The sequence below is a fragment of the Dipteris shenzhenensis genome, chromosome 10, assembly GCF_047967505.1.
Source record: "Dipteris shenzhenensis isolate YYH24624 ecotype China chromosome 10, Dip_SZ_1.0, whole genome shotgun sequence".
In the NCBI taxonomy this organism is placed as follows: Eukaryota; Viridiplantae; Streptophyta; class Polypodiopsida; order Gleicheniales; family Dipteridaceae; genus Dipteris; species Dipteris shenzhenensis.
The window spans coordinates 55,156-127,244 of NC_141605.1; the positions used below are offsets into that span (position 1 = coordinate 55,156).

General features: G+C 43.4%; 1 protein-coding gene across 1 annotated transcript; it reads left to right on the forward strand.

Annotated features, from left to right (window-relative positions):
- Positions 1 to 10,850: 10,850 nt before the first annotated feature.
- Positions 10,851 to 51,251, forward strand: LOC147897226 (Prolyl oligopeptidase family protein). Its single transcript, XM_087380827.1, has 15 exons — positions 10,851 to 11,190; positions 12,426 to 12,791; positions 12,951 to 13,167; positions 13,274 to 13,384; positions 13,499 to 13,544; positions 13,669 to 13,778; positions 13,883 to 14,386; positions 14,483 to 14,611; positions 46,343 to 46,636; positions 46,731 to 47,189; positions 47,595 to 47,660; positions 47,771 to 47,831; positions 47,951 to 48,100; positions 50,496 to 50,633; positions 50,722 to 51,251. The coding sequence occupies exons 1-15, from the start codon at positions 10,851 to 10,853 to the stop codon at positions 50,995 to 50,997; spliced, it is 3,267 nt and encodes a 1,088-aa protein (XP_087236953.1). The 3' UTR covers positions 50,998 to 51,251.
- Positions 51,252 to 72,089: the final 20,838 nt, after the last annotated feature.

A 72,089-nucleotide genomic window follows, 5' to 3' on the forward strand; every position in this document is an offset into this window, starting at 1 on the left:
GGTTTTGCACCATCTATGATGGGTATGGTATGTTGGATCACCTCTTCAGGAAAGCCCTTGATATCACTATATTTCTACGGAAAACAGTCTTTATATTCCAAGAGGAGTGAAATTAAGGCTACCTCTTGGTTGGGCGTCCAGGTCATCTATTATGAATACCGGTTGAGGATCTACACCCTCTAGGGCTAGATTCACCTCTTTGACCTTGGTAGGTCCATCATATCCACAACCCTCTTCCGCTGTCCTTTTGGCATGTTCAAACATTATCTCTCTATGTTCAATGGTGTAGGCCTTGAAGTGGGAGGGTACTTGATGCACATCATTCTTTTCCTCCTCATCCTCGCACTTTAGCAATTGGTTCCCAATTTCTTGGAACTCATGCTTTTCTCCTTGGTGGTTTTAGACTTTTTGAGCCTTTCCACCAACTCACTCTCCTTTTCAGCGGTTATGGTGCTAACATGAGCAACTAGTTTGCTCAAACGGTCCCCCAATTGGAGTTAAACTCCTGATGGGCATCGATGGCACCAATGTACTATAGCCACTGTAGACTTGACCCTAACAACCCCCTTTTTTATTTTGAGATCCTTGGAGACACCAATCATGCTAAGGGAGGCTATAGGTTGATGCTCCTTAGGCTCGGGCACTGCTATCTGAAACCCCTTATGTTTTTTAGCGTCTAGTGTGGCCAACACATGTATCCAGTTGTGTGAGAACTCTGGTTTGAGAAGAGGGGCATACCAAATGGCATCCTGGTCCTCTTTCTCCTCCTTGCATTAGAAGCTTGGAATACATTGAGTGACGATGTCCTTTTGGTCATCTTAGACTCGGCTACAAAAAGATTACGTGCTAAGAGGTGTGGTTTCCCAGTCTGAAGGTCGACATGAATGACATTATTTGCTTGCCTAAGATAGATATTGTCCCTACTTCAATCATGAACCAATCTTGATTTCCGAAAGAAAGGTCTACCAAGGATTATCTCATAAGAATCGGGATGTCTCAGGAAGTCCATCATTGCAAACGATACTGGGTAGTGTAGACCATATGTCTTGATTGGTAAGTTCTGTATCATACCTATGGGATGGGCTGTATTGCCGTCCGCTAACTTAACAAGCAAATTAAAGGGTGACAACTCCGGTTTGCCCCACTTTTCCCAGCACTGCTTGGTGCACACACTCACTCCTGCCCCACCTTCTAATATGGCTATCACCAATTTTCCCTTGAAGGAAATGGGTATTACTGTGTTCTTGTTGTCCCCCTCATAATATTCCCCTAGCTTATTCACTAGGAATTTGGGATGATCTTGGGGTTTCTCAGGGACTTCCACCTCTTCTTCAGAAGCTGAAGAGTCCTGGGCCCAATTTGGCCATTCTTAGTAATGCCAAAATAGGCATCTTAATCTCTTTTGACAAGAATGAAGCTAGAGCTACCATATCCTGGTGGGGACCAGCTGTTGGTTCTATGTTATTGTGATCTGGTTCTGAAAATCCAGAGAATGATAATGGATCACCCTCTTGCCGTCATTGGAGGGTGAGATCTTTGTGAAACATTTTGTTTAGGAGAGAGTATTCTACCAATGAATGCGATCTTGCTTCCTCCGATACTCTCTCTGGAATGTTGAAGGGTCTCCCGTTCCTCCTTGGAATTCTATAGTTGGGATGCACGGAATCCGGACCCTTGTTGGCTCTTAGCCACTTCTCAAACTTGGCCTGGCACTCACGTACCAGATCTTGAGCCTCTTGTAGCTTCTGTTTCTCTAGTTGTGAGGATCAGGGTATTGATCCTGGCCCTTTACTGGTGTGGCTTTTGCTTGCATGGGTTTCATCTTCACCCCATCCCTTTCTACATTTGTGCGGGTAATTCTATACCCATTAGAGGAGGTTCTTCCAGAAGATGAGGTTGTGGCTAGGGTGGTTGTATCCTCATCGAAGCCATCTTGAAGGATGACTCTATCTCCGCCCTTTCCAACCCTAGTGGCCCCTTTCTTACCCTTATGTACCATATCGGTCTGCTCGGCTCAGTGGGATGCTTCACCTTTTTCCCTCTTTGAATGCCTTTTTACTTCATTAGCAAAGGCCTTGGCCTGTAACCGGGTGGTCACATTTAGGGATACTGGGTTGACATTACCTCTCTCAACACTGAGTAGGTTTATACTTATTTTCGATTCCTTGACAGGAGTGGGGGTTCTTTGCATGAGACAATCCTTAAAAAGATTCTCTATCCCACCCCTGAACATAAGGCTACCAGTTTGGGGTTTACATTTTAGGGTGCTGCTTGACTATTCTGCTTGACTATTCTTGAGGGGGCGATCCCTCTGATAATGAGGTCCTTGGCATGTGAAGCAAGAAATTGGGTCGGGTTGAACCACCATAGTTGTATTTACCCTATAGGGACACTCACTTACTTTAGACAAGTGTAGCACCGAAGAGGCCATCTCCTCGTGGTCCTATTCTTATGCCCTCTGCGATCCATAGCATAGACTGGTTGACCGTTCCATATCATATAGTGACTTGCAATGGCGGTCTGTGCTGGTGGTTCCTCACTAGTGTAATACTAATCGCATGGGCCATTTGGCTATTATCCTCAAAATCACTAGAGGGTTCTTCCACCATCATATGGTTGATCGGAGTGGTACACGGTGGTGGGGGTTGAGGACCCAGTATTGATGGAGGCAATGGTGGGTTCTGAGTACGATTTTGCCTAGGGTTATACAACTCTATAGCCTGAGAGGTGTTAACACGCGGTGCAAGCAATGCCAACTATGGCCTTGGTTGCCATGCTTGCTGTGGTACTGTCCTAGGGTATCGGCATTGATTTATGCCATGATTTCCCCATCCGACGCAATGCTAACAATAGACCAGGGGTTTAGCTCTCAATGTTGGACACTCATTGGTGGGGTGATTGCCAGTGCAGACTCCACAAGAAACGTTGTCTCTCCTTGGAAACAGATGAGCATTTGGTGGATTTTCTTTTGTTTGACCAACCCTTAACTCTTGGAATAGTTGGGTGACTACTTCCTCTATATCCTTCTTCTTCAACTCTACTACCTTCTCAACATTCGCATTAGGAGCAGGTGCCCTTGTGGAATGCGTGACAACCGATGGAGTTGTAGATTTTACATCTACATATTTATTTAATAGGTTATCATCGAATTCTATGGCTACCATGCTGCATACCTTGAATGATATGAACCTCCTTATGTACAGTTGGTCATGCAGCTTAAGGTCCCTCAAACCAAGGATGAATTTACGTAATAGCTTCCCATCTATCATTCTCTTAAATGGCTCACATCTTGCATTTAGATGCTTAATCGAGCCCATGTATTTTCTGACTAACTCATTCTCATTTTGCTTTACTTCGTGAAGCTGATTAATGGGGCTCCATTTGGGCCCACTAGGCATGAAGCCAACAAAAAATTCTTGTCTAAAGAAGAGCCTAGTTGGATGTTGTACTTCTTATCTTAACAAAGATTATGCTATCTTTGTGTTCAACCCCACCCATTGTTCACCATTGTTCTTTTAAAAAATTCCTAAGGTTTGAATTTGCTTCTTCATTGTGATACAAAAAAACTTGACAAGTATGACTTGCAAAAAAGCCCTCACAACACAAATTTGCTTCCATGCATGCTAGAAAATTTCCCTTCACTCTCATATGAGATGCTGGTTGAAATACTTTTCGACTCCATCTTCATGTCTTTGGATAGATTTACATCACCTTTGGCTAACCTCCTTCCCTAAGTTAGTTCCATGCGGCCAAGGGTGTCAATTGTGGAAAACATGTTGCACACTCTAAATATGTCATCAAACTCTCATTCTTGGCTACATGATTGTTTGGCACGCTTCATGCTTGTTATACAATGTCCTTTCATTGTCATTTGCTTGCAATCTGTGGGTGTGCATATGCTATTAGTTGTTGGTGCTGCGCCCACCACTGCCCACATTATTATGGTAGACGAATTGGTGAACCATGTTGCCATGTTTTCCATGTTCTTGAAACAAAGAAAATGTTGCTACATCATATGGGGACAAGAGCATGAGCAAGCTTTGTTTGCCTTGTTATTAACAACATGCCAAACAAGTGCAAAAGAGATTGCTACACAATACTTGGCTTTGCACACCGATCAGAAGCACTCTTTGCAAAGTCTTTCAAAGAAATTTTCCCATGCTAGGAAAGACCCTGTGTTGGCCCTATAGCCCGCACTTGCTGCCGCAGTGAACAAGCCTCATTCTAAGGTAGATCGACAAGTGATTCCCATAGGAAATAGTGATAGCCAAGGGCACATACAATGCATACCAAACAAATGCAAATGACAATGACATGCAAGTCAAATGATAGCAAAGGATTGGTAATGTACTGAAGACAATCCATCGTTCGAATGTATGTGCTATGGTTGTTTGGAAAACTGAATCATAATGTGTAAGGTAGCAACACATGAAAATAATTTTCTTGTTGGCGCACAAGTTCAATGAAGCAACCTGACCTGTGAGTGATACTACCAATGACAAACTCGTTTGTGCTTTTGTGTTGCAAACAAATACGAAAGGGTATTTTGCCAAAACTTTCTAAGCAAAACACGGTTTCACCAAAGAAGACTCAATTTGCAGGCACCCTTAATCTAACTGAGGCTCGTTTGATTGCATTTCATATGTTGTGTGCACAAATTTGAGAGCTTTCATACAATGCTCGTTCCTCTCACAGTAGATAAATATTCTACTCGGCCAACAAGCGTACATCAAGTTGTACCTCTCAGGCTTGAGGACAACACCAACCAACTGAGGGAGAGTCTACAACAACCTCATACACGTGAAGGCAGTTATGACAAGCGAAAGGTTAGTGACTCATTCCTTCCGAATGGAAGACTTGCCTACTTGGGTTATGGAGTAGACAAGTCAGCACCAATATCAAAGTAAAGTTTCAAATTTTCAAAGGAACAGATGATGAAGACCCCTACATCCACTTGCAAAGTTTCTTGATGGAGAAAACCTTCATTTTCAAGATGAAATGTATCCATAGTCCAAGTTCGACCCAACCTTTTTAACCCCAAACTCCACTATATCAAGAATCCAATGTATCACTTAATCCACTTTGGGCTAAGCACATTGAAATCATAAAAGCAAGCATTGACCAAGAAAATCTTACTGATAGAGATCCAACTCCAAATGAAGAAGACCTTGCTACTGACACACCAATGCACGACATTTACTCTGGCCAACAAGTAGTTGATTATGAGTACAAGGCTTTGTCAATAGCCATGTTTGAAGGCTTCACACCTTTGAGCATATTTGACAAGCATTGCAAGGAACTTGCATTCCCCACACTTTTTAAGGGGCACCAAGAACATACAACTTGCCTGAAAGAACACCATACCAAGAAATAGTGCATTGGGAGTTAACAAACAAGGATCGATGCTTCGCTAACTCCATAGGTTTTTAAGACGATGATAGTTTTGGTTTCCCAAGTGTTTCATCAACATGGGTGCGCATGCGCAAAGGACAACTAGATGGCAAAACCATTCTTGCAAAGGATGTTGCCAAAGACACAAACATAGAACGTCTCTTGCAATCACACATTGAATATCGTGACTTTGTGTGCATGCAAACTTCAGTCGACTATGAGGACAAGCTAAAGGAAACCCTTTTCACTATGGTGCAGTAACTAGGCCCCCATCTTTCTTCATCACTTTTTCAGCCTCTAAAAAAATATGAGAACCACTTGTTGCATGTTTTCATGAATTAAAGGATGGTACAAATCCACATGTCAAGAAAGAAATTTGGGACCTCTTGCATTTTGACCCCATATCTACAACAAGGTACTATGTCCACTGATTTCAAGCAATAAAGCATGTTCTTAGACAAGATCTTGCAATCCTTAGTGAAGTAATTGACTAATACTTTGTTATCGAGTTCTAGAATAGAGGGAGCCAGCATGATCACGGACTGTTATGGATCGACTTGCCGCCAACATATGGCAATGCACTGAACTAAGAAATAGAAGCCTTCATCAATACACATACATCACAATAGATATTTCTACATTCACATTAGAGATAAGCAAATGCAAACCCACAAGCATAGAGCTACAAGCAAGAAAAGAGGAAATACATGCCGCTTCCATTTCCTACAATTGCTATGAGAGAAACGAAAATCATCCTTCCTTTCAAAGACTTTGACCCACCTATTATTTGCAAAGAAAACTACAAATGCATGACCCACCTAATGCAAGAGGACTGTATAGATTTGCCTAACTTTGATAGCGTTTTGCAAATATTGCAACTGGCAGAGGAGAGTACATAAATGCGCTTTGGTATAAGGTTTCCCAAACAATAGTGTTTTTGAAAAGACACCTGAAGGAAATTTACACAAACAACTTTAATGTCTAACTATCTACTCTATGGGCTGCAAACACCGACATGCAAATCTTTTTGCATGGTGCAAGTGCCTAAACTGCACTTTGCACATGACAAAACTAGATAAAGCAACAATCAAAGTTGTGAAGCGAGCTTTTGAGGAATTCCTTAGAACAAATGCTCCCATTGATGAGCGTGTTCGCAAAGTGTGGAATGCTATCTTGAACACGCAACATATAAATGCTCAACAAGCAGTGTACATAGCGCTTTCTTTGCCCTTGACAAGCAACAACCGAGAGCTTTGCTACATCAAAACAAGTTTAACAGAAGAATTTACACTACTTTTAAAACACCATGCACAACTAGAGAAGATGGAGTAGCGATGTGTTCTTCCCTAACATTATTGCCAACTACACTAAGAGGAGCACGCCATTATCACATCTTTGTTTCGTCGAGTTTGCGAGTGCCTATGTGACACGCGGACAAACTACCAAAAAACGTAAACATGCCAAAGTGTTCTGTTTCAACAACTACAACAAAGCAAAGGATGCCAAAAACCACGACCGCAAAGCCTACTTGCTTTACTTACCATTTGGCCTGGCAAGAGCACACCCTTTCAACTGAATTTGCCTTGCTGCATGACATTTATTACAACAATGTCACCCTCATTGAAATCAATAGACATAAATTCAACAAGCACAACCTCCCCAACATATACACCCACAAGCATGTCTACACCAACAACATCACAAACCATGCCATTCACCCCTGCAGAAGGCTTCAATCTCTAAAAAGAACTCGACTATCCAAATAGACCATGGCAATTCTATCAGCCATCTCATTTCACATACCAAGTAATGCCAAACGATGAGTACTACCAAGATTTGGGCAAATTAAACAAAGAGCAACAACTACACATAGAAGACGTGCTACTAAGGAAAAGTTTGGGCAAAACTTCCCCATTGTGCTTATTTATGTCCGGGAATGCAGGAACACGAAAAACGTTCACACTTCTCCTTCTTGTTCAAGCCCTTTTATGCTGCTATTCGCACTAACAAGCCTCAAATGTAGAGTTGCTCAAGGCATGCTCCTTACATACACTGGCAAAGCAATGTACAACATATGGGCATTACCATGCATTCAACTCTTCACTTACCATTGCCACCGGTAGCATACAAATGCCTTTTGTCCAACAAACTCTCGTTGCTCTACAAAGCCCTCAAGCTAATTGTTTTCGATGAAATATCCTTAGTGGGGCTCAACACCTTCGTAGCGATTGACATGTGAATGCATGAAATCAAACATAGCTAGCATCAAGCCTTTGGTGGGCTTCACACATTGTTTTGTGACGATCTTTGCCAAGCAAGCCCCACGAAGGACAATTGGATTTCTCTTCCAATGCCACAGCACTAGCAATGGCCCCAATAGTATGGGCACAAAATGTTACGTACTACAAACTCACAAGGCCTATGCAATAAGAGAACATTGTTTTCTTGGGGCAACTCAATCGTATACATACTTGCAACCACACTTCACAAGACATTGAAAAATCTTAATCGTGCACATGGTGGATTGCATGACAACAAAGAGGACATTACATACTTGTTCTACACGAACACGACAAGGGCAAACACAACCAAGAAGTATTCAAGGTTCTCAATACAAAGGCACATCATCTAAAGGCATAGGATGCTAGACATCGAACATGTAGCAAGACAATAAAAATACTAATAAACCCAAAGTCGATTGGAGGCTTGCATACCGAGTCGTTGTTGAAAGAAGGTAGCATGGTCAAGATTTGTTCAAGAAATTTAGACATTCTTGAAGGCCTCGTTAATGGTGCGGATGGCATCTTCAAGGGAGGAGACATGAGCAAGAGGCCTCCAATCGTGTGGGTTGAATTCAATAACCCTAACGTAGGAAGGAGAACACGTCCTCACCAGCACGCATGCCTCTACATGAACACAACCCAATCGACTTGGACCCCTATTTTCCAAATTGCTCGTGAATTTTAAGTAGGAAGAAACCATTTGACCACTATATGCTGGCACTAATTTTTTATACAAGTTGCTACTGCGGGGCAAGAACAATACACCATGCACAGGGAGCATCGCTATCATTAACATCTACAAGTCGCCCCAAGCAAAAACTATCATGCTACTTGAAATGCAGGCCACAAGGGCCTGTGCAGACCGCATAGGCTACTAGACCCCCCCCCCCCCCCCCGTACCTTATGCTTGAGCTCAAGCCACTCCAAGCCTACCAACATCAAGGGGCTGCTACCAAAACAGGGTACACAGGCCTCCTTACAGCCATCAAAATAGGGCCCATGTCTCGACTCCAACCCTATACCTCTGCTCCAACCAGCTCCTGACCTACAAGAAATCAAGAATCAAATAAAGAAAGAACGTTATGGGAAGCCCTTAGGTGGTGGGTAGCCCAAAGAGTAGGAAAAAGCAGAAAAAAGCAAAAAAATCAATTAAAAAATGAGAGAAAGGGGAGATGCTATGGAAAGCTCACTCGATTAGAAAACTAGAGGGGACAAGGACAAAAAATACGACATAATCTGGACCAAAGGGTAGAAAGTAGAAGATGGGAATGTCAAAGTATGCCTATCCACGATCAAAGAGGTATGTAAGCTACGGGATGCTGAAATTGAATGCCTACAAAAGAAACTGGAAGAATACGAGAAGGATGAGCTTTCAAACATACGTGCTCAGATGAATGATGCCATGAAGGGGTGGCAAGGAGAAATGCATCCAAAATGGGCAAAAGAAATTGGGAAAATGCAGATGGATATGATGCGGGAAATGGACGTGAAAAACAGTTTTCTTACATCCAAGATAGAGAGCTTGGAAGCTCCTGTGATTAGTCTTCAAGATGAGAATGCAAAATTGAAAGCAAACACACATGGAGATGAAGGGGAGCTTCAACCATCCCTACACGAGGAGTTGAATATCATTAAGGAACAAATGAGGCAGATCAAAGGGGCAAAGGGGACATCAGAAGAAGGATGCAAGATTATAAATGAATTGAAATCTAATAATGAAAAGCTTAGAAAAGAATTGGCATTCGTGTAAGACACTACAAAGGGTAAACACGCTGCCTTCTTTTTTTTAAAAATTGTCCTGCTCTCTAGAAAACTACTTTCTCTGAGCTAGAAAATCAAGAAAGGAGAGGCTGCAGTTCTAGCATGGAGCTGTCCCCAAGAAAGAGTTCATTTCAGATGCTCTAGAGGAGGATAAAAGGAGAAACAGTAAAGCCCTACATGTCTTAGTCCGAGGCCTCACAGTAGGAGATAACCCCTATGGCAGATGCAAATGCATTGTTCACCAAAATGGGTGTGAACCTGACATGTGAGACAACTTGGAGAGTTGGTAAGCCCAATGCACCCACAAGGCCACTTGTGATGAACAGCCATGGATAGGAAGACCCTCATGAGCACAAGGGTGACATTCAAAGGAACCTAGATCTACCTGGACAATGACCTCACCCTCCTATAGCAGGAACACCGGAGGGAAGGTATGGTACACGTCATGGTAGTAAGAGAAGCGGGGAAATGGGCTGCATACAGAGATGGTAGAGTGATCATCCGAGAGAGAGGAGATCAAGATTGGGGGGAGAAGGAAGGAAAGGAAGAGAAAGAGGAGGGTGAATTGTGATGGTGCCGGACCAAAGGGACACAAAGTGGACTGAGAATTGTAGTGTGGAATTGCAATGGCACACTTTGGTCTGATCCAGGTGGTTTCTCAGAAACGTACACTGATAGAGATATGGTCTTCTACACTGAAACACATGAGAGCCCTGAGAGAGGATTGCCCACCATGACAGGATATACATGGGAGTCATCTCATAGGAAGGAGATGAGGAGAGACACTGGTGTGCGGGGTTCGGGGGGAGCGGCTATCCTCTTTAGATCACACATGAGACCTCTCATATCAGTGGCACGGAGAGAGGAGCATGCACGACACATGTGGATACGAGTCCAACTACCTGGCGCACAACCGATTCTTATAGCAGTGTGCTATTTCCCTCCAGATAAGCACGTGAGGTCACCACAGAAGGGCACAGTCCATATGAGTCGATTCAAGATGATATCACCGAATTCTCTAGGCGGGGGGACATCCTTCTTCTTGGTGACTTCAATGCACACACATGTAATAGGCAGGTGGGCCTACTGGGCTTTGCATCAGATTCCCTCATCGTACTAGAACTAGATGTAGCGAAGCTCAAGATAGTGAGACATTCTGCAAATGCACCATCGGTAAGAGAGTATGGAAAACATCTACTTGAGCTAGGGGTTGTTCATGATTTGATAATTTATAATAGTATAAAGAGATGGCCATCATCCGGTGGTCTCACTTGTTTCCCGCATGGCAGAGGGACAAGCACAGTGGACTACCTCTTGGGTCCCTTGGCCTTTACCTCACAGATATACGACTTCATTGTGCCCCCTCCCCCACTCGGGGTTGATCACTCGTACCTAGCCTTTTGTATCTCTACCACTATGCTAGCCACCCCCGCTCCCACTCGTGTACAGGTTCACTTTGATCACGCCCTGGACCCCATCTATGTGAGCAACTTGGCAAAGGGACTTCCAGGCCTACTACTTGGAGATGCTATAGACGTTGCCCATGCCTCAGACACCTTTTCCACAGGGGTCATGGATGCAGCCATCAGGTCTTTCCCCACGACTCGATCTGCACTTGCCTCACTAGGGAAGATGCCACAGAATCCCTGGTATGATGATGAGTGCAGAGAGATGAGAGCTCACCTCACATGCGAGCTAGCCCTTGGCCACTTGACATCACCCGAGGCACAACGGATTTCACGGCGACTGACACATCGTAAGTGGCGGGCCTTCCTCATCCATAGAATGGATGAGGTGATCAGTTCATTTTGAGGGGGGGATCCCACCATTGGATGGGGGCTTCTATCGAAGGGGAAGCCACCTATACCCATCACAGACCCAGGTGTTTGGCACACTTATGCATGCCCTCTTTATGATGTCCCGACGCAACAACCACCTGATATGTCCACTATGCCCCGGCCTACCACTTGCCACTTAGTCACTGCACAGAATGTGCGGGCTGCACTCAGCTAGCTTCATAACCGAAGAGCACACATGAGGGACTACGAACTGAGCACTTTGATCATGGACAAGAGGTCTTGGCTCCCGTACTAGCACAGATGTTCAACCACGCCTTATGTCATAGCTTCCCACCCTCATGGAGTACCACCACCACAGTACCGATACACAAAGCAGGTGACCCCATGGATACTGGGAACTATCGCACTCTCATCATTGGCCACATGTTGGCCAAGATCTATGGATCGATACTGGAGAGGGAGGTCAGTGGTCATGCAGAGGCACATGGGCAACGTGCTCTAGGGCAGGCAGGCTTCTGGAGACAACACTCCACTCTAGACCACATCTTCACCTTGAGGGCTATCATTGAGGATGTGAAGTCAAGACACCATAAAGTCTACGCTTGTTTTGTAGACTTTTGAAAGGCCTTCATGGCACGACAGGCGACCAGAGCACATATAATCGAGGTACTACCTATTTCAGCTCTCCTTAGGGGAGGTCGACCGAGGCGAGGCATCACTCTTGACATAGCCCATCAGATACAGAGATCGAGGAGACCACGTCCACCACCACGAGAGACACCTCGACAGATGCAGATACGTAAGCTCTTTGCATCTCATCAAAGAACCATCATGGAGCCTGGATACGTAGGGCCGGTCCACACACTTGGGACTCTAGCTCTAAGCACTTGATATCTTCATGTCGCTCTCATTTTGCATTTTGCTACTTTGCTACTTTCCTATATTGTACTAGTATAGCATCTTAGTACTCAGCAAGGGCCTTATTGAGCCCTTTGCCCCAGCCCACAGTGGTCTCCATGAGCTACTTGATCTCGTACTTTGTCCCATTGGCCCGCGAGGCCTCCCGTGGACGTTAATATATATATCTTTCTTTGTGTCTGTCTCTAGGAGTTTGCAAATCATTCGAACTTCCCTATACATAGGTGTTTGAAATTAATCATTCATTATCTTGACAATTGTTTTCCTTTGATAGAACCAATTGAAGGCACTGCTCACAAGTACTTGGTACTCACTTGTTTAGTAACGTGGTGCACCCTTGTTTCTTTGATAGAGAAGGTCGTCGTCGTCGTCGTCGTCGTAGTGGTGGTAGTGCACGAGAGGAGGAGGAGGATGATGCTTCTTCTCCCTCGCTTGCCTCGCCATTGCACCTCCTCCGTTTCCCCTGCACCCACAGCACGATCGCTTCTTCATCGCCAGTATCGGAACTTGCGCATCGGTTCTCGTCCCTTGCTAAAGCTTTCCCCTAGTAATATGGTGCCGCAAGCCCATGGCGTACATCGACTGGCACCCGTTGGCTGTCCTAATTTTTCTGCAAGCACGAGTACGAGCAAAGGGGGAGGTAAGTTATCGTTCAACCGAGTGTTGCGCATTTTCCCCAACTACAACAACGACTTCGATCATCCCCTCTAATATTAGGATTTCTCTCTACAACTAACCGACGTTGCCATCATTCGTGACAAAGCATACGTTAATGAAGTGAAGGTTCTTGGACTGGCAGAAAGCTGTTCTGGGATGGAGGGGTACCAGCTTCCCCCAAAAGAGATCCAAGAAATTGTAGATGCGCCTCCAACTCCTGCTCTTTCTTTCTCGCCCAAAAGGGATAAAATTTTGTTTTTGAAGAGAAGAGCTTTGCCTTCCTTATCGGACCTGGCAAGACCTGAAGTAAAGCTTGCGGGGCTTCGCATAGATTCTGAGAGCAACACACGAAGTCGCATGTAAGGCTGTGGGATTACGGTCTTATGATATATTGGTGTTGCTTTCAGTCTTCAAGCAGTGCCAATCATAAGACATGCTGGTTGTTGTTTTAAAGCTCTTGTTCAGGTCTTATTACACTGGAATAAGCATTTATGAGCTCCTTGAAGATGGGAGTCTAGGGGAAGAGCGAGTAATCGTGGGACTTCCAGATTTGGCAAAAATAAATTTTGTATCTTGGTAATTATGCGTTTCCTCCAGCTTTCCATGGGCTCAAGCTTTGACAGCTGTATCAGTCTCTTGTCACCCTTATAGGTTTTTAATGCCTTGTCTTCTTTTGCATATTAAATGAAGGTCAAAAGATGGCCTTCACTTGGCTTTCAGCATCAAAAGCGATCAGGTTAACGAGATAAGCTTTGTTCAAACTACTTTTCTGTTTTAATGGTATCAGATAGATGAGCGAGCTGACAAATCAAGTCGCATGTATTCATGTGCTTAATCTGTTGTGCTGATCACCTGTACAGGAAAATGATGGATGTAGTAAGCTGGGCTTATGGCTGGCTGATATATCCAGTGGGCATGCTAGAAGGCTTTTTGGCCCGCCTGAACTCAGCTTGAACACTGTTTTCGACTCGTAAGTCCAACCCATCTCCATGAAGTCATGCCCCGAAAAGTAAAAAGCTTTTGTTTGCACTTGGCAAGTAGTATTTTGTTAATCATGCTACGGAGATCTTGCAGTTATGCGTGGTTGGATGAGTCCACATTGGTTGCGTGTTCTGTCCCATTATCTCGAGGGGAACCTCCAAAGAAGCCGAGAACTCCACTCAGCCCTAAGATACAATCAAATGAGCAGGAACAAGTTATTCAAGCACGCACTTATCAGGATCTTTTGAAAGATAAGCATGATGAGGATATGTTTGATTACTATGCAACCTCACAAATGCTTCTTGTCAATCTAGATGGGGACGTAAAAGTTATACAATCGCCAGCACTTTATACGTCTGTCGAGCCGTCCCCTGATGGGAAGTATCTTCTTGTGGCATCTATTCAGAGGCCATATTCATTTACTGTTCCTTGTGGGCGTTTTCCAAAAAAGATTGAATTATGGACAAGGACTGGAGAGTTTGTCAGAGAGATTTGCACTCTGCCACTCGCAGAAGATATTCCAATTGCTTTCAACAGCGTGAGGAAAGGAAGGAGATCAATCGGCTGGCGGGCTGACAAGCCTTCATCGCTTTACTGGTTAGTTTACACCACAGCATCTGTTCATTTTAAAAATAAAATAAGGTGCGTGAAACATGTCGTTGAGAAGCTTTGGTCAACTGTACATGTTATTAGGGTGGAGACACAAGATGGGGGGGATGCGAAAGTGGAAGTCTCACCTCGTGATATTATCTATACTCAGCCTGCGGAGCCGCAAGAGGGTGAACAGCCAAGGGTCCTCCACCAGCTTGATCTGCGATTTGGGTAAAAGGTTCATCCTACGAACTCATTTAAGAACGTTAAAACGCTTGAATGAATTGTCTCGGTCTGAATTCTTTTGCTCAAGCGTCCCCTTAGCCTTATAAAAGTTTATAGACCGAAGTGATTGTTTTCAGTAGAAGATGACGTCAAAGAAAACTTTTGCTGAACGGGCACAGATTGTGAGTCTCTGTTGTCTCTTATTGTAAGATTCCACAAGGAAGTGTAGGTCCAAAGTCTGGCTCACTTAGTCCAGAGATAAGTTTTTGCTGACTTATAAACTTATGTGGAGCTTTCAGTGACTATTGCCTCTCTAATTTGTGAGCTTTTCCCAGCCTTCACCCAAGGCTAGAAGATTAAAATGCTGTTTTTTTTTGGGGGGGTGGATTCAGCTTCTCTGAAATTCTGAAGTACTTGGGGCAGGTTTCGAAAACGGAGCAATGGGCAGGGGAAATAGGAGGCACTCGAGATAGTTTCCCAGGTGGGCAAGGGCTGACCCATCTCCTTTGAGTGGTAACTGTGGGCTGTTTGGGAGAGTCAACCGTCAGATGAGAACTCTGATGGTTAACTGTGGGCTGTTTGGGAGTTAACCATCAGATGAGAGCAGTTATTACAGGATAGCAGCAGGCTCTCAGAGGAGGCGGCATGGACGTATGGTTCAAGGGGGCAGACGCTTGTTTTTGCAGCTTCAAGGGATGTTCACATTATATTTGGAAGCATATGAGAAAGAAAGAAAGAAAGCAAGTTTATTCAAGTCTTCTAAAGACCGATGGGTCTGTGAGACTATAAGAAAGCTGATACAACAAGCTTAAAGGGTGGAGCTACTGAAACGAGCATCATCACCCATGTTAGATCCTAAAAAAATGTCACATTGTCATAGAAGGTACCAGTACTACACAGTCCTAACATCAACATTATTTACATCATCACCATCATTGCATCAAATCAGATTCAATCCCAAGTCTGGTCCGGTGTATATAGTAGGAAGAGAGCTGGATGGGACAGGATCTCAGAATCCAATTCCCAGCATTGTGGTAGCTCGTCTATGAGCGACGAAGATGTCTCGGATTTGCGTCTGTCTAGTTGTCTCACGCTGTGGTGGCAGAGGGCGTGGTCTCCTCGATCTCTGAACCCGTTGAGCTATGTTCAGAGCGACCCCTCGTCTCGGGTCGTCTCCTCTAAGGAAAGCTGTGATAGGTCGGACCTCAATCAAGTGTGCTTTGGTCGCTCTGCGTGTCACAGGTAGCCTCTGCAATCCTCTCTCAGCAATCCATACCGCCCACATGTCAACTGGCTCCTCCTCCTCCACCCCACTATGTCCTGGAGTTGACTCAAATGCATAGAAATCTGTGACATGCTGCTGTGTCTGGTCAGCCTCTGTATCCTGTGGTCTAGTCCCCTCCTGCTGCTCCGTGATCTATCGTAGCAAGGTCTCCTTGTGGTGGCGCATCTCAAGTAGATAGAGCCCAATGCAGACCTAGTCATGGAAGTGGATCGGTTGCGATAGTTGGCCGAATGCACTCCCATCCTGATAAAGACAGTGGTATCGCTCCGGGATCTCGTAGTAGGCTGGGCAGCCGCAGAGAAAGTGCTCCTTTGTCTCAATCTCTCCTAGTGTGCATAACATACAGGTCTGCTGCTCTCTGAGTATATGTGCTGCTCTCCTTGTCTCACTGATGGGACGAAAACCCACATCTACCCAATGGCGATCCTCAATGTGTGTGACTCCCCTTTCCTCGAGATACTGGGGTGATGAATCTCTCCTCGAGACTCTTAGGAAATGGTTGTGGTAGAACTGGGTCTTGGTGGGGAGCTCCTGATCTCCCCCCTAAGCCCGAGATGTGTGGAGCTGGAGGAGGTCTAACTCTATGATTTGGTAATCTCATCTCGTGGAATCGACTCAGTTGTACAGAAACGGAGGGAGCTTGTCCATGTGAATCCCGTGTCTGGTAACCATGTGGATATACATGCATACTATGTGTCTGCCCCGCTCTCAGCTAGTCATCTGGATGACTCCAGAGCGAGCCTTGGTAGTTTGCATTGGGGTAAGTCCTATACTCTGTGAATGAATGTCATTGTCTAGAAGATGGCTCAGCTTGTAGTGGTTTCATGGCTGTACTATCTCATGCAGGACTAAGGGCTTGCTCCGAATCATCCTAGATCCCATAGTCACCTGTAGCCGCTCAAATCTCCTCCACTCTGCTATCGGTAGGTCACATCCCCAAAAGGGTGCTGCATACATGGCAATCGGCTGCACTAGCATATCGAAGAGCCAACACTACGTTGGTGGATCCTGAAAGTGTGCCTGAAAGTAGTGTCTCTCCAATCGGTCATCCCCATGTGAGTTGTGCATGAGAGAGAGAGAGAGAGAGAGAGAGAGAGAGAGAGAGAGAGAGGGGGGGGGGGGGCTTCGCCAAAGAGATTGCCCCCTTTTTAGTATAGCCTTGAGGCCCCCTTTATTGTCCTCGCTTATAACGAGGTTAATCAGCTTCTACAAAGATCATTGCTTGCTGATATCAGAGGAGTACTTCATCGACCCACCAAGCTACACATGGATCCACCTCCCTCACTCTGAGGATCTTGATGGGTTAATTTCGTGTTTTTAAACAAAGGGTGTTAGTTTAATAGCTTATTAATTGGCTTTGTACTTTGTACTTTGTATATAGGATGCTAGAATGTTGCCATGGCAGTCTTGGGGTATTATTCCTTAAGCAAAGCTGTAAAACAGCCTGCCCTAATTCCTATAAAAGCCTCATTCGTAACAGCAAGGGCTCCTTGCTCCAGAGAAAGAATTAACCTTTCTGTGTTTTTTTAAATACAAAGATCTTTTTACCGAGTTTTTGTTAGCACTCCGAAGGTGAAGACTCAACAAAGCTGGCACTAAAGGAGAAGCTAATCAAATAGTCCACATTCTATTTATTCAAGCTACCGTTGCTTGTGAAGATTATACAATTTCATTTTAGTCTCTTCCAAATGAGCATTTGTAAGGCAAAAGTGCCTAGTCAATCTAGCTAACAGTATATATATATATTTTTGGGGAAATTCATATTGATTGCCATTGATAGTTAAACTTTGACAACCTCTATCTTTTGATTTACAAATCCAAATCGGGTCATGTATCATATCAAATTAAATTGCAAGACATGATTTTGTGTTTTAGCACCATTTAGTCAAGTTGCATGCATCAAAATAAGCATTTAATGAAGTTATGGCTTATTTTCTCCACCAAGTTCAGAGGACAATCACCCATTTAGGTGATCATTTCTCAATGGTGATGGTAGAATAGCCCACTTAGGCGCTCCTTTTTCAAGGGGCTGAGAGGGCAACACATCAATTAAGATAGAGAGATTTATTGAAATATTAGCAAGCCACAACATTAGCAAAAACTTCACAAGGTGAAATTCATGTCCGCTGATACGGTAGTAACATTTATCTAGATGAACGTCTCGTGCATTGAAAACACAACACAATGTGCAGTTTCAATCTCATGATAGTCATGCACATGGCTGAAAACAATAAACTCCATCATATATAGTAGGGACTAGCTGCTATGACGTCCCCATCGACTACTTAAGAGATTCCAAAATCTTTCGAAACCCATATGGCAGCTTATGCTTTGGTCTTTGCTTTGTTTACTAAGTTATATTTATTTTTAATTTTTCTCATTTACTCATACTTTTGTTTAAAGTTGCTTACAAACTCCCTTCTTTCCTTGGTTCTTTCGCTTGTTTTATAAAACTTGGAAGATTATATTGGGGGCGTCCCTAGTGCTTGGCTGACCTCATGCCCGGAGCGTGATCCCCTAAGTTGGTCGTTACTAATGCTTGGTTTTTTTGCAAGCCTGGTGCTTCAGAGTATGGTCTTGGTTTGTTTTAGGCTTGATTACACCTCGCCATGGAGCGTGTTTAACCAAGCCATGTGCCTTCATCGGACTTGAAATCTGCATGAGGTCGCCCCTATCTAGGCCGACCTGGTCTGTATTTAATCCCACCTACGGTGGGCCATTTCTCGTCCTGATTCGTTCTCTCTTCAAGCCATAGTAGCCTATAAAGCCCCCCTAATGCAAGGCCTTCAAGCCTGTGTGGTTGGGCTTTTGTGATGTCCATGCGGCAGCCAGATCCGCTACCCGGATGGCAGCCTATATTATACAGCATCCTTGGTGCCACCCACCTGTCAGTCAATCCATGGCCCAATGGAGGACCAATATGCTGCCCATAGGGCATCTCATACGTGGCCCCATGAAAATGGATATCCATTCCATACCCTACCTTGGTCTGCATGCAATGCCTCAATGGTTCATGCATTAAACCCTAACAAGGATTGTGAGGTGCCAAGCCCCTTTGCCCTCCTCATGGGGGGTTCACATGTGTGGCATTGACCCTATACATAAGACTTCTGACAGAGTGTTCAGTCTGCAAGTTAATGACATAGACTTCAACCGCCAGCAATTTACCTTCGGGTGTAACCCCCCCCAAGAAAGGACCTTGCAAAGAAAGCCCTCCAGCTACTATTCCCCTTGCCTTTCGCCTGTCAAGGAGATAGATGTTTTAGTAATGGAAGCAGAGGGGTCCAGCTTGCTTTCAGATGTGGTGGTAATGGAGCACAAAGGCACAAGCTATCCACAAAGAAGTATTCTCCTTACAGTTGTCATTCTTGCCAGGTGACTTCATGTTTGTGAGTTTGGGTATTGCTAATAGATGGCTGTGTAAGTGGATGCCACACTACCTTACACATTAACGTGAAGGCACAATCTTGATTTCTTTGAGCTCTTACTCTGACCATGTTCATGCCCTCTCAAATTTTCCTGTACTGTGGCACTGGAATCATCCTCACAGGGCCAACTTTCATGAATTTGCCTTCCGTATTTGTAGTGACCCAAAATTGGCATTCCAAGCACTTGTGCTCAGTGCATTGGTCTGCCATAATGAGAAGTATCAAGAACATTTTGGAGCTCCGTCTTGGTTGCGCTTGTACCAAAGTATTCCCGAGCAGAACCATAGGCTATCCAGCCTGTTTCGTCAGTCCCAGGCTAGCTGGGAGCAGTCCTTAGAATGGATCTTGTGTCCATAGTTAAGCTCAAGCAGGCCCTTGCAGTTCGGGTTGCTCTTTGGGGGGTCCTTGCTGGAATTTCGAAGGTTTTCAGGCATGTGCGACAGTTCTGGGTCACCTGGAACTGGTCGAAGGTGCTTGCAGCAGCACCCCTAAGCTTGGGCTGCTCCCTGGAGCTTCCTGGCTGTTTGCTTTTGGACTGGGCCTTCCTGTTGGAGTTCCTTTCTGGTTGGGTGTACTCAGAGCAGCTCCCTGCTGTTTGTGGTGCACCTCCAGTCTCCTAGCTCTCATTGCAAAGCTCTCAGGACAGTATGGCAGTTTTCTCAGCCTCCCGCTGCAGGCTCTTTCATTGGCTCAGTTGGCCTTTTTTGTTGCCAGCCTTCCAAGCTTAGAGCAGCCCCCTGGCTGAGCTTTTGGCTGCCTTTCTGGTGGGGATCTTGATTCTCGCTCTTCCCCCCCCCCCCCCCCCCCCCCCCCTCTTCGCAGCATGAGGATCTTTGTTTTTACCTTGGAGAAAAGAAGCTTAGTTAAGACTTTTGTCGGGAAAGAAGGGCTCTTATGGCAGCACCTACTATTGTCAAGGTTTTACTTTCTCCCCAAGATAAAGAACAGGTGAAGTTAGTAGTTTAATATCTACAGGATAGGGCCGTGGTAGGCAGAATTGTTGGACTCACTCCCCCAATGAGTAAGATACGGGATTGTTTACAGGTAGGCTTAGTGCTAGAGGGGGGCCATATCCAGGTCACCATCTATGGGGGAGGAGTTTTTGTAACCGGCCTTCAGACAACTAAAAGGCAGTAAACTTCTTCTACTTGAGCATCCACATTGAATTACAGCCAATTGGCATAATTACAGCCACTCCTCATTAACCAAAACCACACATTAAATTAAATCCACTTATACACTTAACAATAACTGGATGGAGGCTAGAATGCCCCTACTCAATGAAAGCATACACAAGTGACACCTCATTGACTCCAAACACTTGGCGCCCCATTCTGGTATTTCTTTATTGCATCTTTTAGTGGATCTCTTCTGTTTACAACAAGTGCTCAATCTCGCACATTGCCACACTGGCAAATCCACTATCTGAGCCAATGCTTGGCTTCCTTAGGCGTCCAAACCTTCAGTGCAACACTAGCCAATGCTTGGCATCCTTAGGCATCCAATCCTTCCGTGCATCGCTAGCACTCAAACTGCTAAGGCATAACTGAAAGCCTCAAGGCATCTGTGATCAATACAAGCTGTCCAATGCATCCCACTGAGCATCGAGCTTGTCTAGAGTGGTTAGGCAGTCTCAAAATAACATGTCTTGCCCCACAAAGGTAGAAAACCACAGCAAAGTCCTCCGAATTTGCTCAAGCATCAACCAAGCTCAAAAAAGCAATGTTGAACCTGACGTCTGATCCAATCTGGACACTTCCACAACCAGAGATTGTCAGGGAATGGTTCGAACAGCAAGAAGAGACTAAAAGAGCTTTTAGAAAAAACAACCTAGCTTCAAAAGGGTAGCATACTCGACATTAAAGTCTTCCAAAGAAGGTCCAAACTTCTTTACCAGCCATGCATCAGAACCATCAAGATGGGCTCCCAACTGTCGTTGGAAGAGGGGCGACCCAAACTCTTCGCACCTATCCCCTTCCAGGCCCCTAGTTGAGCAGCAGCCCACCAAAACCAGCCAACTCCAGCCCTGGTGGATGAAGAGCAGCAACAAAAAGGCCCAAACCAACTCCAACACAGCTCCAGGAGGAGGGTGTCGAGCTTCAGCAACTAGCCCTCAAAAGGGCAGCAAAGGCAAACGAGAGAGAGACGTCATGAGCGGCAGGCTAGCAGGAGACTCCTGCTCCAAAGGTAGGCGCTCCACTCTAGGAGGGCCGACCACACCAAAGTACCTTTGGCAAATAGCGCAAGGCAAAAGAGAGGGCGCAGCATCAAGTCGGCAAGAGAGGAGTCACTGAAAACGGCAGGCGTGAAAAGACACATCGCCCGAGAGAGGCAATCGGCAGGCATCAAGCAAGAACAAGAGCCCACGAGGGCCAAATGTGCAAGGAGGGGCTGGGACAGTCACACACGAGGACGTGTGCACACATGCAAAGCCATGCATCACTTTGACTGCCATTTGGCATTTTGACCTGTCACATCAACTAAAACTCTACTCTTTTTGGTCACAATTCCTTGGCCTTGCCCCTAGTAGTTGAAGCTAATTAACGCAGCTAGGGACTAGTTCCACTCGTAACATTAATTCTTGGGGGGTATTTTAGGAACTAACAATTCCTCTAGGCCAATCCCCTGAGGCCCAACATATCCAAGGGTTTATTTGCAACAAAAATATCACGTCTTGAGGACATGGACACGACCAATCATGTGCCCTGCTTCCCGGTGGCGCTCCGCTTCTCAGGGCTCCCAAGGGAGTACAAGGGCATGCTTCCTTCCTTCTGATGTGCTTTTGACACAGTGTTTGTTAGAAAATACCCAACAGAGGGTACATGCAGCGGAAGACTTATAGTAATGCCCAGGAGCTCACACAGTGTGCGGTGTGGGTGTGGAATCATAGACTTCTTTACTTATGTGCATACAATAGGTGTGCAGACTCATCAATAGACAATGAACTAACCAGATAGAGAAACCACCAAAATATATATTTCCGTCCACAACTATGGACACAATACAAAAGAGACAGATCCAGAGTCCCACCAATGATGTGGTCCTCTGATCTTACCACAAGGTCCTTCTCCTATCTGCTGGCTATCTCTAGACTCGAGTCTGCGTGCTCCACCTCGAGCTTTTGTAGACTTTCCATCCAGATCACAACACCTTGCTGCCCTGAGAGACAGCCAAGGTTCAGCCCTTGAGAGCTCAGTCTGCAGCACACCTTCTACTCTCCTTCACCTCCAAGATGAGGCCCAAGAAAATGCCTTCTGGCTGCTCCTGTCTGCTGCTGGTTCTGCTGAACTGTTGGATGTTTGAATGAGGCCCAGGGCCTCTCCTTTTATAGGCCCCAAGGGGGCTGGCAAAAAAACCGACCAGCCTGTTACAGACTGGCCGACCAGTCTGTGGCTGGTCCAGCCCTAAAAGGGCACACCCCCCAGGGCTTTTGGCCCAAACTTTCAGGGTCCTTTGGCCCTCCATTCAAGGCAGGTATCCAGCCTATAAAAGGCCTGCCTCCTGCCCACTGACAGCCACATTTCCTGCTGCATCTCTGGGCCTGCACATCCTGCCATATCTGTGCCTCTGCCAGGCCCTCTTCCCAGCCACGTGTCCTGCGCCGTACACTGCTGATGTCATCGCGCCCTGCCAGGTCAGATCTAGGGCTTGCTGTCCCCGCCTTCTGCTCCTTCCACAGGTTCCGTCCTTTGCAGCCTTCTTCTCTTGTGAGGTGCTGCCCATGTGGCAGCCCCCTCTCTCTTTCTTCTCTAGGCATCTTCTGCCCTAGGTCTCCCTCCCCCACGCTCTCCTCATTTGGGGGCTTACAGATGGGGAGGTGACCTTTCCAACAGTGTTGGAGTCTCAGCCGGATACAACAGCCTTACTCATGGCAAATGATGTGGTTCCACGTCTCAAGGCTGGTTGTAGAGAGCCCAAAGCCCATTCCGGAGGAGATTTACCTCGAGACCCTCGACAGAGGAGAGCTCTGCTAGGTTAGTGCCTTTGATGGAGACTGATGGACTACTTAGCGGGCAATTGCCCCAAATGATAGAGATGGGCCTTAGACGGAGATGGGCCTTAGACGGACATGGCTTAGCGTCCTCGTAGGTAGCAACAATAAGAGTCGTAGGACACTTGGGTGGGGTTTCTGAGAGAAAGTGGAACAGGGTGGAGAGAAAGAAGCCGAGTAAGAAGGCCACGAAGAACCGGAGGCGAGTCGACAAACTTGAGAGAGCGGGCAAGAGCAGAGCAAGAGACAACTTTTTAGTTTCAAGGGGGGTAGTTAGATGGCGCCCCTTAGGGCGACGCTAGGCCCTAGAGGACTTTTTGTGATCTGCCTATAGAGTCCACGGATAGTGGCCTAGAGCACTCAGGCTTTTGTGCAGCGACAGGTCATAGGAGGGCCAACCATTTCGTCGCCTGTTGTTGCTCCATCCTATCCTCTTTCCCCTCCGAATATCCCCCCCGCTTCGCTCCCCCGATTGCCCCCCCCCCTTTTCCCCCTCCTCTTCCTTTCCCTACAACAGTTCCGCCTTCTTCTTCATCTTCCAGTCCTTCTCAACCTCAATCTCGACCGGAACCTAAGCCCTCGGGCATAGGCGAGGGTGAGTCTTCTCCCTCCCAGTCTATGGCTTCATCCTCGTAGCCGCAGTCTAGTGCTCTTCCAACGCATGATGCAGCTACTGCGGAGTAGTCGCGGAGTAGTCAAGAGCTGGTGGTCCGTTCTCTCAACTTCTTGGCCTGAGGCCTTGCCTAGGGCATCTTGTGCCGAGGGAGTTTTGGTGGCTAGCACCTTGGAACTACTCGAGATTCCAAACGAGTATCGGCTTGCGTTGCAAGTGATGGTCTGATTCTATAGCCCCAAGGGGGCGTCCGTTGGAGTTTTTGGTTCTCAAACCCGTTTTTTTTTGGGGTTCAACTTTGCCTCCATAGGACAGGAGCAGTGGACACCGAGGTTTTTTGATTTAATGATGAGAGGTCAATTGTTTTGCATGATGGAGGATTGGCTAGGGGTCCCCAGGACAGGAAGTTGTGGACTGTAGGCTCACGGAAGCAAAAGGATGCACAAGAGTGGAGCAAGAAGTGGAAGCCGTCACATCAACTAGAAGAGAGAAAATGAAAGTACAAAGTATTATAAAAGAGAACCCTAGGACCTAGTGTCCTAGTGGTACCACTAGTACTAGGTGTCATACGACACTAAAAGTACTAGGTGACCTAAGTGCCAATAACTAAAGCTACATGGCAACATACCAGGGCCTAGAGGGCATCAATACGACCGGGAGAAGATGGCCTACAAACCCCCCTCCATGGTATGGGCTGAAGTATTGTGGAAACGTCTCAGAATACCTGGTATTTTCTGGTCATGGTGGCACATGTTCATCCAAAAGGATATAGCCACCTATGAATGTACAAGGTATGCCAGATCATGTAACAAAGGAAACCAAGTGTAAAGCTCGTCGAAAGACTTCGAACTTGGGACGAGGAAGTGCCTTTGTTAACATATCTACTATGTTGTCCTTTGTGGGAAGGTAGGACAACTCTATGTCTCCTGCTGACAACCGCTCTTGAACATAATGTTAGTGTTACGCTCTAGCCGAGGTAGCATGACCTCGGAAGAATCAGTCGACATTTCCCTTATAGGATCTATCTTTGTAATATATGTGTTTGCGCTTTATGTAAATGATCGGGAGGGATTAATGTCAAGGTCCTAGGTGAGGGCTGATAGCACCAGACTAGATAGATCTGAGACCAAGGTTTTTTTTTTTTTTTTTTTTTCTTAAAGGAAAATATATACTGCCTCCTTTTCTTATACACAGAAATAAATAGATGATAGCCTCTGCTGTAACAGACAACTTCGACTGAAAACTCAGATTTTGATTTTAAAAAAAAAGAGAAAAAGAAAAGAAATTTCCCTTTCAACAAAATGGAAGCAGAAGGGCAGAGTTCAAGGGTGAATCCTAGTGAGTCTAGAGCTCAATCTACACAACAGATGTCACATCACGCAGCACCTACATTGATTGGTAGGATTTCAATATTAGAGGATGCTTTATAGCAGATTATGAACCAGCAGCTTCAGGTGAATGCTGGTCAAAATGAGATTAGGGAGATGGTGCAAGCCTTGTCGGCTAGACCGTCTAGGATTGATAAGGGCAAAGCTCCAGCAGAGCCAGAGCCCAGTGTACATTCCTTAGAGCGCGCAAGGGTCAAAGTGCCTAATATCGCTAATTATAGACCGGAGAAGTACGCTGGTCGGATGACCGAGCGCAGCTCTGATGTGATCGAGGTTTGGTTACACAAGTGGGAAGAAGCCTTCGCCATTTGTGAGATTAAATCCGATCTAAAGAAAATCCGCGAGGCCACACACCTGTTTATTGAGGCAGCGGACAGATGGTGGATAAAGCAACAGAAGGATCAAGTTGCTCCAACCACTTGGGAAGGGTTCAAAGCTGAATTCAAGAAACACTTTCTCCCACCTGATGAAGAATCCCGAGCTTGGGATGCTTATAGAAATCTTCGTCAGAGTACCTTGTCAGTGGCAGAGTACATTGACAAATTCAGAGAATGTGTTATGAAAATAACAGACCCTCTCCCTATGTCGGTTCAGTTAAAAGACTATATCTATGGACTGAACGACAAGATCAAGATGGAAGTTCGGGCTAAATATGTGACTACACTAGATGAATCTATAGCAGTAGCCCTGAACTATGAGGATGCCAGAGGCAGATCTGGTGGATTTGTGCAGGCAGGGACTCAGTATGAGCACCCGAGGAAAGGGGGATTTCAGAGGAAATGGGTTTCAAAGACAAGTGTCTCGCAGCCAAGTGGCCAAACCAAGCAGGTGAAGCCGGTTGAGGGACCAACAAAAACAAGTACCACTGTTGGGGTGAAAAGGAAAATAACTCCAATGGTAGCCCGGGCTTGGTCAAAGTCCTCGTTGACCCCTGAACAAAAAGAGAAAGCTAGAAAAGAAGGATTGTGCTTCGGCTGCCTTCAGCGACATCAGTGGAAGGATTGTCCACTGAACAAAGATCGTCGCATGGCTAGTATGATAATATCTGAATGCGACGTGGAAATGCAGGAGAGTCCCAGTGCGGAGCATATGCAGATGCAACTGGCGGGACCTTCTCAGAGGTTAGTACCTTGTTTGTTATGTGTATCTGTTGCTAAGTTAGTGACGAGTGCACCTGATAACATCTTATCTAAGCCCGCAGCAACGGGGTATACAGCCTTCAATGATACGGAGTTAATTAAAATGAAAGGGCAAGTGGCCAGTCATGATGTCATTGTGTTGTTTGACTCAGCGTCAACTCACAATGTGATTAACTCCAAGCTCGTGAAGAGGCTGAAATTAAAGACAAGTCCATCTGACTATGCGTACACAGTCAGGATGGCAGATGGAAGTTCAACTGAAGTATGGGACCAAAGGGTTACCCAGTTGGAGCTTCGGATTCAGGACTATACTGAGAAGCTTGATTTTGAAATGACCAAGCTTGCTCATGTGGATATAGCCCTGGGAATGGCGTGGCATTCTAGTAAGAATCCAGCCATTGATTGGAAAAAGCACGTATATCAATTCAAGATGAATGATGTGCTTTATGTCTTGCGAGGTGAAAAAGATATACCTCAGGGACCGTTGGTTTCCGTGATGGAAATCAGAAAGGCTCAAGTAGAGTTTTTGTACCTTTGCACCGCATCGGTAGAGTCGGTGAATGATTCTTCGACTAGCACTGATGTTACGCAAAGTGATGAGATGGCCAAGCTGGCTAATCTTATAACAGAGGAGTTCTCTGAATGTTTTAGGGATGAACTACCTTATGGGTTACCTCCAGAGCGGAAAGTTCAGCATAAGATTGAACTGATCCCGGGGGCAGAGCCTGTAAATAGACCTCCCTATAGAATGAGTTTTACTGAAGAAGCAGAGGTGCGTAGGCAACTGGAAGAATACCTCAAGTTGGGGCAGATTCAACCAAGTTTCTCACCTTTTGCTTCACCAGTGATATTAAAGAGGAAAAAGGATGATACGTTTCGCCTCTGTATAGATTACAGAGCATTGAATAATATCACTGTTAAGCACAGGTATCCGATGGCTCGGATTGATGATTTGCTAGATGCATTACATGGAGCCGTGATTTTCAGCAAGATAGATCTTAAGTGCGGCTATCATCAGATCCGGATTAGAGCCGAGGATGTGCATAAAACCGCTTTCAGGAGCAGGTTTGGTCATTATGAGTTTTTGGTAATGCCCTTCGGACTTACCAATGCTCCAGCGACCTTCGTCATGCTCATGAACGATTTACTACGTCCGTATATCGGAAAGTTCGTAGTACATTTTATTGACGATATTTTGATATTCAGTAAAAGTGTTACTGAGCATTGTGAACACTTAAGGATAGTGTTCAGTACTTTGAGGAAAGCCAGTCTTTACGTGAATAAAAAGAAAACTATACTGTGTATGGTTAGGCTTGAGTACTTAGGGTTCATAATTACTCCACAGGGGGTAGAAATGGATCTGAAAAAAGTGGCTGCGATACTAACTTGGCCAATCCCTCAGAGTCTGACCGCGTTGCGATCATTCTTGGGATTTGTCCAGTTTTATAGAAGGCACATCAAAGGATATTCCGAAATAGTATCGCCATTGACTGATCTGACCTCAGATAAAGTACCTTTTATTTGGGGACAGAATCAACAGGAAAGTTTTAACACCATAAAACAAGCTGTGGTCTCAGGACCGGTGTTAAAAATAGTTGATCCCCAGAAACCGTTGTTCCTAGAAACCGATGCGAGTGGCATTGCGGTAGGAGCAGTCCTCCTTCAAGAGGGAAGGCCAGTAGCCTTTGAAAGCAAGAAGCTTTCTCCCTCTCAAAGGAATTGGCCAACTCATGAATTGGAGTTGTATGCTGTTATCCATGCTTTGAAAACATGGAGGCATTATCTGTATGGTTCAGAGTTTTATGTGGATGTGGATCATGATACTCTGAAACATTTCTGTAAACAGCCTGACTTGAGGGGCCGCCAAGCTAGGTGGGCAGAGCTCATGCAGGAGTTTAATCTAACGATTCGGTACCGAAGAGGAAAAGACAATAAGGTAGCTGATGCGTTATCTCGCATTATGCACAACCTGAGTTTCACGGTATTAGAGAGTGCTCTAATGACCGAGATCAGAGAAACTCAGAAGGTGGACGAGTTTGTCCAGAGCTTGTGGCCTAAGGCTCATGTGTTAAAACCCGGGGAAAGTGAAAAGGATGACCTGGCATCCAGAAAAGGCCAAACTTATGCAAGATATACCATAAGGGATGGTATGCTAGTCAGAAATGGCAAGGTTGTAGTACCTGGTCAGAATGATCTCAGGCAGAGAGTCATTCGACAGTGCCATGATAGCCCGTGTGCGGGACACCCAGGAGTCGAGAAGACATATGATCTCGTGAAGCGAGATTTCTTTTGGCCAAAGATGAAAAAGCATATTCATGAATATGTGACACGGTGTTTCTCGTGTCAGGTAAGTAAGGCCGAGCGGGTGAAGCCACCCGGACTTTTACAGCCCTTGGAAATACCACTAAGCAAGTGGGAGAGCATTTCCATGGATTTTATTGTAGGGCTACCTGTAACGCAAGGAGGGTATAATTCTATCCTTGTGGTGGTTGATCGTCTAACCAAGATGGCTCACTTCATTCCGACTAGAGAGTCTGTTAGTGCCCCGCAAGTGGCGGATTTGTTCATTAGACATATATTCCGTCTGCATGGATTACCTAGATCCATAGTGTCAGACAGAGATGTCAGGTTTACCGGTCACTTTTGGACAGCGGTATTTGAGACACTAAGGACTGAGTTGGGAATGAGTAGTGGGGATCATCCTGAGACGGATGGTCAGACGGAGAGAGTCAATCAGACTTTAGAGGATATGCTGAGGGCATATGTGTCATTGAGGCAACATACATGGGACAAGTGGTTGCCATTGTTGGAGTTTGCCTACAATGATAGGAAACATTCATCTACTGGGTTCAGTCCTTTTGAGCTGAACTATGGTTATAGACCAGCCAATCCGACTATAGTTGGAGTACCTCAGAAAGTGCCTAGTGCCGCGAACTTTGTAGTTCAGATGCGGGAGATGCTAGCACTTGCGAGAGCGAATATCCGCCAGGCTATGGATAGAGCCAAGGTGTATGCGGATGAAAATCGGTCTATAAGAGTATTTGAAGAAGGAGAAAAAGTTTTTCTCAGAATTCCTTCGCACTCGAAGTCGTTGACTTCAGGAGAGTGTGCTAAGTTATCACCTCGATACTGTGGGCAGTGGTTAATTCTAAAGAGAATAGGCAGTGTAGCCTATAAATTAGAATTGCCACAGGGGTGTAAGGTGCACCCGGTTTTTCATGTTTCGCGCTTAAAGAAATTTTTGCATACAGGTGACTCACTAATCGAAGGTGTGGTTTTGTTTCAGGAGATAGAGGATATTGCAAGGCGCAAACCAACAAGAATCCTGGACCGAGGAACAATGCAAATACGAAATTGGAAGATACCCACGGTGTTGGTTGCATGGCATGGTCAGCCTCTATCCGAAGCTACCTGGGAATCCGTATATCAGTTGCGGAGAGTGTTCCCAGACTTTATCATCGAGGACGCTGATATCTGAAGAGGGAAGGAATGTTACGCTCTAGCCGAGGTAGCATGACCTCGGAAGAATCAGTCGACATTTCCCTTATAGGATCTATCTTTGTAATATATGTGTTTGCGCTTTATGTAAATGATCGGGAGGGATTAATGTCAAGGTCCTAGGTGAGGGCTGATAGCACCAGACTAGATAGATCTGAGACCAAGGGCCTAGTGCAAAGATTGTGCCTAGGGGCAAGGAATTAAATGCATCCCAAGAGAGGGGTGAAATGTTGCATTAGGAAGGCCCTATATGGATGACATGTGGCATCTAGATCTATCTAGGGATTTGGGGTCTGTCAAGGCTAGTGAGAGAAGTGAAGAATGTGAGATTTTTACGTGATTCGATATAGCTCTCTCTCTCTTGCTGGGAAGCTTAGGCAGAATTGGCTGGGTGGAAGATCAAGGTGCTACTCCCGTGATCTGCAACAGAGATTAGGATAGAAAAAACTGGTTACAGTTAGTGAACTTCAATGTGCTTGGTACGCGCATGAAACACTGAATTACACGCAATGGCCAAAGCACTCTGGCTGTTAGTGTAGACCATAGTGGAGGATGTCTGGCGAATACCAAGATTTGTAAGTAACTGTCGAAGCCAGACACACTCTATTGTAGCGGTGAAGGCTGCCCTGTACTCAGCCTCACAGTTGGATGTGGCAACTGTTGGTTGCTTCTTGCTGAGCCAAGAGATACATGAACTGCCAAGCAAAAAACAATTGCTGGTATGTGACACTTTGGTGTCGGAACAACTTGCCCAGTCACTATCCGTGTAAGCATGCATGGTAAGTGAATATCTGTGTTGAGGGTGACAAGCTTGCATCCTGATTCATTCTCAACCATATTCAGCCACCTCTGAAAGCATGAGAACACTTTAGATTGGCTTTTAAAGCATATGCCCAGTCACTATCAATGTAAGCATGCATGATAAGTGAACTCTGATCACCTTAGAAGAGGGCTAAATCCTGAGTGCCTCTGAGATATCTGAAGACTCTCTTCACTGCTTGCCAATGCTGTGAACTAGGCATGCACCTGTGAACTGGGCATGTGCATGAACCTACTGAGCTGGGATACTGCATACTGTAAGTCAGGTCTGGTGTGGCATAAGTAAATGAGACATCCAACAGCCTGCTAGTAAAGAGTGATTTCTCAGCCGGCATACCTTGTTTTCAGAGCCAACAACCTCAAAGCCAGGAGGTTGTGTCACATAAACTTCGTCTTGCAGATCCCCATGAAGAAAGGCAGTCTTGATGTTAAGCTGGTGCACTTGCCAATTGTGATGGGCTGCAATGGCAATGACACATCTAACAGAAGTAATCCTGGAAGTGGGAGCAAAGGTCTCCTCAAAGTCAATGCCTTGTTGTTGGGCATACCCTTTTGCAACAAGACGGGCTTTGTGTCGATCTATGCTGCCATCAGATTTCCTTTTTAATTTGTAGTCCCACCGGGTACCAATGGCATGCTTGCCGGGGGGGAGATCTACTAATTCCCATGTTTCATTTTTGGCAATAGATTGTAGCTCAGCTCTCATTGCATCCATCCAATCTTTTCTGTCAAAAGCATCTTTATGGCACAGAGTCTCTTCATTGCAAGCTGTAGCAAGGAGTGCAAACTCAAGGAAGTGATCTGTCTATTCCTTGATCTTGTCTGGGCAGCAAGAGGTTGATCTTGTTTGCTGTCCCTCAATGTGTCAAGAAGCCATCTGGGAACTTGCCTTTGCTGTCTATTGACAGCTCTTTCTTCAATCACTGCATCATGAATAGTGGGATCATTTTGTGCTGGAAGAGGAACCTGCAAATCAGCATGGGGTGCTGGCTGATCATTGCTTGTTGGAGGGCCTGCAGGAGGCTCATGTTGCTGGTCAAAGTCCCCCTCTGAGGGAAGCAGAGGTAACCAAGAGTCAAAGGCATCAAAATTGTCAGCTTCTGGCTTAGCTTTGCAGTCCACAAGAGGAGAAGCCGAATGTTCAGCAAAGATTACATCTCTACTGACAATAATCTTCCCAGTATTTGGTTGGTATAACCGATACCCTCTGCTCTCCTGGCTGTAACCAATAAATATGCATTTGATTGCCTTATCATCAAGCTTATGTCTCAGCTGAGATGGTACATGAACAAATGCAAGAGACCCAAAAACTCTCCCCCCCCTTATCTGTGTTGAGGGTGACAAGCTTGCATCTTGATTCATTCTCAACCATATTCAGCCACCTATGAAAGCATGAGAACACTTCAGATTTGGCTTTTGAAGCATATACTCAGCAATATCTTGTGAAGTCATCAATTAGAGTCATGAAATATTTGTACCCCCCAATAGCATTTGTCCTCATTGGGCCACAGGCATCATTGTGCACTAGCTGCAATTTCCTTTGTGAGAAGTTTGGACAATTCTTTTGAAAAGGAAACTGATGCATCTTGCCCAAAAGACAAGCCTCACACACATGTTTGGAAACTGTGTGAGTTTGAGGTACATCATTTGCCATGCCCTATGAATGTAACTTGGCAAGAGCTCTATAATTGAGATGACCTAGTCTCTCATGCCAAAGATGAGTTTCAGCAAGCTGTGAATCTGAAATAGCAAATGCTTCAATAGAAAGTGCAGCTGAGTGATAATCAAGGTGATAAAGCCCCTTTTTCAAAGTGCCAGTGAGAACTATGGCATTGTCATCACGAAGATCACATCCTAAGTATCTTTATCCATCAAATATCACTCTGAAACCTGAAGTGGCAATTGCTGAAATTGAAATCAAGTTGACTTCAATTCCAGGCACAAAATAACATTTGTCAAAGTGACAGGATGGCTTGAAATGGATGTGAGCTGCACTTCTCCAATTCCTTTTACAGCATAGGAAGCATTATTAGCACATGTGACAGTCCCCCCTTGAGGTGCATTAGCTAAGGAATGAAACAACTGTCTGCAAGAGGTGACGTGCTTGGAAGCACCACTATCAAAATACCAAGACTGAGCATCATTAGCAGTAAAGAATGCATCAACTTTGGAGGGATCAAAGGAGCAATGGACAGCCCATGCCCAATCATCCTGGAGAGCATGTGCATGTGAGGCATTTGCTGGCTCATGGGATTCAATTGCGTGTGAGGCATTTACTGTCAATCCTGCTTTCTTCTTCTCCGAAGCAATGCGCTTCCTGCATTCTGAAATTTCATGCCTTGGCTTGCGACAATAGTTGCATCTTTTCTTCTTTGACTTATCTGCTGTATTTTGAGATACATTGGAGGAATTGCCACTGTTAGGCACATATTTAGGCTTGCCCATAGGCTTGGAAGCCTTGCCTTTTCTTGTCTGTTGTGAAGCAAATGCATGATCAGGAATAGTAGCTTGCCTATTAGCACGACTTTGCTCTTCCTGCAAAAGCAAAGTGACTAACTGATCAAAGGAGTAGTGGTTTGGATTACCCATGGCCACTAGTCGAAGGGTTGTAGCAAACCCTTGATATGTATCTGGCAGCCCATTCAATCTGGTACTGACAAGCTGAGAATATGGCACCACCTCATCAATATTGGCAAGTTGTTCCATGAGGTCCTTGACCTTTGTCAAGTATGCATCCATAGAGTCACCTTCATTCATGCTGACTTCCTGCAATTGCCTTCTTAAATATGCAACACGTGCCTCATTGCGAATCCGATAAAGAGAAGCCAATTTGTCCCAAGCATCCTTTGCTGTCCTGCATGACCGGATGTGTGGAATAATGATTCTCTTGCATGATAAAGCAATACAGGATTGTGCATTTGCATCTCTTGCATCCCATCTTGTTTGTTCCTGAGTTGGAGGAGCAGCAACAGGAGTGCTAGAGGATAAAGCATCAGGAGGAGTCCTCTCTGCAGAGGGACCAGCATTAGGGGCAGCCACTGTAGCATTGGCTGGCCTCAGATCAACCCCATAAACAATGTTCCAAAAATGTCTTGCAACAAGAATATGTTTCATGAGATAAGACCACATCGGATAGTTAGTGCCATCCAACTTATTTTCTTCACGAAGAATGCCAAATGAATCATGATTGTTGCCAGCCATTGCAAATGGGACAAGTAAAAAATGCACTGACAAAGTGACCCAAAAGATAGCCTCAAGGCTTGTAACTGCAAGAAAATAGGACTTGCTGTCCAAATCTGGAAAAGCCCCAAAATAAGCTGTAATTTGCAAATGTGATCAAATGGCCTGCAATTTCTTGCCAATTTCATTGCAAATTTGAAAGTATCGTGCAATCCGCTTGCAATAGACCCAAAAGCCCCAATTTGTAGAGCAAAACTGAGCCAAAAATGGGGCAAATTCAGGAAAAGCCCCAATTGTCTGCAAATTTGCAATCTACCTGCAAAGTCGTAGCCCGAATGCAAAAGCCCCAAATGTCACAAAAAATTTGTAGATCTACTGCAATGCAATGTTTGCTCCCAAAATCAAAGCCAAACGATGGTTGGTGCACAATGAAGGACACCGAACACCTTCAGTCTGCAAACAAATCTTGTAGTACAAAACTGTACGGAATCTGTACAGTGTACGAACGATTGTACAGATGGTGCGGACAACGCGGTGCGAAAATGTACAGATGCCGATAATCGAAAATGTACGGATAGTACAAAAATCCATGCGACTGTACGAAAATCCGTACGACTGTATGGATGAGCTGATGCGCCGTATGGAAATCCGTACGACTGTACGGGATCGTACGGACAGGCTGACGCACCGGAGTTGTGCGGGACGTCCGAGAGCTGAAGCTTAACGATGGAGCTGAAACGCGAGAGTGGGAGCTGGAAGCAAGAAACTAGGAGTAGGGAGCAGGTCCAGGAAGGAAGTGCTCTGATACCACTATAGGCTCACGGAAGCAAAAGGATGCACAAGAGTGGAGCAAGAAGTGGAAGAATTCACATCAACGAGGAGAGAAAATGAAAGTACAAAGTACTATAAAAGAGAACCCTAGGACCTAGTGTCCTAGTGGTACCACTAGTACTAGGTGTCATAATACGCTAAAAGTAGTAGGTGACCTAAGTGCCAATAACTAAAGCTACATGGCACATACCAGGGCCCAGAGGGCATCAATTCGACCGGGAGAAGATGGCCTACATGGATCACACATGGTGACACAACTAACTTTTAGCTGGGCTTCCTACCAAAAGGTGGGGATGGGGCATCGCAGTGGGAGGGATTCGCTTAAGACTAGATGTTCACTTTAAGCGTCTTCATGCAGCATGAATGACCAGGGAGTTTTCTATGCTTTTTAAAATCAGTTTTGGTATATATTAATTCATTTTGCCTTAGGATTTGAGGTTTCTGAGATTGCAGGAGTTTCCCTAGCATAGGGAAAAGCGGTTTTGGTTTGCAGTTTGATATATGTCCGGTTAGTTGTAATTTTGGAAGTTGGACTTTCGATTGTAGATACAATTCAGGTGTGTTAAAAAAAAAAAAAAACACACACACACACCCCCCCATCGACCTAAATGGAAGTAGAAGAAGAACCTTCTAGGGTGGATCCCGTAGAGTCGGGAGTCCGGCCGACCCTACAGGTGTCGCGCCCAGCAAGCCATACACTATCTGGTAGAATTGCGTTATTGGAGGATGCCTTGCAACAGATTTTAGCGCAACAGTTACAAGCAAATGTAGGGCAATCCGAGCTCAGGAAAATGGTTCATGGTATGTCTACTAGACCATCTCGTGAAAAGAGAGGTAAATCTTGAATGGAGACTGAAACCAGTGTTCATACGGTCGAGCCTAAGAGGGCTAAGGTGTCTAATATTGCCAATTATAGGCCAGAAAAGTATTCTGGTCGGATGTCTGACCGTAGTTTTGATATCATAGAGACCTTGTTACACAAATGGGACAAAGCTTTCGCCATTTGTGAAATCAGGAATGATATGAAGAAAATCCGCGAGGCCACCCATATGTTTAATGAGGCAGCGGATAGGTGTTGGATAAAACAGCAAAAAGATGGAGTGGCATCCACTACTTGGGAGGGGTTTAAAAAATAATTTAGAAAACACTTATTACCTCCTGACGAAGCATCCCGAGCTTGGGATCAATATCGAAATCTTCGTCAGAGAAATTTATCAGCGGTGGAATACACTGATAAGTTCAGAGAAAGTGTAATGAAAGTTTATGAACCCCTACCTCAGTCAATCCAGGTATAAGATTTTATCTTTGGACTGAATGATCGGATCAAGATGGAAGTTCGGGCTAAGTATGCGAACACGCTAGATGAAGCAATTGCCATAGCCTTGAACTATGAAGATGCCAAAGGGAACAGACCAAGTGGGTTTGTGCAGCTTGGGACTCGGTACGAGTACCCGAAGAAAACTGGGTTTAAGAAGAAGTAGATTAGCAAAGGGAGTGCCTCACAGCCTAGTGGTCAAGCCAAGCAGGCGAAGCCAGTTGAGACTCCTAAACCAAGTACCACCATCGGAATGAAAAGAAAAGTAACACCAATGGCAGCCCGGGCTTGATCGAAGTCTTCTTTGAACCTAGAGCAAAGAGAAAAAGCGAGGAGAGAAGGCTTGTGTTTTAGATGCCTTCAGCCTCATCAGTGGAAAGATTGTCCACGAAACAAGGATCGTCGGATGGCTGAGACGGTGATCTCAGAATGCGACATGGAAATGGAGGAAAGTCCCAGAGTATAATAGATGCAAATTCAGCTAGCGGGATCTTCTCAAAGGTCAGTACTTGTTTTGTTATGTGTGTATGTTGCTAAGCTAGTAACTAGTGCACTTGATAATGTCCTTTCAAAGCCCGCAGCAACGGGGTATACGGTCTTTAACGATACGGAGTTAATTAAGATAAAGGGGCAAGTAGCTAATCATGACGTCATTGTGTTGTTTGACTTTGTGTCAACGCACGATGTAATTAACTCGAAGCTTGTAAAGAGACTGAAATTAAAGACTAGCCCATCTGACTATGCATATACAGTGAGAATGGTAGACAGAAGTTCAATTGAAGTATGGGACCAAAGGGTTACCAAGTTGGAACTTGGAATTCAGGACTATGATGAGAAGCTTGATTTTGAAACGACAAAGCTTGCTCACGCAGACATAGCCTTGGGTAAGGCTTGGCATTCTAGAAAGAATCCAGCCATAGATTGGAAAAAGCACATTTATCAATTCAAGATGAATGATGTGCTGTATGTCTTACGAGGTGAAAAAGATATACCTCAAGGACCGTTGGTTTCCGTAATGGAAGTTCGAAATGCTCAAGAAGAGTTTTTGTTTCTTTGTACAGCATCAGTAGAGCCGATTGATGGTCCTTCGGCTAGCACTGATGTTACCCAAAATGGAGAGATGGTCAAGTTAGCTGATCAAATAGCAGAGGAGTTCTCTAATTGTTTTAGAAATGAGTTATCTTATGGGTTACCTCTAGAGCGGAATGTTCAGCATAAGATTGAACTAATCCAGGGGACAGAACCTGTAAATAGACCTCCCTATAGGTTAAGTTTTACCGAAGAAGCGGAGGTATGAAGACAACTGGAAGAATACCTCAAGCTGGGGCAGATTCAACCCAGTTTTTCACCTTTTGCTTCGCCAGTGATATTAAAAAAAAAAGAAAGATGATACTTTTCGCCTCTGTATAGATTACAGAGCATTGAATAATATCACTATTAAGCACATGTATCTGATGGCTCGGATCGATGATCTGTTAGATGCGTTACATGGAGCCGTAATTTTCAGTAAGATAGATCTTAAATGTGGCTACCATCAGATCCGTAATAGAGCCGAGGATGTGCATAAAGCCGCTTTTAGAAGCAAGGTTGGACATTATGAGTTTTTGGTAATGCCGTTTGGACTAATGCTCCAGCTACATTCGTCATGCTTATGAACGATTTACTACGTCCGTATATCGGGAAGTTTGTAGTACATTTTATTGATGATATTCTTGTGTCCAGCAAAAGCATTGCTGAGCATCACGAACACTTAAGAATAGTGTTCAATACTTTGAGGAAAGCCAGTCTTTTTGTAAATAAAAAGAAAACTGTACTGTATATGATAAGACTTGAATATTTAGGATTCATTATTACTCCTGAGGGGGTAGAAATAAATCCAAAGAAAGTGGCTACGATACTGACTTGGCCTATCCCTCAGAGTTTGATCGCTTTGTGATCATTCTTGGGATTTGTCCAATTTTATCGAAGACATATCAAAGGATATTCCGAAATAGTATCGCCATTGACTGATCTGACCTCAGATAAAGTACCTTTTATATGGGGACAGAATCAACAGGAGAGTTTTAACACCATAAAATAAGCTGTGGTCTTAGGACCGGTGTTAAAAATAGTTGATACCCAGAAACCGTTTTTCCTTGAAACCGATGCAAGTGGCATTGCGGTAGGAGTAGTTCTTCTCCAAGAGGGAAGGCCAGTAGCCTTTGAAAGCAAGAAGCTTTCTCCCTCTCAATGAAATTGGCCAACTCATGAATTAGAGTTGTATGCTGTTGTCCATGCTCTGAAAACATGGAGACATTATTTGTATGGGTCAGAGTTTTATGTTGATGTTGATCATGATACTTTGAAACATTTTTATAAACAATCTGACTTGAGAGGCCGCCAAGCTAAATAGGCCTTTACTACCACTTCATTGAGAGGTGGGCAGAACTCATGCAGGAGTTTAACTTGACGATTCATTACCGAAGAGGGAAGGATAATAAAGTTGTTGATGCGTTGTCACGCATTATGCATAATATGAGTTTCACGGTATTAGAAAGTGCTCTAATGACCGAGATAAGAGAAACTCAAAAGGTGGACGAGTTCGTCTAGAGCCTTTGGCCTAAGGCTCATGTATTCAAACCTGGGGAAAAGGGTGACCTGGCATCCAGAAAAGGTCAAACTTATGCAAGATATACCATAAGAGATGGTATGCTGAAAAGAAATGGCAAGGTAGTAGTACCTAATGGGAATGATCTCAGGCAGAGAGTCATTCAACAATGCCATGATAGCCCATGTGCGGGACATCCAGGAGTTGGAAAAACGCATGATCTCATGAAGCGAGATTTCTTTTAGCCGAAAATGAAAAAACATATTCATGAATATGTGACACGTTATTTTTCGTGTCAGGTAAGTAAGGCAGAGTGGGTGAAGCCATTTTGACTTTTACAACCTTTGGAAATACCACTAGGTAGGTGGGAGAGTATTTCCATGGACTTTATTGTAGGTCTGCCTACGACACAAGGTGGATATGATTCTATCCTTGGGATAGTTGATCGTCTTATCAAGATGGCTCACTTCATTCCAACTAGAGAGTTTGTTAGTGCCCGGCAAGTGGCGGATTTGTTTATTACTTCGTTTGCATGGATTATCCAAATCCATAGTGTCAGAGGGATGTCAAATTTACCAGTCTTTTTTGGATTGCAGTGTTTGAGACACTAAGGACTGAGTTGGGAATGAGTAGTGGGGATCATCCAGAAACGGATGGTCAGACGGAAAGAATCAACCAAATTTTAGAGGATATGCTTAGAGCATATGTGTCATTGAGGCAACATACATGGGACAAGTGGTTGCCACTGGATTTGCCTACAATGATAGAAAACATTCCTCTACAGGGTTTAGTCCGTTTGAGCTGAACTATGGTTATAGACCAGCAAATCCAACTACAGTTGGAATACCTCAGAAAGTGCCTAGTGCCGCGAACTTTGTGGTTCAGATGCGGGAGATGCTAGCACTTGCGAGAGCAAACATCCGCCAAGCTATGGATAGAGCTAAGGCGTATGCGGATGAAAACAGATCCGTTAGAGAATTTAAGGAAGGAGAAAAAGTTTTTCTCAGAGTTCCTTCGCACTCTAAGTCTTTGACTGTAGGAGAGTGTGCTAAGTTATCACCCCGATATTGTGGGCCGTGGTTAATTCTAAAAAGAATAGGCAAGGTAGCCTATAATTAGAATTGCCATAGAGTTGTAAAGTGCACCCAATGTTTCATGTTTCTCGTTTAAAGAAATTTTTGCATACAAGTGACTCACTAATCGAGGGTGTTGTTTTGTTTCAGGAGATAGAGGATAATGCAGGACACAAGCCAAGAAGAATCCTAGACCGAGGAACAATGCAAGTACACAATTGGTTGCATGGCATGGTTTACCTCTATCAGAAGCTACATGGGAATCCGTATACCAGTTACGGAGAGTGTTCCCAGACTTTATCATCGAGGACGCTGATGCGTGAAGAGGGAAGGAATGTTACGCTCAAGTTGAGGCAACATGACCTCGGAAAGGTCAGTCGACATTTTCCTTTAAAGGATTAATGTTTGTATTATATTTGTTTGGGCTTCACGTAAATGATAAAAAAGAAATCAAGGTCAAGGTCCTTGGTGAGGGTGACATGGCACAAGACTAGGTGGATCTAAGGCTAAGGGGGTCTAAATACATTAAATGTACCAAGGGACAAATGATTTCAATGATATCCCAAGAGAGGGGTAAATGATGCATTGAGGAGATGCCCTCAAATGTAGACATGTGGCATACTAGATCATCTAGGGAATTGTGGGCTTTGGTATTCAGCATGCAGGTACTTCTCATGTGTTAGATTTTTGGATGAGCTTGCTGAACCAGAGAAATGGCTGGGCGGTTATTCATCGTGCCATCACCTGTTATTTTGTATTCGTCAAATTGGTGGTCTTGGCTGGGCTTATAGTTTTTGGGTGTCACAGGTCATATAACAGCTTACAAGGATCAATCAACTGTGTTTGGGTTCCCGCATTGGCAATCTATTGACCCATCCGGATCTCCAATAACATCAAACAATAGCTGCAGCAGAACACTAGGAGACCCCCTCTGGATCTGTGTCAACCACACTTTCCTAATTCTCTACTTCGATCACGGGAGCAGCACCATGAATCACCTCCCAGCCATATCTCGCTGAGGCTGACAAGCAAACAGAGATCTTCATTCGAAAATCAACGTGAATAATTCCCTTCTCTTCTCTCTCTAGCCTCAACAAGCCCCAATTCCCTAGATAGATCTAGATGCCACATGTCATCCTTATAGGGCCTTTCTAATGCAACATTTCACCCCTCTCTTGGGATGCATTAAATCCTTTGCCCCTAGGCACAATCTTTGCACTAGGCCCTTGGCCTTAGATCTACCTAGTCTGGTGCTATCAGCCCTTACCTAGGACCTTGACATTAAATCCCTCCCGATCATTTACATGAAGCGCAAACACATATATTACAGAGATAGATCCTTTAAGGAGAATGTCGACTGATTCTTCCGAGGTCATGCTACCTCGACTAGAGCGCAACATTCCTTCCTCTTCAGACATCAGCGTCCTCGATGATAAAATCTGGGAACACTCTCCGCATCTGATATACGGATTCCGAGGTAGCTTCGGATAGAGGCTGACCATGCCATGCAACCAACACCGTGGGTATCTTCCGATTTCGTATTTGCATTGTTCCTCGGTCCAGGATTCTTGTTGGTTTGCGCCTTGTAATATCCTCTATCTCCTGAAACAAAACCACACCTTTGATTAGTGAGTCACCTATATGTAAAAATTTCTTTAAGCGCGAAACATGAAAAATCGGGTGCACCTTACACCCCTGTGGCAATTCTAATTTATAGGCTACACTGCCTATTCTCTTTAGAATTAACCACGGCCCACAGTATCGAGGTGATAACTTAGCACACTCTCCTGAAGTCAACGACTTCGAGTGCGAAGGAACTCTGAGAAAAACTTTTTCTCCTTCCTTAAATACTCTTATAGACCGATTTTCATCCGCATACACCTTGGCTCTATCCATAGCCTGGCGGATATTAGCTCTCGCAAATGCTAGCATCTCCCGCATCTGAACTACAAAGTTCGCGGCACTAGGCACTTTCTGAGGTACTCCAACTATAGTTGGATTGGCTGGTCTATAACCATAGTTCAGCTCAAACGGACTGAACCCGGTAGAGGAATGTTTTCTATCATTGTAGGCAAACTCCAACAATGGCAACCACTTGTCCCACGTATGTTGCCTCAATGACACATATGCTCTTAGCATATCCTTTAAAGTCTGGTTGACCCTCTCCGTTTGACCATCCGTCTCAGGATGATCCCCACTACTCATTCCCAACTCAGTCCTCAGTGTCTCAAATACCGCTGTCCAAAAATGACCGGTAAATCTGACATCTCTGTCTGACACTATGGATCTAGGCAATCCATGCAGACGAAATATATGTCTAATGAACAAATCCGCCACTTGCGGGGCACTAACATACTCTCTAGTCGGAATGAAGTAAGCCATCTTGGTTAGACGATCAACCACCACAAGGATAGAATCATACCCTCCTTGCGTCGTAGGCAGCCCTACAATAAAGTCCATGGAAATGCTCTCCCACTTAGTGGTATTTCCAAGGGCTGTAAAAGTCCGGGTGGCTTCACCCGCTCGGCCTTGCTTACCTGACACGAGAAACACCATGTCACATATTCATGAATATGCTTTTTCATCTTTGGCCAAAAGAAATCTGGCTTCACGAGATCATGTCTTCTCGACTCCTGGATGTCCCGCACACGGGCTATCATGGCACTGTCGAATGACTCTCTGCCTGAGATCATTTTGACTAGGTACTACAACCTTGCCATTTCTAACTAGCATACCATCCAAATGTTTCAGAGTATCATGATCCACATCCACATAAAACTCTGAACCATATTGAAAGAGAAGGTGGATGGGATGGAAGGAGCTGACAAAGTGCTCCTCCTAGTCAAGCACCGTGGGAAGCAATTCCTCCTAGGTCAACTCATTCACCCTACCACTGGTGATCAAGGATGAATAGAAGGGCCCGAACTGAGAGGATAACTGGGATAGTAGAGTAATGGCCATGTCCTCTGATGAAATCTGTTTCCACGCCTAGAGGATCTTCTAGTGAAGTTCCTGTAACTTGTTGATGTGGTCCTGCCATCGATGAAGACTTCTTGGGATCCAACAACCTCATCTGGACCTCGAGTGAGACCCTCTTCATGGGAGAGGTTCGGTTATACATGTATGCCAAATGCTCCCATATACTTTTGGCCACTGTCATGTGCTTCACATGATTAATCACCTAAGGAGTACAATTAATAAATATAAATGATCTTACCTTGGCATTAACACGGTCCCACAGCTAGGACAAAGTCTCGACCTCCTTCTAAGCCAGGATGCTAGGGTCCTCTGCCAGGGGATCTGATCAGGCAACACCTATTAGGACAAAATCTGCCATGTCGTATGACTGTAACATAGATTCCATCATCACCGGCCAAACACCGTAATTGAGCCCATCCAATTGCCGGTCAATCGGGAACGTGGGCAACATTGGAATTCTAGTCTTGTTCTCTGCCATCTCGAACAAAGTCGCCATGTTACAGTGAAGAGGACGATGAACTAAAAGAGAAGGTGGATGGGATGGAAGGAACTAAGGAGAAGGTTGAAGATGAGGATGAAGGGGCTGACAGCACAATATACCTTCACACGTCGATTTTTGTCTCTTGGGAACACCTCTGATCTGATCTGAAAACACCCTTCAAAGTCACCCTTCACTGGTCACCCAAACAGTCCACTCCTCTCACATGCTCCTCCTCAAAGACACCTTCTAACAACACCCTAATCCTCCTCTCTGTGTGTTGGCTTAACATTCCCTCCGCTCCTCGGGTCTCAAGGCAAACGTGGCTCTGATACCATGTTTGAAGTGCAGCGGAATTAACAGAAGAGAGAGAGAGAGAGATAGCACGCACACATTGAGAAGGAGAGAAAGGAGAGAGAGGCAAAAGAGAACTGCAAGTGATCTCTGGAGAAAACCCCGCTACAGCTGGGGGAAAACCTAGGAAACAACAGGCTGCTCGAGAGCTCGGAACACACAGCTCTACAACCAAGAGAAGGGAGTGGATGAATTGCTCCACCACCCTACTCCTTAGGTGCAAGATTGGGCTGGCTCTGCTCCTCTGCCAGGCTCTGGAAGATATGACGATCTGCTCCACAAGATATGAAATGAGGGCTGGGGGGGGGCCTATAAATAGCCTCAGCCCCTCCCTAGTCGACTGCTAGACTAGGGCCGACCCCTCCTGGTAGGTGGGCTGACTGCAGCACCTAGGGCTGGGCACACAGACCTATATGAAGGGCAGGGGGCCGAGGGGCTCACCCCCTCTAGCATATAAAGGGGCTACCTATGGCTGACATGGCTTGGAGATAGGGCCGACCCAGCACCCTACAAGAGGGACTGCTGGGGCCTAGTCTCTCGGCCAAAACACCTGCCAGCCTACGTAGATCTATCCTCATGGGGTCGGGCACACCCACCCTAACCTCACACTGGGCGGGCACACCCACAAACACTGGCCCTCTCTCACTAAGTGACATCTGGAGATGTTCACCTCCAACAGAGAGTGGACAGATCCACTCGGACCTATAGGAGATTCTTGAGATGACCATATACTTTTATCATTGTTTGTTTTAGGCGGAGCATGCAGGTGGAGGCGCCTTTCACCGACAAGAAGCTCCCCAAGGCCCTCGAGGCCCTCCTATCCTAGAAAGGCTCGGTGGAGGATGGACTGAATCGGATCTTCTTTCGCTACTCTTGGATCTCATTCATACCCTCCGTTTGGTTGGCCTTTCACAAGATTGTTGACTCAGGCTTCCTTCCTAAGTCCCTGAGTTGAGGATGGATTTGTTTGATTCCAAAGGGGGGAGATAGATCCGACATCCACCAGTGGAGAGTCCTACATGATCTTTGGCAAGGTCTTGAGTCTGCAATTGCCATCACAAACACTGTCCATGATACTCATACATGTTTTGTCCAAGAGTGCAGTATCCGGGACGACATCTTCACTTTTTAAGAGGCTATGGATGGGCCCTGGAGAAGTCGCAGACTCTTGCGATACTTCTCTTGGATTTCGAGACTCTTTGATAGTGGAGTGGTTTTTTCTGGAGGGTACCATGCAAAGGTAGGGCTTCTCAGCATGGTGAATTCAAGGGGTCATGGCTCCCATGTAGGGAGCAGTAGTTAGATGCTTATCGCTGGTAACACAAGGGAGTCCTTTGCTGTCCCGACAAGACCAGAGTACCCTAGGGTTCAGTTTTTGCAGCAATCCTGTGGCTCTTTCTGCCAGAGATGCTATAGGGTTAGGACGGGGGGACATAGGAGCTAGAGGCGTACAAGGCTATGGAGATGCTATAGTGGCAAAGGATTACGGTAGTCGGATGGGTGCTCTCGGGAATGTTGCCAGTACGTAGAGGATGCAAAGGGATTTCACATAGGGGATGGTTGCATGGCTGAGGGAGGTGGGCCACACCTCTTCTATTGAGCTTTCTTCCGCAGCTTACAGGATTCATGGGCAGCAGGTTTTCAACATAGTGGCATATGATGCCGTTCCCCCCTCCCGCCAGCGTCGGCTGCAGATGCGGGAGGATATGTTCGGAAGCCAGTAGCCAGTAACATTGCTTTGAACATCTAGGTGGCATTTGCAGCTTGGTGATGGGAGGCCTGCAGGTCTCTCTGTCAGCCACTCTCATCAGCATTTGGCAAGACATTATCTATACACTCCGTGCCATGTGGGAGTGCGGACTCTAGGATCAAGGTGACTGCCAACAGTCGGGAGCGTTTTTGCAAGACTTGGCCTACATGCAGTTTTCGAGGTGACCGCCAACAGTTGGGAGCGTTTTTGCAAGGCTTGGCCTACATGCAGTTTTTACACTTTACCCGGCGAGGCATTCTTAATTTCATTGGACTTGGCTACTAGCCCCTGTTCCGGGGATTCCCTAGGCAGTGAGCTGGGTTCTTCGGAAACAGCTAGCTTTTCTTTCTACTTACCATTAGTAGCTCCTTTCGGAAGCCGATTGTATGGTGTGTTTTTCAAGAATTAAGAAAGTTCTTTTCTCTGGAAAGGAAAAAAAACCTGCAGGGCAGTGGGGTGTTATGCCTATGAAAAATAGCTGTCTTGAGAGCTTGCATTTTGAGGCCCTTGACGGGTTTTTAAAGTTCCAAAATCTGGATCAACAAAGATTCTAGTACAGCACTAGGTGCCTTCTAATGCCTTCCATCTGCTAGGAAGTGTAGGACCAAGATACACGGGCTTGGGGCTAGGTTTCTGGGCTCATTCATGGAGGCATGTCTCCTAGGCTTCATTGCATTAGAAAACACTTGGACATTCGTAGTTCATGTGAAAAATGTGATGATGTTTGTAATGACAAGGTGTGTTTTGGGCTTTTAGCTTATTGCATATATTTTTTCTATGGTGCAGATAATTAAGGTTTGGTAGATGTTCAAAAATTGAAGTTAGCTATGTAATGTATGCTGAATGCACATAGATCTAGAGCAAACTACTTCCTTATCTGATCTCGTAGGTATTTTTGCTTTACATGCGAAGTTGAGAAGTTGGAGTGGTTTGTAGGTTGCATATGAAACTTAAGAATTAGCACTCTAGGGTAGTCATGGCAGTGCTGTATTAAACTGAGTTTATTTCTGTCCTGTACATGTTTTACAGAGGAATTGTGTGGGGAGAGGATTCCTTTGCTTTGGTGTACGAGTCTTGGTATAAAACACGGAAGACTCGTACGTGGATTATTGCTCCAGAAATCGAACAGGAAGCCCGGATATTGTTTGATAGATCATCAGAGGATGCCTACTCAGATCCTGGAACACCTATGCTACGGAGAACATCCCTTGGGACATATGTGCTTGCATGGATAAGAAAGGCAGATGGAAGAAAATACCTACTTTTGAATGGGAATGGTGCAACACCTGAGGGCGATATCCCCTTTCTTGACCTCCTGGACACGTAAGTAGCGCTAATGTGATGTCTTTTGTCTTTCAAAATAACCTTCTTTCAAAGTTCCACTTTCTTGAATTTTGTGTCCCTTGTTCGATTGCAGAAATACTGGGGAGAAAGAGCGTGTATGGGAAAGTACAAAGGATAGATATTATGAGGGGATTGTTGCACTGTTGTCTGATTTCATTGATTCAGACTTGGATCTTGATCAACTTAAAATCTTATTTTCAAGAGAATCGAAGACTGAGCGTCCTCAGTATTATACACTGTGCTGGCCAGATCTTAAAGTTAAACAGATCACTAATTTTCCACATCCATATCCTCAGTTAGCTGATCTCAAGAAGGAACTCATCAAATACTTAAGAAGTGATGGGGTACAGCTCACTGCATCTCTTTACACACCTCCAGGTTATGACTCTGCAAAAGATGGGCCTCTCCCACTCCTAGTCTGGGCATACCCTGGAGAGTTTAAAAGCAAGGATACGGCTGGGCAGGTACGTGGTTCACCAAATGAATTTGCAGGTATTGGATCAACATCACCACTACTGTGGCTGGCCAGAGGGTAGGTGTCCTCTGTCCTTTTTGATAATGCAATTGTTTCTGGCCAAATTTATGTCCAAGCTGTGAAATTTGTTGGTTTTTAACTTCCTATTATGGAATGTATAAAATGCATGGGGTGACCAAAATGAGTTGGCCATTTATTTTCTGGTATTTATAACCATGTTGGTTGGCAACCAACTTAAAATTGGTTACGTTCTCATAAGTAATCATACGTATTCATTTGTAGCAAGAAACTCTGTATAGGGTTAGGGTTTCTGTGAGAATGGTTGTTTCTAGTTTCTAAATGGTGTGCATTAAGACAGAATTGGTGGTTTATTATACAGAATTTTGGACTTTAGAACAACAAAAATCTGAATTTGTACGATTGGATAAATTCTAGTCTTACAAAGATATGTGTATTATACAGATTTGCTGTACTAGATGGACCTACAATTCCTATCATCGGGGAAGGAGATGATGAAGCGAATGACAGGTCATCTTTTCTCCAAGATATAATTTCTGATGTTAACTACGTATCAAGGACCAGAGGTATCATTAAATTTTAATAGAACTTTCCCTCAAGATTGTACTTGAACTTGGCAGATATGTCGAACAGCTGGTTGCAAGTGCTGAAGCTGCAGTAAACGAAGTTATTCACCGAGGGGTATGACTTGCATCTTGATTTAGAAGCTTGGCAGCATTGTAAGAAGTCAAATTTAGACCACAGAAGGACATGTTCCTTCGCATGTTATTCGATTTTCTGGTGGAATCTTTATTTTACAGGTTGCCCATGCAAATAGAATAGCTATTGGTGGTCATTCATATGGGGCGTTCATGACTGCAAATTTACTTGCACATGCCCCGCACTTGTTCAGTTGTGGAGTTGCCCGGGCTGGTGCATACAATCGAACTTTGACTCCTTTTGGGTTTCAGGTGAGCAGTTAGATGGTGGATGCCTGATGCATTTATCAAAACAGCATGCGCTGCACATCAACCTAAGTGCACCTTGAAAGGTGAACTGCACTGTATAATAAAGAATTTGTAATTGCATGCAAGGAGAGACATGTTCATGTGGTTTGCAAGGGAGACTGATGACTTCTGGTAGGCATACAGAAAGAGAAACAAATGCTGTGTAAGTGTGCCCAAAATTCTGATGGACAAAGACTGCATGGGGGGATTTTGACTTTGTTTTTGACCCATATCTTCTCCCTTCTTCCACTTCTCTCTTGCCTGTGTCTATCCACTTCATCTCAACTTTGGATTGGGTGTCCTCATCTATTTCGTATGCCATGACATCGTGGTCTTAGTAATCTTTGTTACAGACTTCTCCCCACCCCCCCACCCCCCACCCCCCCTCAAAAAAAAAGAAAAAGAAAAAAGAAACCACCCCAATTTTCCTGGCCCCTTGTACCCCGTCGTCGCCACCGCGAAATACAGAAAAAAGATATCAAAGGATCACCTGAATGTTGTGGCGTTGTGAGGAGAAAGAAAATACTAGATTTGAAAACGAAGACTGCAGAAGGAGTTTACTACCAGACATGACCTAGAATCCTATAGCAATTCTCATTGCTGAGTTGAAGGTGTCTGCCAAAATGTTTCCAGGAACTAGCGTCTGCTTTTCATGCTGGTAAGCGCCTCATATCCTCAAGCAGTTGGTGGGTTGGATGGAGAAAATGTGGACTCTTCTTTGATTAGTCTTTTCCCAAACACGAGCTTGCATATGACCAAGGCCTGATTCCGTGGCTTTGTTAGAAACTAAAGACCTTTTCTCTGATTTTGATGAGAGAAAAGGATTGCTTGTTACAGCCAATCCTTACACAGTGGAATAAATGAAGACTTGAGATCTTACAACGAAACCTTGAATGTTAACTCACTCTGTGTGCTTATAGAGAGAACACATCAGATATGGAGAGAATACACACAGATATCTTGGCCAAAACTGTGAGAACAGTATCAGCAGACATATGTTGAGGAAAGCTACCAAGAACACTGATCCTTCTGCTGTAGACTCCTCCTAAATCACTGCATGTCACAGCCCACAAAATCTTCTAACAAGTTCTCTTCAGAGGAACCTTCCCTCGTTGCACCACCTTATGCTCTGCTACATGGTAGGTATGCACCAAGTTGTGCCCATTAAGAACTGTAGGTGTGGATCCCTTGAACCCTCTGCTTCTCACCCTGAAATGTGACCTGCAGGCTGGGCTGCTGGAATGAATGTCTGCTCCTGACAATGGGACCTTTGTATAGGGCTGGATAGCCCCACAGACTTGGCCGACCAATCAGACTGGCCGATCCAGTCTGTAAACCAACTGACCAGCAGCAGATCTGCCGACCTGCTGCTGCCTCCAGCTGCCTAAATAAGGCTGCTGTATCAGGTGCTTGGTCTCTGGTGTTTGCTTCAAAGCTCCTGCCTTCTGCTGTGGGCCTGCACCAGACTGCCCTGTCCATGGTGTACCTGCTGCTGCTGTACCATCTGCAGTATGATTTCTACCTCCTGTACCAGCCCAGGTACATTCGCAACCTTGACAATCTATGCGCTGTCCATGTGGCAGCCAGCTTTTTACCCACATGGCTGCCCTAAACTTTTCTCTCCCCATCGTAAACAGTAAGTCATACTCCCCCATGTCTTCCTTATACGGGGGCTCAACAAGTACCTGTACCAGGCCTGCAATACTTTCCCTGCAGTACTGTTGAATAGTCGCAAACTAAAATTGTTGGAATATGATGGTCACCTCCCCTGTGTGCTTGGGTGAGGGCAAGGCAACTTCATAGTTTGGACTCAGTTGTTCTTGGTGGGGATGTAAAAGCTGGCCTGAGTAACCCTGTGACTTGCTATCATGCAGTAGGCTGCCCCTCTCCTGTGTGCTGACTTTGGACATGTTTTTGGAGATATCTAGATTTGTTATATTGTCCTTGAACAAAGATTCTAGTGAGGAAAAAGGGTTTCAAAAGGAACCACTGGTGATACCTAAATGGTTTTACAGTGTCTGGCTTGTGCTTAAATACCAGCTTTCTCATGCTCTTATGCTATATTTTTGTTGGCTGTGGCTTCCATAGAATAACATGTTAAATAATGAGAATGTGTGTGAACTATCTGCAAAGGAGAATGTTTGTCATGGATGGTCGTCTTGGATAGATGGGGTGCTTAACGTCATTTGGGTATTCAATTTTTTTTTTGGGGATAGCTGCATCATTTCCAATGCATCTTGCTAAGGGGGTGCTCTCCTGGAGAATGATGGTGATATATAAGTTGAAGGAATGGATGCAGCTCTACGGATTCCAGTTACGTCATATTAATTTATGAAAAACTCTGTTTGGATGCCTGCAGAATGAGGAGAGGACACTGTGGGAGGCACCACAAACGTATATTGACATGAGTCCATTCATGTTAGCCAACAAAGTTAAGAAACCCATACTTCTGATCCATGGGGAGGAGGATAATAATTCTGGGACTCTTACCTTGCAGGTGATACGTTTGGTTCTTTTGCCCAAGTTTTAAAGGTTCATATGTTCAAATTTCACATTTATTGATGTGCGGGTTCTGTTTTGTGCAGTCTGAGCGTTTCTTTAGTGCTCTGAAAGGGCATGGTGCTCCTTGTCGTCTAGTTATCCTTCCATTGGAGAGCCACGGTTTTAGTGCCAGAGAAAGCATTATGCATGTCCTTTGGGAGATGGATAGATGGCTACAAGGATATTGTGCGCACAACATTACGCAGTCACCAAGTGAGATTAAGAAAGATGTGTCAAATGATGGTGACCAACAGGGTATGGGAGGCAAGGAGCAAGATAACTGTGAAATGTGGGGGTGGAAGCTGCTCTCTTCTTTGTGAGTGGATGGTTGATAAAGTCGCTCCCATCTAGTGTGCTCTTTCAACCTTCAACCTTTTTCACCTTGCATGGGCTATAAAGGGCCGTGATTCTAAGGGAATCCTCTCAACTTCATTCTAGCATAGTTTATTTGTAATATTCTCCCTCTTGCATGATTTTCTAGGAGTGCACTCCGAAATGAGTATGATTGGTTGCAGAATAGTATCAAAATATTCATTGCTTGTAATGGACAAAACCTATCAAGCATTTACTTGCATTCCATGTTTTCTTTAAGGTTTGGATGTTTGTTTTCTAGGAGTCCTGTGGCATTCTTGTTAAATATATGCATGTATAATAAAAATTCTTGAGTTAGAAATGGTTTTTGCATTTTTCTTGTCAAATATGTGTTTGTCTTTGGATTGCTGCCCAGGGATTGTCTTCGTTAACTGCTGCCTCTAAGCATATGGATGTGTACTAGTTGATAGTAAACCGCCAGATTTTATGAATAGAAAGGCTGTTTACAGAAGAACGAGCATTGCTTCTTAGACTGAAACTTGTGGAGGCACCAAGCTTAAATCTCACTTCGGGTTCCTTCCTGACTGCGCATCTCCTTCCCTACGCATTTCTGCCCACCTCTTCCATTTCGTGTCCACCCTCACTTTTTTTTTTGGGGGGGGGGGGGGAGGATGAAATCCAGTTATATTTTATATTACAATTTGCAGCCCCCTAAACGAGGGGGAAGCAATTACAAGATCAGAAAAGGTCATTATAAAACAGATCTGTAGTACTGTCAATCTGATTGGCTCACTAGCAATCAAAGAAAGATTGCGTTCACGCTGCCCTGAAGAAAGCTCTATCGTTGCAGTCCTTCCATATAGTCCAGAGAGCCCAATAACAAACCCAATAGAAGAGAAGCTTATAGCTTGGCTTGACAAGGTTCCATCCGAACATCCACAAATGCCTAACAAAGTAAGCACCAAGAAAATGGGCCCACTAACAGCCACTGCATAGAGAATAAGAAATGTCTGGAGTGAGGAAAACGCCAGAAGATGTGGTTCATAGATTCTTGTGGATCAAACATTTGTGATAGTGAGTAGGGCCAACATGTCTGTGAGCCAAAAGTTGTTTGGTAGGAAATACTCCTTGTGGAGTGAGACATTTGTGATAGTGAGAAGGGCCTACGTGTCTGCGAGCCAAAAGTTGTTTAGTAGGAAATACTCCTCCCTATTACTGTACAAAAGACATGTCGCCAAAGAGGGAGTTTTGAATTCCAAATGAGCCTCGATCTATTGCCCCACCACCTAGGAGTGCGATGCAAAGACCACATGACTTGCACGAGCTGAAAACACAGAAGGGGGTAAAAGAACAATGGTGATGGAAGCTAGTGATAGGGGACTTCTTCTATGAGAAACGAGAACTAGAGCCCAATCCTAGAGACGGTCTCGGAGCTCTAGAGGCAGAATTGGCTGAAAATCTTGAGAGTTGAGAGAGTAGATGCCAATAGGGACCATAATGAGATCCCAAATGAAAATGATGAGCTGCGATAGGAAAAGGCATCACACGATTCATGCAATCTAGAGCATGAACCTGTTTAGACCAAATGAAGTAATAGCGCATGGGCTCTTGTAAGTGGATTATCAAGCACCTTTGATCAATGTGTACTTTCAGCTTGCAAGGAGTTACTACCTAGAGAGGGTTGTCCCACCCGTTTGAGATGTGAAAGGATTTGTTTCCAATATGCAAGCATTCGACTTACAAAAGGACATCCCTTGATTTTACCATTAATATACGAACCCTTAAATTTACCATTAATATACAAAAATAGGAAGTCTCATTGTGTCGGGTCTCCAATGGCCAAAGACATTATGGGTAAGATGGGGAAGCAATTGTCTCATCATTGTAGCCCATGATTGATGACACTCTACAAACTAAAGCATCATTTCCCCCTTGTGAGTTAGAAGACGCAATTGAATGCCCAAAATATTGAGATTGCAATGCATCTTTGGGGTACAAATGTGATCCATAGATGAGAGCCTGAGAGCTTTGCGGGGATGATGAGTTTTCCAAAAGAGGTCCATGATTGCAGACATGGAGGACATGTCCCATCGAGTAAACATCATCAAAGGTAGGTAAAATTGTGTATATGCAACAAGGATGGATTGGATTATCACATGCAGAGGCTAGTTTCGAGTATTCCAATTTCTTCTTTAGCTTTTCAAGCACCCAATCTAGCTGTTGCTTGTGAGTGACTTTTCATCCCAATGTGTAACCCAAATGACACACTAGTACAACAATTTCCCCTGGCCATAGCAAATGATGCCAATCTTTCATGTGCAAAGCAAGAAGCTTAGATTTACGAAAATTTAAATGTAGGCCAACAGGCAAGGCAAATAGAGATATTGCATTCATAATGCATGAAAAGTCCCTTTCTGCATTTTGTAGGGTGAAAAAGGAGTCATCTGCATAAGCCTGGGTAATGAAAGCCTTGCTAATGTGAATCTATAAGCCATGCAATTCTCGAGAGGCCACAAGGTGATCCATATACATGAGCATTGGATGAGAGGCACTCGCATAAAGCAATGCATTGAGAGGACTATCACGAAACAACGAATAAATAATGTTTTGCTTTTTTGGACCAAATCCCAAAGATTGCATGGTTTGTAGGATGAAGTCCCATTATACCATATTAAAGGCTTCAGTAATATCCACCTGTAAAAGAATGACATCTTGCCTTGTGTATCTGGGATACTCTATGTCGACATATGCATTGGCAACATTGTTTAATAGTGTGTCGATGGGCAATATACTCGTATTGAGCAAGATGTAGCACTTGAATGCAAAGAATCCTTGATATAGTTAATTGTCATCTTGGCAGCCAACTTGTAGATGAAGGCATGAGAGTAATGGGTCTCCAATCTACCAAAGTCTCACATAAAGACTTTTTAGGAAATAGTTTGACTAAGCTTTTTTCCAACAATTTGGCATTTGTAGCATTTCCAAGGCATGGTTCATCATAGATAAAATCACTGGAGAGATGACATCCCAACATTCTAAAAAGAATTCACCATCCCACGTGGGGATTTCCATTTACCGCAAGATCTAATAACATCTTTGAGTTCTGTACCCTTGAAAGAGGCTTCAAAATGAGAATCCTAGAGAGGAGATATAATATAGATAACGTGTTATAGCAAGGCATATCTAGTAGTCTTGACATTTTGCGAGATTTGGATGATGGCAGGTAAGTGGACCCCTACCTCGGAACTTGGATTGCCTGAGGATTCGACATCTTTTTTCAATATTTTGTTTGTCAAACTCAATATTATTAAAATTCTTAATTTTGATCAAAAATTTTTTAAACTCTAGTGGCATTTTTCAACTTAGATTTCTCAAACATTTTTTCCTTATATGTTTCTCTTTTTAAACTTTTTATCCAATTGTATGGCTCAATTACTGATGGGACTTTTTTAATCTAAACACACTTTGATTTCCCAACTAGCCTTTGGTTGGGCTAGTGCCATACAATTAATTCACATCCATTGGATAATTCTTTAGCATGGATAATTCCTAGTCATGTTGTGATCTGCCTTATTTTTTACAAACTTTTATGTCTTATTTTCAGAATTGGTTTATGCATTTACTATTGGCATTATTTTTTCACTTATCATACAAATCCACTTTTATTCACTTATTATCAGTAGGTGGGGAGTAAGTTCCACATGGTGGGCTTACATGTAGTCTTACCCTTTGGGTTGGGGGTGGGCCATACACACATGCACACACACACACACACACACACACACACACACACACACACACATACAAAATAAATTTGATTAGTAAATATATCTCACACACATGGACACTTATTTCTTTACACACTTTTTTTTTTTTGTGAATCTTTACACACACGTGTGTGTGTTTTATTATGAAGATGAGGTTCATGCAAAATAACAAGTGTATATAATGTTTCCTAAAAGAATAAACATGCTTGAATGCCAAGTGATCTTTGGATTGGAGAGACCATTGAAAGCAAAGATTCATGCCACTTGCGATCGTAAATTGGAGAGCAGGTTGAAATAAAACAAGATTAGCATAATTCAATCACGTGGATTGGTCCACATGGTGAGGTAGTTATGTATGATTGTAACTAAAATGACTACAATAGGCATGCATATCCAACAATGGATACATGCTTAAAAGCCTTGAAACAATGCTAACATGGTTCTAAGACCATTCGCCTTTAACATCGCCCTAATTAGCGAATTGACATTAAATTTAAAACCATCCAAAGGCCGAGGTGATATCATGCAATGTAGCCGCCATGCAGACGTAGTGATACTGACTGAGTGTATAACCGACTGCTCAACCTCTTGAATAATGTTCCATCAGATTCTTGTGACCAGTATTCATGGCCTTGGCTTGCATTTGTGATGTTGAAGGAAACGCCATTTGGCACGACTTCTCAAAGCTCCTCCATAACTGATTGAGTCGGCCCGTTGGCCGTTGGACTATATACACACGTCCATTCCAAGGGTCGAGTTATCTGTGAGCACATGTAGACCGGCTCGTTCCGCCTTTGTTCTAATGTACAAGACCTTCATGGTCTTTGTGACACTGCTACACCACCCACCTTATATATATCGCTACGACTCATCTCTGCTATCTCTATCTTTGTTGTTCTCTTCTATTCCTTGCCATGGAGCTTATGACTTTGAGGTGGTAGCGCATATCTTACTACCCTCGGATACACGCTGAAGGAGTGGCTGGCTATCAAGCAGGTGGCGATGCGCGACTATGTGCTGATACATATAGAGCACAACTATACATGTTTTGGCTCCTCCTGCCTCGACCCTATCATTCATAAGGCGGAGTATGTGAGCCATGGAGAGAGAGGTCCAATACTCGTCTACGATCAAAGAGCATATGCGCGAGGTTGAACCTCACACCTCGGACGAGAGAGGATGTACGTAGTATTAACTGCTCTACGGGCAACGATCTGGACATACCCGACCATATATGTGTAACAAGCTAGTTGATAAAGTGATCACTTGGAAGAATTAGCATGGAAGGAGATGCCATTTACGAGGTAATACTAGCATGGTTTTCATTCAATCATTGCAGATATGCCTAATGCGCCTTTTTTGGAAGCTTGCAACATGCATGGAAATACCATGAGAATTGTGTGGTGTCAGGCAAATGTATTGCAACATTGTCATGTAAGGTATATATGTTGTTGATGTGTCGATTGAAGAGATCATTCAAAGTCCTTTCTTTATATCTAGAATTATCAAAATATATCTACGTGAATTGAGCCAAAACTTGGAATCCCATTGAATGCTTTTTTATCACCTTGGTGATGTGTAAAGTATTTTTAGGAGAAGGCCAAATAGGGGACATAATGCCAGACATGGGTCATAGTAATCTACAAAGGTTTGTCTCATTTACTTAAACATGGGACCATATTGCATTATCCTTCTCATATTTTGAGTTCCTAACCATACCAAGGGCCCAAATTTGGAGATTTTGGGCATAAATATGTAGCCAAAAAATTCCCAATTCAAACAAAATTTTAATTGTTGCATGTGGAGGTCATGACCATCTCCTTGCATATTTAGGCCCATTTAAAACCATGGGAACACATTTCACCATTCTTTGCATCTTTCAAGTTTTATCTTGGCATAATTTTATATGCCACTTGCCTCACCACGTGCATGCCAATTGAGAGACACTCCTTTCTATTTTTCCTTAAGATAATTGAGAAGTTATTGTTGAATTGACTAATAGAAGAGAGAACAATCAAGATATTAACTACCATCGCACACATGAGGAAACATTACAAAAGCATAATATTTCGGTGAAGAGCCCATGAAAACACTAAGACTGCTAAACCTTCTTATGGTGTATTTCATTAAAATATTTATTTATGATACTCATACCACTACACTTGTGGTTTTATAAAATTCTATTAGGATCATTTTGGGTTTATGAAATTCTTGTGGTTTTATGAAATTCTGTTGAGGATCATTCTGGGTGAATTATATACTCAGCATGGTGTACTATTCCCCAAATAATAATGGGTGCAAGGACATGATTGGTCCCCAAATACATGGGGGTTTCCTACAAACACATGTAGGATTATGGAAAATAGAAGTAGGACAAGCATGCCATTTTCCTAGTGGTCATACAACCATTCACATATCAATGGTCACAACCAACTCTTTAAAATATGATTTCTTGTTGTGTTATCTTCTTTATGGAAAACCTGCTAACTTTCATTAAGATATTGATAGAGAACTTCTTGTGGAACATGATTAGTGATGATGACTCAAGCACTGAGTTGCATCATGAAGTACCTTAGGCTAAGGATATGTATTTGATTGGTTTTGTTGTGCATTTGATAATGTGACATGGATGACAAGTGTAACTATGCATTGAAGCCTACAATCCCATAATAAAAGGTCCTTATTCTAACATATCTTTTTTGTGGATGGATGCAGGTGAGTGGAGCTCCTTCAATTTCATTTACAACATGTTACAAGCTTATCAAATTGAGTTATCCTTGCCTTTGTGTGTATATAATGTAAATCCCACATGGTGAGTCATGTTTATTTTGTAATATACTTTGGAGTATAGCCTTTGTTTGAAGAAGTGAATGTGAGTGTGTCTGTTTTTGAAAAGTCAACACACACACACACACACACACACACACATGAATACTTCCCCAACTATGAATTGACTGCAAGGGTCCCCAAGGGGATATGTGTGTGTGTGTGTGTGTGTGTGTGTGTAAGAGAGAGAGAGAGAGAGAGAGAGAGAGAGAGAGAGAGAGAGAGAGAGTCAATCAAAATAAAAGCCTAGTTATTTCAAAACATGATAATATTATTATGTAGATTGGTTCAATCATTTATACAAATGATTATAGTGTGCTCCTAAAAAATATTTAAGGGATCATTGAAGTTTATGAAGGTGCAATGCTACGTGCTTTAATGCTTAGCCTAGATGGCATACTAAGTCATGGTCCAATGACTTCTAATATCTTTTATGATGGTTGTTCCCAAGGTGGACTACATTGCATCATGTTTATGCATCAAGGTGGACTACAACAAAGAAATAGTTTGCAATAGAGTGACATATTGAAACAATTATAGTACAAATTGAATGTAGATGATAAAATTTCTACTTGTATTATTAAGGGATTATGGCAAACTTTGAAATGTTCAGTTTATATATGCATCTTAGTTTATGATCGCTATTGTCTTACAATTACTGATGAAACAACAATAAATTAACTACTATGCTCTTGAATAGTTACACCTAATTATTGATTCAAGCTTTTAGCAGTAGGTTCATAATACAAGTAATGTTGTTGATGTTTGATTTGATAGAACACACAAGAGAAGATGGACAGCAAGAGAAAAGGGCTAAAGCAAGGAAGTTCTACACATGATCTAACAAAATTCTATCGAGATAATAAAGGCCTCACCATCCATGTTACAAGACAAAGGTACCCCTCATGGCATCATACAAAATAAAAGAATCCCGACAGCTTTTGCATGTCTCCATATTTTGAGTCCAAGACCATTTTTGATCAAATACAGCTTTCACTATGTATGATCAAATACAGGAAATGTTGTTGATGCCTGATCTAGAAAAACACACAAGAGAAGATAGAAAGTGAGAGAAAAGGGCTAAAGCAAGGAAGTTCTATGTCACGTGATCTGGAAAAATTCCACTAAATCTAATGAAGGCCTCACCATCCATGTTACAAGACGAAGGTACCCCTCACGGCATCATACCCCAAAAAAAATCCCGATAGCATTTGCATGTCCCCAACTTTTGAATGCACGATTCTTCGTTTCCCTAATCAGTTTAATAAGAGACTTATGTATTAACTCAGTGCCTTACACTAGAATCATATTGAAGGTTTTTTGAAAAAAAAAAAAGAATCATATTGAAGGTGACACCATTTTTCTAATGAATCTATCATATTTATCTCAACACATTAAAGAACCTTATCCTTCTCCTACCGCTTTTAATTGTTTTTTGAAAACAATTGTATTCTCCTCACCAACGTAGTCAAAATAGAGAAATTTGAGACATTTGAAAGAAGCATGGGGTGTTTCACTTGCTCAATTGACAAGACCTAAACAAAAGTAGCCATGGAGAAGTTAGAGTATGTGTGAAGCGCATGCATGCTAAGGAGAAGAGAGGGAGTGACAGGTTGAGGAAAAGAAGGCATACAGTATATATTGATAGATAATTATATTATAATATATTGATAATTAACCCACACGTCAAAAAAATTATAAACTCTTGACTATCCTAGAGAGCTCTCTATAGTCAAAAGACCATAGATCGAATGGCTAGTCTATTGCACTGTCACATATCTCTTAACACACTCTACTCACCAACTGCTTACAACTCTTTCACCATCTTATATGCCCACAACAACTCCTCCTTGTGCTCCTTAGTTTCCTTGTCCTTCCCTTGTGCTTCAATACACCTTCTAGCATTCGTCATGTCCTGCATAAAAACTTATGTCATAAGCATAAATTAAATACTAGTCACATGATTCATAAAGCCAAGATTATGAATAGGAAGATTCACCCTTTCTGTGCTAACTCCATATTAGATAAAGTGGGGCAAAAGTTGCATTTTGGGAATTTCAAAATTGGCTGGATTTCATTAAATTCGACAAATGTTCCATTAAAATTTAGAAAATTTTCATTGAGTGTCAAAAATTGTATCAATCTAGAGAATTATGCCAATATTGAAATTTTTACTGATATTTGGAATTCCAATGATTATGGAAAATCTCACAAGTTATGAAACATTTCATTGGGTATAAGAACAAAAAAAAATCATTTGGTAGTGTGGCAAAGTTTGTAAATCATGTAGTTGGTGGTGTTAATAAACACCAGTTGGTGGTGTTAACAAACATCATGCAAAGTGAACTGCTAGAAACAAAGTACTTGTTGGTGAAAGACAAGTGTGAAAATTGTCATATTAATAATAATATGCAAATATGCATCGATAAGATCACAACAATTATTGAGAAACATCTGTAGGAACAAGAATGGAGATGGATTGTTAACACAAGAGAATAAGAAGTGAACACAAGTGAAATCCAACTGAAATGTTCAACCAAATTAAGTACAAGTACTTGGTATATATAGTCCAAGTACTAGAACACACAAAAACTCCAAAATAGACTAAGTCCTATTCTATCCTACACCACCATATCATTGTATGTATCTCTAGAAATCCCCCCTCAATGATATGGCTGAAGTACTCTGGAATGATCTCAGAAGTACTTGAAGTACCTAAAGTACTATGGTGCACAAATTCATCCACATGTGGATATAGCAACCTATGGGAGTACAAAAGATAACAATGTCATTTTACAACCCCCCTTGACAATGTTTGAATGTCTTGTATCCCCAAGCCACGTCGATGTCATTGTCAACAAAGGCGCACTAGGATTTTAGTGAAGATATCTACCACATTGTCCTCAGTGGAACAATCTGTGAGACCAATGAAGCCATCTGTGATACAATCCCACACATAATGAATAGTGGTTTTCAATGTGTTTCATGCTAGCATGAAATATAGGATTGTTTCCAATAGCAATGTAACTCTGGCTATCACAAAAATCGGAGTTGCATTACCATCTTGAGCATGATGTAAGTTATGCATAAGCTTCCTTAACCACATACATTCCATAGTGGTGGCTGATTTTTCAGCTTTGTATTTTGCTTCACTGGAGGTGAGAAACACGCTGTCTTGCTTCTTACTGAGCCATCATATGCACGCTGAGCCCAATGAGAAGCAATAGCCAGAAGTGGACCTACGATCATCGATGTCCCTGACTAATCTGAGTCGGTGAAGCCACTCAGAGAAATGTCACCATCTAGAGCATAATGCAACCTATAGGAAAGTGTACCCTGTACATATCTAAGAACCTTCTTCGCTGCATTCCAATGCGTGACTATGGGACAATGCATGAATTGGCCAACAATGCTACAATGCTGCAATTTGCTACAAATTATTGCTGTTGTCATCTCAATTGACAGATCTATACCTAATAATAGAGTTAATACATCTAGGAGTCTGATGCCACTAAAATCAAGAAAAGGTGTACAACTATGACTTGTGAGCCTTTTGAATATGAGGTGCCATATAACTCCATTTCTTCACTAACCTTGTCCATTTTTCCTCACTAATAATGCGAATTCCTACAATGAACAAATCATAAGTAAACATCTTCTCATGTCCACGCCCCATTGAGCTCACATAATCAAAGGGTTTTTAGAGTCTATCCTTCTAAACATATCCCTTCCAAATCTAATATGGAATTTGAAAGACACAGTTAGGGTTCTTTTGACGGTTTTCACATGATTTTTCCAAAAGGTAGTCGATGGTCTTAATGGGACCTCATCAAAACCCTATGATAAAGGTTTTACATTTCACCGTCTCAGTTATTGGGGTGGATTGGATAGGTGATTTTTGGTCCATTATGACTTGCATAATGATTTCACATGGGACATGTGGGTGGACCACTCACACTTGATTTCTGATGATTCGCTTCTTTGGATGGGCCTCTATTTCAATATGCATGCAGGTGCTTCTCTATCGATGCCAAGATTTCTTATTTTTAACAAAAGTTATCTCGAACAACATCACTTTACCAAAATGGGAAAGCATCCACTTTGGACATTGCTTCTACAAGCCAGCAAGGATATGGATGTGGATCGGTACTCATTTGCAATGAGGATGCAATATGCCATTAAGAAGTATGGCTAACAATATTTAGGGAGAAAAGACACCACTCGCAATTGCAAAATAGAGAATGTAGCACTTCTCACAATCATGTCAGCTTCGTTCACTGCAAAATGCCAAGATGCTTGACTTTTTGTAGCCGGGACCTCCATCCGGCAAATGACTAGCAAAAGTTTCAAAGATGGCAAACCGGTGCACGAAAAAAATGTTTTGAGGATAAGTTATGCTCATAAAGACTTTTTTTTAAAGCTTTACATGCATCTAGACTTTAAAAATCTATTGCCATTTTTCTGTAGCATTGTTGCCATCTACTCCGTAGTATATTGCATCCTAGAATCTCTTTTGAATGCAGTAAATGCCTATATTGTTGCCCAAGGATGCTCTCACTATGAGTATACCTTTTCTTCAGGATGAGCTTGATGATTGCTTTACATACTTTAGGTGCACGAAAATCCCCAAGATGGGATGGCCTTACAATGGAATTCTTTTATGCCTATTGGAATCAACTCAAGGTTCTCATCCTTCACATGGTTAATCATTGTTGGGAGATTCATCTACTTCTGTTTTCATGGAAAGAGGGGTTGGTAAATTTGGTCATGAATAAGAAAATGTATGAACCCTTATTAATTGGTGCCTCATCACTTTAATGCCTGTTATTATCTACAACATTATCACAAAAATGCTGGTCAATTGGGTGAAAGGTGTTCTTTATAGAGGACTACATCTGGCCTAGTATGGTTTTATGTCACGGAGGCAAATACATGACAATATTGCTAATGCACATAGTGGCATTAAATATGCCAAGTACACCAAGAAATACTCACAGTGTAGGTAGATATTACTTGAGCTTTTCATATCATGGATAGGGATTACATTGCTTAGGTAATGCACAAAATATGAACAAGTACTTCCTAATTAATCTTATTGCCAGTCTCACCATAATGCATCAAAGCATAATTATCTATTGAAATTTTGTCAAAGCAACAACCTTCCCAAAAACTAGTAGCATTGTTTTCTCCTATAGTGCTTCAAGCATGTCTCAATAGAAAATACCCCTTTGTATGAACTGGTGTGCCAAATTCTTGAATTGTGACCTCATTTTCATATCTTACTGGAGGTTTAAAAGGTGCTTCCAAACTCAAAGGTCATCTAAACAAAGCTGCAATCAACTCCATTGTGATTCTTTGGAGTTAGATATCCCTTTGTGCTTGTTGAGATTCTATTCCCTCACCCCAAGACTAACTCAAAAAAGGTGCTCGGTCTTATCCCTACCTGGTGCTGTGCTTGGTGAAGATGCCCTTCTGCAATCCCAAGGATGGTGTGCTCGGGTGTTAGAATGGGTGACAACATTCACACTCAGAGTACGGGGTTAACTATTGCAAGAGAATCGTATGATGACGAGAAATTACCGAGTCACATACGCACTTGAAAGAATACGAAGTGCACTATCTTAATAGAGACAAGAACATGGGCAAATGATATCAACGTGTATTGAAGCCACTCAAACTGTCTTTAAGTACAACCAAGCCACCATGGCTTGCAATGAATACTCCCTATTCTAGCAAGCTCAGGTTAGAGGAAGAGAACACAGCACACTGCACTCTTTGTTCTCTTTTTAACATGTTACCAATATATGTACTACCTAAGAAAACTGCCTTCTAAACGTAGATGCGCTTGGTGCATCAAGATGCATCTTCTGATTGGTGGTGATGTCGCAAACCCCTACACCTCCACTACAAAATGGTGCTCAGATAAGGCTCCATTGCTTCCAAGGTCGGCACTCAGTGACCACACTTAGACATGTGGCTTCATGTTAACCTTACTCGAGGGCTAACATTTTTCCTTGGCTACCCTAAGCCATGTCCTCATGGACTAGTAGGGAACAGCCACACTGTTGTGAGACTATTGTTTAAATGTGGAGGCTCCAAGGTTGAAACCACATGGTCACTGATGACAGTGCCTTTGTTGTAGTGGGGGATCCGAATGAGCTAGCTAATGAGAAGACCCAACATCATCTGTAGTAGAGGCTCGGGGAGGAGAATGGGCGTGCTCGGCCTCAAAATTCTATTGCCCTTTGGATGGCCACTGATATATTGAGCTGGTATCCAATGGGAGGCCGCTCAGGGTTGGTAAGCCACTCCATGGTCCATACTTCGACCACTAGGTCTTCAGAAGGCTCAGGAATGTCCAATAATATTGCAAATATTTTGTGTAGCATCAAAGTTGGCCACCCTCTCCTGCCACTTATTGCCTCGGTCTTTACATAGGTCCCATATATTATCTCGCATTGATGCAACCTTGATCACATGACTACTAATAAGCTTCTCGAGCTCCCGAAAAAGGTTAGCATAATAGGAACGGAGCTCGAGCATTGAAAGCTTGGGTAGTTGACGAATTCGAGCAACAATCAACTTGCACTAGGTGTTAAAAATCTTGTGTTTACGTTGGGTGCTCTTTAACAAAATGGTTGAATGCCTTGATTACTCGATCGATATTGATATTTCCAGCTGCATTGGCTCGACGACACCTTGATGCATAGAGTGGGGGGAGCAATAAACTCCATCTCTTTCATCTCTTGATAAACCCAGTAGTGTATGGGCATCTCCTCCCGACTTGGAAATTGGTGCAAAACTTCCATAGTTGGGATGGTGATAGGAATTGTGTGGACAAAATGGGCTCAGCCTCCAAACTTTACTTGGTTTGTACACCCACCTCACTTTTGTCCGCCAAAATTTTGACTTGTACTATGACATCTTCAAAAGTGGCAGCATCCCCAAAATCGTAGTCTATTTGTGTGGCTATCTCCTTGCACTCTGCTCGGCCTACTAGATTGAGCAGTAGTAGTGCCTGGGCCATGATGCCTTCTGTTGCCTTTGTCTATGAGCCACCTATTCCTTTAGTTGTTCTTTGCTCTAAGGTGCCCACTTGGCTATCTGGTTGCGATAGTCCATGTACACTAGCCTGACCATTGCATTTGTCATGGTCTGGTGGTTGTCGACAAGGTAGCTTATTGTGGTGTTCATTGGGAACCTAGAGGAGACGAACTAGTTGCTGGAGTTGGCATACAGGTCTAGCTTATCTTGTAGGCATGCATTCTCCTTCTTGAGTTCCTCGTTCTCAGCAGCATCCTATCGTAGCTTGGTATTCTCTTTTTCAAGGACCTTGATATGGGTCCGAGTTGCTAGGTGCTGTCAGGTTTCGATGGCCTTTTGTTGCATGCACTATAGTGCATCTTGTAACTGCATGTTCTTCCCCATGAGAGACATCACCTCACTCCTAGACTTGGTAGCGAGTTCTTTCTATCTATCCACTTCACATTGCAGGTTATCAAAGTCCATCTTAAGCTCAATGCTGCAGCAGCTAGGAGTAGCTCTGGAGCATCCTATTGTAGACTTCATTTTTGTTATCCAACTGCTTCCAAAGAGACTTGCACTCCTCTATTAAATCAGCCTTGGCCCATTGTAGGTTTGTTGTCTGCTCCTTGAAGAGCCCGGTCATCTCCTCATGGTACTACATCTCAAGGAAAATATTGCGCTCGAGTATCGAAGGAGGGAGCCAATGGTTGGCCAAAAAATATAAGGTGCTCCATATTTTCCCTAAGGACTTGCCACTAGCTATTGGTGACAGCCCGATTTTGATGATTGTCTTCAGTCAGCATGGCTCGGCACAGGGCAGACTCTGTAGAGGCAAGGGAGGTGAAGGCAAAGTGATGGTGGCCAAGGTGGTACCACCCCTGTGTTGCTCATCTTTATGTGAGGGCTCGGCATCGCCCTTGTCTAAGCCAACCTCCCTCTGCTCCTTTGGTGTGGCTTCTTCTTCCCGCTACTCAAGGAGACATAACTCATCTAGGTGGCCTAGCTGATGCAATTTCCCATTGATTGTTTCTGACTCATCCTAGTGATGCTCGGTAGCAATTTGAAGACTCAGAATAATAAATTCTAAGGGAACAAATGCTTCCAAGACCAAGGCCATACAAAAGGGTATAAGGTTGATATTAATTTTGTAAGAAATTCGATATGTCCACAAAGCATGATGACGTTTAGTATCCCATTCACCCTTAGCCGACTACACTATTTTGGTGAGGATGAGCTTAAGAGTCTTGTTTGTTGACTCGACTTCACTATTCGAATGTGGATAGTAAGTGGTGGAAATTGTATGCATGATTTTGAATTCCTTAAGGGACTGTACCACATCATTAAGGAAATGTGTACCCTAATCAATGACAAGCTACAAAGGGCATTTATATCTGGAGATGATATTCTCAAATATGAACTAAGTTGTGCTCCAAGCCGAGTTGTCTCAGAGTGCCTAGCTTCTGCCCACTTAGTAGCATAGTTAATAGCGACTATGATGTATTTATTTTATGTGAATCTGGCTAGTTTGAAAGGACCAATAAAGTCCAAGCCCCATCTCTAAAAGGCTTCCTATGGACAAGTGGGTTGTAAGGGCATAGCTTGATTAGCCAATAATTGTCAAGTGCGTTGATAAACATCACAATGTACACATTCAGTTTGAGCATCTTTGAGCAAGGTATCCCACCATAAGCCTGCCTACAAGACTTTTCTGGCAGTTAACTCCCCTTGAAAATGTCCTCCTGATGGACCTGAGTGAGCTTCCACAACACAATTGCTCACTCATGTGGCATAACCCCCCATCTATGAAGAACTCCATATGCACATTGATAATACATGTATCCACCAATCAAGGTGTACTTCCAAGCATTCAAGGCCAGTTGATTGCATTTATCTTAAGGCATTGTATCAAGAAATGTACCCTTAGACAAATAATCCATCAACCATGGCAAAGAGTTCAACATCTAGTAATTCCATAGTGACCCCTTGTGTATTCTCAAGTGCAGGTAACTTGGACAAATAGTCAACTCCTACATGGCTTTTGCTAGGCTTATGAATGATATTAAAGTTAAACTCTTGAAGAAGAAGCATCCAACAAACAAGACGTCCTTGAATTATAGTCGTCTTAATAAGATAAAGCAAGGCCTGATGGTCTACATAGAACACAAAAAGACTACCGAGTAAGTAATACCTTAGTTTTTGTACACAAAATATCATTCCAAGGGCTTCTCACCGGTGGTACTATAGTTGGACTCGGTAGGTGTCAACAACCGACTAGATAATCTATCAACCATCCGATTGAGCCAAAATAATGCCTAACGCATATCCATGCACATGGAAGATGACATCCCACCTTGGTTGGAGTAGCCATTGCTTGGCTCTTCAATTCATGGAAAACCACTGTCAACTTGGCATTCCACTCAAACTTGGCATCTTTCTTTGTCAACTCATAGAAAGGAACTAAAATCTTGGCAAAGTACCTTTAATAGAAGCTGATAAACCCGTTAGATTCTGAGGCTCAATCATCTGTTGTATATCATCTTACCTAGATCGGTTCTTATGCCATCTTGAGTAATAACATGACCAAGTAATATCCCGACTAGGTCACATAATACACTCTTAGCTAGGTTTAATGGGATACCCGCTTGTCTACATCTTAGAAAGACCTTTTTAAGGTAACCATGATTATCTTTGTATGAAGAATAAACACAAAAATAATCCAAGTAAATGGCAATGAATTCAGTAAGATAGTCTCAAAAAGTTTCTACCATAAACTTCTAAAAGATTGATGGGGCATCTCTTAATCCAAAAGGCATAACTCACATAAGCAACCCATTCTGTGATAAAGCCAATCTTAGACTGATCTTTTGGAGCCACTGTAGGCTAAAGCTTATGAAGACTCAAGACTGGTATTCACCTAAATGGCCTAATGTTGCTACCTTGAATGCTCCCACCAATCGTGACACCATAGTTCATGTTCTTCGCATCGATGGCAATGATTGAATGCTTGCATCTGCAACCACTTCCTACTGCTGCTTTACAAGATTCTTCTTTCTTCTTGTTGTTTCTCCCTTCACAAATGTTGCAAAAGTGTCTTCCATTCCTATTTCGATACCGTGCCATTGCTTTTCTTAACCTGCAATCTGTTTCTTGTGCCTTGACCAGGCTTTTCAAATTTCCTATCTCGTGCAACTTGTTCCTAGATTCCATCGGTGAAGGGTATCGAAAATGGATCAAGGATAGTTTGAGCATTTAACTTCCTATAGGTCCACACAGACTCGAAGTTTGGCATTTTTCTTAGGCACAACCACCATAATAGGAAATAGCCAATCATCACTACGATCAATGGCATAGATAAACACAACACGTAAGAGTTGATCCAACTCGGCTTTTACTTGCTTGGCATAGTTTGGATTCATTTCGTACCTTTGTTGGCGAATTGGCTTTGCATATGGTACCAAAGGAATCTTGTGTTGACACAACTCAGGAGGAACTCATTGCAAGTCTGTGTAATTCTAGGCAAACACATCCTTATACCTGACAAACAATTATCGATGATTCCGAGGTGCTCGAAAGAAAGATTGGCACTTACCACTACCATGGCACAGTTATCTTCTATTTTGAGATTTAGTTCTTGTGTTATCTCTGGCACTAACTATTCAGTACTACCCAGTCTAACGATAGTCACTGGCATCTCAAATATCTCTTATTCCCCTTCAATGTCTTCAGTGAAGTTACTCGAGAAAAGATCTTTTTGCCCAAACTTGATGCAAGTGTTGCAATACTTAGTCTTGCATTTCTCTTCCATGTGTCCACCTCTAGAACACTTGTTGCACCACTTCTCATTGTTTCCTGGCTTCCCTTGAATGCCCAATTCTTTTAAGGCCACCTTTAGCTCGGTTTTGAGCTTGTCTTTATTTGCCGGTGTCTCCTTAGTGTCACTATTAGCATCTTTCTTCTTTGCCTTGTTCTTTGAGCCTTCACTCTTTTCCAAAGCAATAGTTCAATCTAGTAATTCTTCGTAGGTTCTAGTCGGATTGACTATCTGGCTTGAGCACGCCTATCTAGGTGCAACCTATAATCAACCATGCTCACCGCATAGACTTGTCATCTGAAACCATGCTTAATTGATTGATGAGAGCTTGCATTCTAAGCACAAAGTCTTTGACAGAATCTCTTTTTTTCTACTTCAGCTCACTTAGTTTTGTCTGGACATCTTCTTCGTTGATTTCTTGTCTGAACCTTCATAGGAACGCTTCAGACATTGCATACCAATCAGGGAAATATCCAATTGGGAACTGATTGAACCATCTTTGAGCATTTTTTATTGAAGTACACGAAAAATAATCCATGTACTCCTCGTTTGTTGTTGCACCATTGATGTGACTCCTACCGATAAGTCCTTTGACCATCAGCTATAGCTAGTGGCCTGCCTTCGTATCTTTCTCATTTTAATTCCTCTAGAATGATAGTTGAGTAGTGTCAAAGACGCTCTCTTCATGTTGGTCTTCTTGTTCATTTTGATGTTCCACCAAGGAAATGGCCATTTGCTTGAAATTCAAACTCTCCATAGACGAGTGATTGACCATGACAGACCTTCACCTGCCAATCTTTTGGGTCGCCTCAGCCCAACACCAACGTTCTATCTTTCTGGATCTGCATAGTAATCAACTTCCACTCTTGGGATAGCGTAGCTGAGTCTCTATCCTCATGCTTGTCACTCCTGTTGGACAATTTCTTCTTCTGCCAGCCTCTTTCGAGTGTTGAACTCTGGTTTCAAGACCGCCCTAATTCTCATGGTCGAATGTAAGCAATCCCCTAGCTCAAGAACTCTTTGCACTTGGCCACCTATCTTCTTCTTTTTTAGCATGTGTCGGCCATTGACTAAGGCAACCTTATTTGTGCTTTCTGCCAACCCATTTTCTTACGAAAGATAGGTTAATTCTTTCTTATGTACGATCCTTTCTATAACATCCAATTTTTTAATTTCTCTACCTAGGAAGTGGCCTCCCTAACCCAATACCAATTCAATCAAACATCCAAAATGGATGATAATAGTTCAATAAAGAAATGCTGATGTCTATTAATTGTCCCTAAGTGCCTGTGTGTCCCCCCATTTGGTGCAATAGTCCATGGCTACCAAAATGTAATTATTCCTTGTGTGTCTCGCATGACCAGTTTGAACAGATTGACAAAATCTAGTCCCCATTTCTGAAATGGATCTAGTGGGAGTATTGGATTCAGTGGCATGTTATTGATATATGCCAGTGTCCTTTCCTTTGGTAGTACCAATATTTCTTTGCAAATTCATGCGGATCTCTAATTGTCGTTGGCCACACAACCCTGTTTGGAAGATTTTTGTGCTATTATTTTGTCAAAAAATCATCCCCTAAATACTCTGTGGTGGGCTTCCTATAGTATGGTGTTGCTCGTGGTCTAGAACACTCGTAAAATAATTTGGTTGATCTCACACCTACAGAGTGCTTTTGATAGTTACAAAAAATGGCTTAATCTGAAGCACCAATCTGCGCTTCTCAACTATAGATTTTTTTTTGGGACATATCCCATCAATCAAAAATTGCAACATTTTATCATATCAGTCCATCCCTCAAATGGCTTCTACTTCAAATAATGTAGCATCTGGTAAATTGTCCAAAATACCCTACATAATTTCTTCAAATTTTAATCTGATAATGTAATCCACCACTAAGTGTTGCTTTTCATGCGTATGCACTCTCCTGTATTGAAATTCTTGCAATAGGAGAATCATGAGTGTCAGCCTACCTATGGGCTGCAACCTATTCACCACATACCCACCTTCATGTGTCTGGGGTAGTTAATGTTTGATTCTAAGTTGATCTATAGGAAGAGCTGCAAGCCTTAGGCAATTTCAAAGGTCAATTAAGTGGTACGTCTCCTAATTGTATAGGCCTTCTATCCATAATTGCCTTAGGCAAATTGCCTTAGTTTCTCTATGTTCACCCCTTCAGGTGCTCGGTGACGTCTATCTCCACTAGAAGCACGCCTTTCTTCAATTCTATTGGTTCTTCGATCGTCTGTCCCGACTGATCTTCTTTGATTATGCCTCTATCGCAATGGTGTCCTTTCAGTGAGACAACCGAGTATCGAAGAAGCCTTTCTCTTCATTCATTATCATAATCCTCACGCTCACCTTGATCACCAAAGAAAATGGCTAATCGTTCTAGGTCCTGAACTCTCTATAGACGAGTGCTCGGACTCCATTTGCCATGATCGACCCTCACCTAGTGGTCTTCTAGAATGCCTTGGCCAATTACCAATGGTTCATCCTTTTGGCACTGCATAGTAATCAACTTCCACCTCTGAGGTAGCGATGCCGAGTCTCCTTGTGCTCTGCGTTGCTGTTGGACAATTGATGCTTTTGCCTACCTCCTTTCAAGAACCCAATTCTACCTCTGAGACCGCACCATCTCTCATGGTTGGAGGTAACCAATTTCTTTGACTCAAGAACTCTTCGCCCTGGCTACATAACTTTGTCTCCTTTCCGAGTGTGTATCATACTTTGGCAAAGTCGTGTATTAGTCGATTGGTAGTATGAATGCTTTCTATAGTCCAAACCCCAATCTTTAAGCACATTACCAGACTACATATAAGTTCCAAGATGGGGTTATTGGGATCCATATGCAGTGAAACTTTTTGGGGACATGGGACATGGTGGGCCCCACCCTCTGGAAGGCAAAGGAAAGCCATGGAAGCCAAAGTTGTGAGGGCAAGGGAGGGAGAAAGAGGGGACCAATGTTTTATGAGAGAGTATTCTGACTCGTGGTCCTTTATTCAATTCCCTTGGCCAATTAATACCCAAGTTGCTCCCATTTGGATAAGGTTGTGACCACAATAATAAAGCCCATGTCTTTTAACTAGCTTGAAGATAGGGAATGTCTATGGATAATTTGGAACGTGATATCTCGAATAAAATGCATCGAAATTTAGATTTAGGAAATTTGCAGAATGCAAATAATGAGAATATATCAACGTGGAGAGGTGGGTGAGTGTTGCTACAAGGTCTTCTACCGTAAGACAAAGTTTGTGCCTATATTTTTCCCTCATGATGATGTTGGTAGTAGAATGGAAATGGGGATTGGATGGATGGTCTCTTGAGTTGTAGCATAGTGTATCTCATGCAATTAGTCTAAAAATACACCTAGTTGTACAATCAAAAGATGCCCAATATATGGGCTATTGTGGACATTGCACCAAAGGATAATATCCTATACAAGTTTTCTACTCCACCGTAAGTCCTTCGTGAGAAATATATTCATTGAATTCATCATATGCATGCCTTATGATCTCAATTGTATATTCAATTTGTTAAATCAATGCTCCACTCTCATGTAACTAGGTACCAAGCCCCTCTTTATGAGGAGAAGAACTGAGTAGCACAAATGCCCAATAGGTCCTAGCTTAGATAATGGATAGAGGTGAGTGTGACCTAATGGTCAAAAGGT

Excerpts from the sequence above, each read along its gene's own strand:
- LOC147897226 (XM_087380827.1), top strand. The coding sequence starts at position 10,851 with ATGCTAGCCACCCCCGCTCCCACTCGTGTACAGGTTCACTTTGATCAC. Across the intron at positions 46,637-46,730 it reads TTTCTTGACCTCCTGGACAC|AAATACTGGGGAGAAAGAGC; the intron begins GTAAGTAGCGCT and ends GTTCGATTGCAG. Across the intron at positions 47,832-47,950 it reads ACGAAGTTATTCACCGAGGG|GTTGCCCATGCAAATAGAAT; the intron begins GTATGACTTGCA and ends TTTATTTTACAG.